A 72,089-nucleotide genomic window follows, 5' to 3' on the forward strand; every position below is an offset into this window, starting at 1 on the left:
TTGATGGAAGATAGGTTAAAATCTTTTGTTCGCAAGGATTATGTCTATTGTATGTCATTGTGCAAATAGTGATGGAAAATAGAATGAATCCTTGTATATGTCGTCGTATTGATCATTCCCTGATCCATATTTTATATGTATACTGCAATGCTCCATAAGTTTTTCTTGTGTTGAGCATAAGACGATTGAGTTAATCATTCTTTTATGGTGAACTTAGTCGTAGCTTCGTAAGTTTTTTTATGTCTATCATTTCCAACTAGACTAATCATAGATTCGTTTGTGGTTATTTTGGTTGTGTATTCCGATTAAATTAATCATGGGGTTTCTTGTGATTAGTTTAATTGAGTTTTTTGGATATAGAAAATCATTTCTTTATGGTTTTTGGTGTCCAATAAAATCCTTCCTTTCTTATAAAAGTAAGGTCGCTCTTGTTGTTCTTTAGGGAATGACATCAAATAGGGGAGAGTTCTTTTGAACTTGCGCTTAATTTTCATATTTTTGTGGAGAGTGCGGCTGTGGAATATTTGAGGAGTTATCTTGTATCTTTATAACTCTGTGATGAATGCATTTAACTTCGGCTTTATGATTGCATCTAAACAAGTTGGTATGTACTTTTCTTTAGTCTTGAAGTGTCTCCATGAAAATTTTCATTAGGATCCCGTTTTCGTACCTTTGCCAAGGGAGAATTAATGTGTAGTTCATACTACAGATACATATGATTTACGTGCTTTACAGGTCATTATGTAAGGAGGAGTGGTTTTCATGTTGAGAAGAAGGATTGACTAAGGGGGAGTGATACATATCACCATAGTATTGTTGTCAAAGTTGTGATATAAGAACTTTGATGTTGTGTAATAATACTATGACATTGTATAACAACGATCGAGAACCTTCGTTTTCTCATTGTTATGACTACAGAACTTCAACAACTATGATGTTGAACTTGCAACCTTTGGAATCACGGGAGTACTTGGAAAAGACGAAGTTTTCGAGTAACGACGAAGCGCCAAGGAGATCAAGAATGTGGACGAGGAGCAACAAAGTTTTATTTATTTTGTAATCCATATGTATTGATAGTTTTGTCACTAAAATTGACAAAGGGGGAGATTGTTAGAGCATTGCTCGGTCGAACTCGCATGCATTGCTATATCAAGCATGTTTGTCAATATTAGTGACCAAGACTATATGTCTTGATTTCTAGTATACTTATGACTAAGTCTCGGTCTAGGATAGTTAGGAATAGTTGAGTTCCATACTCCATGGCGATTATCTTGCAAAGACGAAGAACTACTCAAGGGGCCGGTGGAACTTCATCCGACTAAAAGGTATGTGGAGACTTGAACTCATCTTGTCACTCAAAAGACTATCTACTCTATCTCCTACTCTTGAGACAACAGTCGTATAAGTTTGATAGTTTTCATACATACACATTTGCTATTTCAAGCCGAGTTTACCCGCCTATCTTTTTCTCGAAATACGTGTTGGTAAGCTTTTGCTTTAACCATCTTCATCTTTACCCGTGATGAAAGTCATGATGACGTTTCAGTCTTGAAAATAGATTTGATGATGATAGTTGATTCTTTATGTCTAACGACTATTATAACATTATAGAAGAATGTTTCAATGATTGAAAATGTAGAGTTGAGAATATGTAACCACCTATGGATGTAAGAATTTAGTGTGTGCGCACAGTTGTGTATAAATCCATGTGCCGGAAACCAAGTGCGTGCATATGTGTGCATGCGGTATTGGTTAAGGAGACAGGTTGGGTATGCGTACCCGTACGCATACTGGCGACAGTTCACGTCCGTCAAATTCTGCTGGGTTTGAAGTTTACGAACTCAAAAACCAGTCACCTTAGTTACGTGTACCCGTACGCATATTGGCGGAACTTTTTCACCCGAAAAAGTCTGCTGAGTTTGAAAACTAAAACCAACTCAAAATCTGGTAGCTAAGGTACGCATACCCGTACGCGTACCCAAGCTGGTTATTTCTCAAATCGGTAGTTCATGAACTTAAAACAATAAATTATAAGGAATGAAATCTTTGCAAACTGTGGGTATATTGTTCATGAATTGATTCAAGTGAATCAAACAGATTTTGTTTCAATTATGTCTATGTATAAAGACCTAAGCAATTGAACAACTCTTGAACTAGTTTTTATGAGTCATTTGAACTAGTTCTGAGAAAGATGAATACGGTTGATATGAAAGCACTCATATGGCTAACCATTGGTCAACCATTTTTGAACCAACCAATGTACACATTTAGGTATGGTTACTCAAACCTAAATGAATACATTTCATTTGTGTGTGACAAGCTAAGTTTTAATCTAATGGTTGAAAGATATTAGCTTGGATAAATCAGGTTTTTCATCTAATGGTGAATATTGAATGCTTTGTTACCAAGGTAACTTGGATTGCAAACCCTGATTTGAAAACTATATAAGGAGACGTCTAAAAACTGTGCAAAACTAATCCCCACACGTCCTGTGTGATACTAGTTGGTTTGATAGATTCAATTCTTATTTAATCGTAGGTTTCTTCTCGAGACCCTGTCGATTAACGAGCGGAAGACTTCATTGGGATTGTGAAGACAGACGAAACTACTTCTCTTGTAGTTGAGCGATATGATCTTGCCATTTTCTATCGTACGAGTTCAATTGGAATAATTGACTTGAGATTATATCTCCGATAGGGCAAGATAAAAAGAAATCACAAACGTCTTCGTCTCATCGTTTGTGATTCCGCAATATTTAGTTTCGCTACCATACGATTTAGATTATTGTGAGGTGATTGATAATACTAGGCTGTTCTTCGGGGATATAAGTCTGGTTTATCAATTGGTTCTTCGTTCACCTTGATTTATATCAAAAGACAGAACAAAACTTTTAGGTTTATCTGTGGGAGATAGATTTATCTATCTTTGTAGACTTTTCTGTGTGATACAGATTTGTTTATTAAAGTCTTAGACTTAGGGTCGTAGCAACTCTTGGTTTTGGGTGAGATCAGCTAAGGGAATCAAGTGCGTAGTATCCTGCTGGGATCAGAGACGTAAGGAGCGCAACTGTACCTTGAATCAGTATGATATTGATTGGGGTTCAACTATAGTCCAGACCGAAGTTAGTTTGTAGTAGGCTAGTGTCTGTTGCGGTTTAATGCAGGTGTTCAATCTGGACTAGGTCCCGGGGTTTTTCTGCATTTGTGGTTTCCTCGTTAACAAAACTTCTGGTGTCTTTGTTATTTCTATTCCGCATTATATTTTGTTATATAATTGAAATATCATAGGTTGTGCGTTGTATCGGTCAATAGTGAAATCCAACCTTTGGTTGTCGATTGGAAATTGATTGATCCGTGGACATTGGTCTTTGGTGCCGTCTAAGTTTATTATCCTTGTATTTGATAAAAACGCGCAAATTCCTATTTGCTTGAGTAAAGATCAAATCAAGTGAGAGAGATATTAACTCCTCGATATACTTTTCTCTATATTGAGTCTGACTGTCTAGTTGATTCTCTAGAAAGTATATTGGAGTTAGTCCATACATATTTCTAATCTAAATATTGGGTGTGGTTGTTAGACCTTCGCATATTCAGGTTCAATATTAATTCTTAGACAATTATAGCTCTAAAAATAACAATTATTGACTCTTAATCTTTCCCAATGTAGTTTTGATAAAACATTAATTGTAAACGGTAAGCATGAGTTATTGAAACACCTAAGTTAAGCATAACCCATCAAACTAAATCACAACTAATTAATTTAAAATCATAATTCAGATTATATTAATGCAAAAGTCATAAAAAGAATTTAATAAAATTACCATAGTGTTGATTGGCTTCCTCCGCCATCCCAGTGATGGGGTTTAGCTCCTCATATTTTTCACACGCTCAAAAGAATTTTTCATTGCTCAACAGTGCTTCCAAGAGATGAAACTAAAGTAGAAGGATAAAAACAGAAAACTTAACTTTTATAAGAGCTAGCACTATGGTGCACTCCATCCCTTCCCTATCCCTTATATGTAGGGAAGGGATGGCACAAGGAAGCCAACCTCGCTATTATGGGTTGGTATCCCTTCCCTACACCATACGACTACTCAGTAGTCGTTTTTTTTTCCTATGGGAATATATTTGTCTAGGTGTTTATGGGTGAAAACTATTTCTGTTAGGTTTTGGTAATTTGGGGTGTGTGAATGAGAAAAGAATCTAAAACCTAAACAAATGCGCTGCACGAGTGTGCTTTTTGATTCGAGAGATCAAACTGTACAATTCTGGCTTAAACCAATAAATGTCCGTTCCATACTTGCTTCGGTCACAAAGTGAAGGATATGGGGTTGATCTTAGGGAGGGAAGCGAAGAAGGTGTTGAGAGTGTGAAGGTGTTGGTTGTTTATGACTTGTATCAGAAAGATGAACTGACTTGCGAAAAATGTAAGCAATCAGCTCTGGGTGTTTGAATATGTTGTATTAACACTTGGTTTCTGTCTGTTCTGGAAATAGGGAGGAGAACCTATTTATACAAGACATTGAGCATAACCCTCGTCTCTCGTGGGAAGTGGAGGAAGTGGAGTGATGGGATAGAGGGGTCGTGTGGATGTGTTACACGATCAGTTTTGTCTACTTCTCCCATCATCACTAACCGTCCATGTCTTCCTGACACGTTCTTGTGATGGCGCGTTGCACGCTGCACGCTGTAAACCGCCATATCAATACCCCAGTAAGTATCCCCCAGTTTGTGACATGCTTGATGTCTCAAATGTGGCATCGTGGGACCCACAGGAAGTAGCATGTGATGCTAGGTTAAATAACTAAGTTATTTAAGAAGTCGATATTTATAAAATATCGTGTGTATTCTATGCATGTAATGCATCGAATATATTCAATATGCATGAAGCATCGATGTTTTAAAGCTTAACGGAGTAAGTCACGAATTAAGCGTCTTAAAATAACATCACGTCCAACCATCTTCGAGTGATCGTTTGGAGGCTGCATGGGAAAGCCATGCTTTGGATGATCATTCCATGTGGAAGAGTGGCGGACGGTGATCGTGGTGATGCTTCATTGGTCGTCTAGCTCTTGACCTAGGCTGTCCGTCCAAGCTAGCGAAGTTTTACGGACGAGATGGATTGCGGCCCTCATATGCGACCGTTCGATGGATTTAGGAGGCGTGCAAGCATCCACTTTTAGCTCGATCGAATTCGAGTCTAGGAGTTGAATCTGGTGGGACCGATCGGTCCTGCATGGAGATGGCTCTTCAGTATTCATGCCCATGCTAGCTCGTCTCACGGAGGTGCGATCTAAGCCACTCGATTCGGCCGACAAAGAGGAGTGGCCGAGATCTGTTTTCAATAGGAATCCTATGTCGTAAAGGATTCCTAAAGGGGTGCGACATGCCACCTTTAAGGTGCATGAATCGAGGCATCCGGCCATGCTTGGCCTTGGCCGATCGGTCATGTGTGTAGATGGGACCACGGTGATCACGTTGACATGCTCGGGACCTTTTAAATCTATATCTACACCCTCCATCCAAGCTTGCGAAGATGGACGCTCGTGATTGATTTGCGACACATGTAACATGCTGCAAACCCTAATTAGGGTTTTGGATCGGTTGCGTGCATGCCATTTCATCCGGTCGGTTTTGTAAATTGCGCTCCTCCCTTGAATAGGTCGATCGTGTGGGGCCCAAATTGGGCCGGCGGTAAGCATGTGTGTACTTGCTCCACGGTCCTAGGTTTGATCTAAGCCATCCAAACATGCCGGTGAAGTTGGATGGTTGCGGTCAATTTAAGACTCTTAGTGGAATTTTTTGCGACTCCTTAAGCATCCATACTTCGAGCGAGTGTATGCTGCTCCACGGCTAGGTTTTGGGAGAGTTGGTTAGGTAGGTAGAAAGGGGGCCCGCCGGTGTGCATAACAATGCTTGTCCGGTCATGGGATAATCCACGCCGTACAATCGTGCAGGTGAAGTTGGACGGCCATGACTATTTTGAGACCGACATTGGCGGCTCTTGTTTGTGCGAACTTCTTCCGAGCCGCTCAATACGAGACTGGATGTCCAACTACGGGATGGCGTTTGGTGGTTATTTGGAGGGAATGACATGCATTCGACCGGCCATGGCATAAACGGGCCCGCTGGTGGTCATTGCGGTGGTAGCCTGCTCCCGCTGAGGATCGTGTAGGCTGGTTAAATCATACGGCCAACCTGCGTGGTCGTGATTATTTCTGAGACTGACACGGGCAGTCCAAATATGCTCAATCGGGCTAATATAACACACCGAGAGATATATGCTCAATCGGGCTAGTATAACACACCAAGAGATGTAGCCTGTTCGGGTATTTCGTGCATGCCTCACCATTGACACTTGGAGATTCGTGTTACTCTGCTAAGAGCAACACTCAGTCGTCATGCCGCACCAATAATGAGGGTTCTGCGGGAACAACACATGAAATACAAGGCTAATCAATCATTAATTAATAATGCTATAAATCCACAGAATATCGGGATTGTTGTTGCATGCTCCGTTCTGGGTGTATTTAATTCACATAATACTGGGATTGTTGCCACATGTTCCATTCTAGGTGAATTAGTAAAGTGAAAAAGTATTCATCACTCAAATAGCTTTATCCTTTACAGGATGTCAGCATATTAAACTTGGCTTTTACAATTTTAGCCTTAAACAAAAATCCACCATCAACACTAGGTAAAAAAAATATTTTAGGGTAAAAGAAAGATATATAATAGGTAAAAAAGAAGATATAATATGTAAAAAAGGAGTTTTAGTGAAAAAAGAGTGAAAATGGAAAGTTTTAAGGTAAAACTTTAAAAACCAGAAAAAACGTTGCGGCTACTCAGTAGCCGTAAAGTGTAAAAAAAATACGGCAACTGAGTAGCCGTGTGGTTTCCCTTCCCTACAAGCGGGATCAGATGTAATCCTCCATGTAGGCAAAGGGGTGAATATCCCTACTCATGTAGGGATATGGGAGACCATAGCAGATGAGTTTTTGGATTTTTGAGGGATATAGAGGGATAGGGAAGGGATGAACCCCTCCATAGTGCTATCTCTAAGTGTTACAGAGCAACTGTTACAATGAGATTTACTGTAGCAAGAACGACAGTTCTGTTTTGCAGCAGATTTAGCGACTGTCTTTTACATGCTTATGTTCTTCGTGTTCTCGAATCTCTGCAGCAGCAGAAACATTTCCTGCGAGCTCTTATTTCTTTTCTGCAGCACTCGAAACTCGACCCCCAACTCTCCGTACTCCTCCTGTGAGACCCCAACAACCTATTTAAATACCCAGCATACCAAATATCTTCCATTGACTCCTCCAAATCTTCACAATTAAGAGAATATCTTGGGGATATTTTTCTATTATTCTCACGAGAATAATTTTCTGTTTTATCTACATCTCGTATCTGCAGCAATTCAACTAACCTTACTTACATCCCTCACGCTCCAACATGTCGGTTATTGAGTTAACTTCACTTCAGCCACGTGAAATCTCAGGCAAACCCGTGTATTTCTAATCTCCCAGTGTATTTCTAATTTCAGCCCAATTTTTTCGAATCCGAAGGACTTACCGGTCCTGTTTAGATCAAACAGGACCAAACCAATCTGTTCCAGCGATTAAATCGCATCAAATCCATTCCAGAATCCATATAAAACTTTTCGGAGCAAAGCAAACCCGAGACTAATATTTGTCTTCAAATCCGTGATACCAGCCAAATATAATCGAAACCAACAACCATATCAATCATGTTAATCTCAAACAAGTCCAACAAAGCCAAATCCAGTGATTGAATTTCTGCCCAACACGCCTAAAAATCTAACCCTAGTTCTGCACATTTCTGTTTTTCTCCCATTCAAATTCTAGTCAATTTTGATCGAAACGAAGACCCATACCAGCATAGCTTAGGTCCTAGGAGCAAATACATTTGATTTCAGCCATTGAGTGTCAGTAAAACCCCTTCAGAACTTGAACTCTAAGCATGTTCTTCATTTTCCCGCCAAAAATCATAATTCAAAAGCTTGAAGATGACTACCCCTTAACCGGTCCGGGGTGCCTTTAGTAAATGAGGTGTATTTGGCAAAGTTTGGGGTGAGAATAGCAATTTATCGGCTACAAGTAGTAATTTGGGCTAAGAATAGTAAAACTCTTGGGGTGCCCTCATCAACTCTTCCGGTTGCGCATTTCTGTGGTGCCCTTATCCAAAGTTGGGGTGCCTTTAGTACCTTTTTGTGGTCCAAAAACCATTTTTCGAGCCGATTTCTCCATAAGAACTTTTTTCCTTGAAAAGACTTAAAACAAATTTATTAGCAATAAAATGAGTCCTAACTAATGTAATTATGGGTAAAAAAACGTCGCATTTACGTGCTTATCAACCCGCATTAAGGGCAATTCCTATGGAGTGAAAATTCATCTACTTCCTCAGTTCCTAAATAATAGGTTGGTTTCTATAAATAGATGTTTCAAAAAAATAGGCTGGTTTTCTAATTGGGAAAGTCAAATATTACTTTAATTTTCTGGGACCACTTTTCTCTTAACTTGTTTTGATGACAAGTGTCTGAGGACCATTTCACTTTACTTCTTTTGATGACAAGTGTCACGGGACCATTTCGCTTCACTTCTTTTATTGGCAAGTGTCACGAGGACCCTTTCAATGATTAGTTCTCTTAATTTCCTTAATTTTATCCAAAAACAAAACCAGCATATTAATTAGGAATAGAGGGAGTATATCTTTGTGATGGTCCACTTTTTATGGATAAATTTACTACTATGATAAAATTTAGATCCACATCTTCCTGAAATCCAGATGATACTGCACTCATTTGAGGGGGTTGCTCTGGAGTAATCCATCCGGTCATAGGATGACCGGATACATCGCCCGGACACTAAATGTCCCGATGAATTATTTTTGTAAATTATTTTTTCTTATCCGGTCGCTAAGTAACCGGACGTAACAATGTGAATGATAGTTCAAAATATTTGAAAAAAAGAAGACTGTTAAATGGTCGTATTCCTTTCACCTAGCGCCTGAAGTGATCGATTTGAGATTGGTGATGTTCAAGAAAAAAATTGGTAAGCAAAGATGGGAAAACTGAACTGGTTTCCAACGTATTCCTTTCACCTAGTGCCTGCACGTGCAGTTCTCTTGCTGTGATTGCTTACTGGTTGCACCAAAATCCGAAAACCCTACCACTTTAATGAGAACTGGACAAATAGCTTACTGGCTGCACCAAACTCTATCCTCTTTCCACTCTTATCCAAGACATAACAATACCAGAAAATAAATTAAAGGAAATACGTAAGGAGCATATGTCAACAAAAACCAAGATGAATCAAGAAGGAAGAACATATATGATGAATAATGGAAACAAGATGGCTTTTTCTGTGCATTTTTTAATATTAAAAAAGATGTCATCCGGTCATCAAGTGACCGGACATGTTTTTTTGAAAAGAAATGTGGACCAGACTAGGGTTGCACATGGGTCGGTTTGGGTCGGGTTTGGCCTCACCCACCATCCAACCCACTGATGGTGGGTAGCAGAAGTTGTCACCCACAACCAATCCAACATAACAATGGGTCTGTTTTTACCCGATCCACATTACAATGGGTCGGGTCGGGTGGGTGGTGAGTTATCCACCATAAAATACACATTACAGTTACATTGCATCAAAAAAAAAAAGTTACAGACTAACCTGAGACTCTTACAGATGAAAATTAAAGAACTGACCCCAAGTCAAGTGTAAACAAATGATAATTATAATCCAGAGAAGTAAGAAGTTGGTGCAAAGTTGCAAAGTGCATACAAATTACAAGAAATGAGTTCAATTGTTCGAAGCTCAAAAGATAAAAGACTATTCAAGGAAGTGATTGAAGAAGTGAAGGCTGAAGTGAAGTTAGCGATTTAGGTTTAGGCATTATATATCACTACTTCAACGGCTGTGATTCATTTAGGATAGGTAATCTAAGGGTTGATATTAACTAAGAAATATTTAGGTGGGTGGGTGGGTTGGGTCGGGTGAGGGAAGCTTTGACCCATAATCGACCCACAATACTATGAGTTTTGATGTTGTGACCCATAGTCGACCCGCTCCTAGGTGGGTTGGGTCGGGCGTGGGTAATTTCAGGCGAGTGTGGGTTGGGTCGGTGGGTTGAATCGGATTTGTGCAGCCCTAGACCAGACATTAACAGGGATTTACTCGATAAATATTTTTATTGATTTCCAAAGAGTTTAATGGATTTACAAAGTATTGTGTTATTGGTTGTATACTTTTAAAATCTATTTCAAAGTTTATGTTACTCGTTGTAGATTGTCAAAAGGTCTTCTAAAGTTTGTGTTACTCGTTGTAAACTTGAAAATTCAAAGACTTTGCATACTTACCTATTTTCAAGACTTTGAGTGACTTTTATGTATATATTTGCCTTGATAAAAGTCTTGAAAAATATGTAAGATTTTGGAAGACTTCCAAATTTCTTATAAAGATGTTTTTTACTCTCTTTTATTTTATTTCACGAATACACAATCTATAAAACTCCTATTATAGATGAGTATAAATTAAATGATATGATTAAACATTTTTAAAATTTTAATTATTATGTAAAAATGTACAATAATAATTATTTTAATTTATTATTACACCTTTTTGTATTTTATTGAACAAAAGAAATAAGCTATATATATATATATAAAATAATAATAATAATTTATTTTAATTTAGTTGAAGTTACTATAATAAATAAGCTACAATAAATTTTGTATTTATGTCTATCATGCACATGTTACCATATAAATTTTTTATTACAACTCTTTAAGACTCTACAAATATCTGCAAGACATTAGACAACTCTGCAGAACTCCGCAAAACTTTGCTCAATTCTGTATAATTCTCGCAAAGTTATTAATTTTCATGATTCTTTTTAAATCTATACAAATCTACAAATGTATTTATTGAGTAAAACCCTGTAACTAACTGAATGTACTATCTGGATTGTAAGTAGCCGGGTGGAGACTCATTTTGATTTTCCCACGGTAGCTTTTGACTGCACAAATTTCTGAGGGTCTATATATATCTGGATAGTCATTAAGTTACGAATATTTTTAGCTCCACATCATAGGAGTGGCCCTAAATATCGCTGCTTCTTTATTTCATACTTAAATTCAAATACCTGACCAGGTTCTACTTGTCTTTCTTCAATATTTTAGACAAATAGAATTGGTGTTACTTTTGTAGTTATATCGGCCTTCTCCACTACATTTAGCGGATGACAAATTGGTGCAAACATACCTGTTTTGACCAATAACAAGTTTGAAAAAGACGGTGACTAAATATTACCCATCTCTAAAATTGATTCCGGTAACCAAACCCACCTTTATCTTCCTCCTCTCCTTGACCCTAGTTTTCAATTATCTTTTCTATGGCAAAGATTTTCTGGGCATAAAAATCTGATTTGACTAACATATATTCAGTTGAAGATAATGAAAATAATCACTTTTTTTAGGAAAAAAAATTCTTTCAAATTATAGTCATTTATAAACCGATTTTTGTTGGTTTTTTGAAGAAAATGTAATTGTTTTGGTTCACTTCCTTGGGTTAGCAACTTCGTTGATTATGAAGTTTTTGATTTCATTGATATCTAATTGAGAAATGAGTTATGGGTTGTAAATGAATTTTCACTTGATTATATCAGCAATAGATTTTGTTTTCTGTGATCAACATCAACAATCCGTTTTTTTAGATTCTCATACTCCTACTTCTGGTGATAAAGGTAATAGTTAGTGATCTTCGAAAAGACTGATAGTTAAATATAACCTTCTATATATAACATCTCAAACTTTTCTTTTTCATTTATAAGGATCAATAGTCAACCTAGTTATGAAAAACTAACCGATAACATAGTGAAAAATATGTATAACCTATATGGATCAGAAGGAAGAAGATGGAGGTGGATTTTAGTTACCCTAAGTCATACATTATTTACACTTAAAATAGGGAGTTGTATTTAATTTAAGTGTGGGTTGTATCTAGTCATTGTCTTTAAAAATTACTTGCTCTACCTAAATATCTCCAACAGAAGGGTTGGGTAGTTGCTCATTCATTATAGTCTTATCAGCAGTTGCGACTATAGTGTCCGCCTCAGTTGTTGATCCACCTTGCAAAACATTGGATTGGTTCAATCTCTACTCCTTGAAAAGACGAGGGTATCCAAATATACCTCAATCTAAAACTTTTCCACCTATAAGTTCTTTCTCCGAAAGTGATTGTCTATGGACTGAGTCGAGACAATACAACAAATCGGTTCACACTTCGTGTGATCGTCTATGGATACGAGATCGAGACAATACAACAACGAAGTATGTTTACTTGTTAAAAGGTTCAGACTTAACCAAACACAATTATAATTGCAGAAAATAGGAATTAACGTTTGTGTAATTTATTTTAAGTTATAATAACAACAATTATAATTGCAGAAAATAAAAGTAAATGACACAGTAAGATTTTGTTAAACGAGGAAACCGCAAATGAAGAAAAACCCAGGGACCTTGTCCAAAATTGAATACTTTCAGGATTAAGCTGTTATACAAAATCAAACCAACTTCGTATAGTTAAGACCAAGCAACTAAACCTATAATTCACCTAGTTCTGTTTGCATTCCCACGCCTCCGACCTATAATAAGTCACGCACTTGGAACAATTCCTTTGGTTCGTATTCCAAATAGTAAAAGAACAACAAATCTGTTTGGTATCAACTCTTTTCAACTAAGTGATGTAAGTCCGACAAAAGGCTCTTTTGTTTATCTCAATAAACTCCTTTCTCAGGTTCTTAGATCTATCTTATTATCAACTACCAAAGTAATTGTTAAGATTTTGCAATCAATACTTTTAATCACAAAGAATTGTATTGATGCTGATCTACACAACTAATCAATCCAATCTACCACAAGGATAAACTGATTATAGTTAAATCTTGTTTTACCGAAACAAGTATTGTGCACACCAAAGATTATGTACCCAAATCAGAAATCTTCAAAGTCTTCTTTGTCTTCAAATCTTCTTAGATCTTCAATAAACACTTGCACACAATCAACTTGAATCTCTTGTGATCAATCACGCACAGAACGAAGTCTGTCAACAATGGATTATCACAAGACGTCTTTATATCTACAAACAGTCTAAAGATCCCCGTCGAAACTTTGATCTAGTTTGAGTGAATCTTATATCATAAGAGAAGATTCTCAAGCATAAAAAAACTAGGTGCAATCAAAGTTCAACCACCATTAGTCAATCAAATCAATCGAAAACAAAAGATAAACCGCAATTTTCTAGTTTCCCACCAACGGTACTAATAGAGCTTCTCAATCCCAAAGAAGTCTTTAAACTGAGCGGCCGTAAGAGATTTCTCCTAATTAGCTTACTCTCCTCTCCGGATAGGAGGCTTCACCAGTAACAACACAACTGAGGTAGTTTTGCTGTTTCTGAGGATTAGTTTGCTCGAAATGCAAACTTTGATATTTATAGACCAAGGAAGTTTGGACACCAAGGAATTTACAAAACCGAAAATATTCTCAAGATATGCAATATATTCCAAATTCGGTTTCCATAATTCCTGAAAATTCTTTGTCCAGATAATGACTGGAAATCTCTTAGAAAATCTCCAGCTAGCAAATGCACATTACTAATTTTTATTTTCTAAAAATAAAATTAAAAACCTTAAATAAAAGATTCTCAACTTATTTTTCGATCCGGGATTTTCTTCCTTTAGCTATTAAGGAATATCTTTGAACAATTAAAGATAAGCGTTACTTCACATGTTCAAAGTATGTCGACATCCTTACTTTGTAAGTCCCCTTTCATACTTACAACCTTGAAACCGATTTGCCACACTTCCAAACAAGTTTAGAATTGGTTCATCTGATTTTCAAGAACTACGTGATTGATCAAGAACACTCAATCACAAAAACATGGGTTTCACGGTTCTACCAAAACAAGTTTCGGTTCTACCTCCATGTGAGTACTTTGCATAGTCATGTTAGTTACAAAAATTCGGTGTTAGGATCGGTTCCCCAGGTGGTAGGATCGGTTCCCCACATATATACGGTATCTAACTTGTACTTGCTGCACATGTCCATAGGATCGGTTTCCCTTTGCATAAAAACGTGTTGCACATGTCCATAGGATCGGTTCCCCTTTCTACTAAAAACTTGATACACCTCATATAAGGATCGATTCCCCTTTGTGATAGGTTGCACCTCTTACTAGGATCGGTTCCCCTTTACCCAGAGTCCCTCATACCAATAACACTAAATCGATCATATCATCTCAGGTGATTACTTAAGATCGCTTTCACTAATAAAAGTCATACCAATAGAAAAGTCAGGCCTTTGTGAATAGTTTCACCAAAAACATAAACAAGTCATGAGCGGTTATACTAATCACACATATTGGTAGTTCAAAAGATATATAATGAATAACAATACCAATAATGCGTAGCGATTTCCATTTCGATTCACAAAACAAGTTCATGAATTTACTTCATAGGATGAAATCTTCACCTTATACACATACATAATCACAATAGCATTCAAACGATTATGTCGATGTCTTATATACAAAGTTTAATGGTTAAACAATAAACCTCGTATTATATTCCTTAATACTACGTCTAACTAGAGTATAATCATTCATGCTTTCCAGTTATGTTTCCAATATGCACGTCTTGAAAGATACGTTACGGAATGAAACAGTTCAAGTCAAACATCACTAACCTCAAGTGGAAGGATGATGTTGTCGTTGTAGCTCCTTACTTCTTCACTTATTCAAGTCTTCGAAATACTTATAATGTCTCATATCCTAATACTTTCAAGCTAACCTATATGAAGTTGACTATAGTACATAATCAAGCGACTCTTTAAATGAGTTTTGGCTCACTAAAATATGACAACCAAACTTGACATACCAACGCTTGGTGAGTTCAACCGAGCTATGCTCTAACAATCTCCCCCTTTGTCAATTTTAGTGACAAAACTCTTACATCATATGGATAAAAAAATTACAAGAATTCATTACACATACATTTTATTCCCGAATTCAACAACACAATAACCTGTATACATTCAATCCATAAATGCCGTTGTTGACATTATAATAACAAAGCTAATACTCCCCCTAAAGGTAAGATAGGTAGATTTTCAATCCGCACGTCTTTGTTATTCCTTTGTAGTCCATATAACTACAAGTATCATATGATATGCTACTCCCCCTTAGTCTATGCTTTTACTCTTTTGTTAGATAAACGCTTAAGCACCAATGTCCTTTCCCTTAGTGATACCAATCAATATAAATCAGTACCAGTATCACTTGTTTACTCCATATATTTCTGCCCCCTTTTGTCACAAAATGACAAAGAAACGAAAAAATAATGGACAAACCGGATGGATCTTACAAATCTCAATAGACTTGCAACCTATAGAGTTAAGCATGAGGGTTCCACACACCATTTTTGATAATCAATATCAAAACCGAAACTACAAATTAATTTTGTTTTGATATGTTACCAAGGAAACAATTTCCAGGAGCAATTTTCCCTAATAGTTTAGCAAACCAAAAATCGACTAAGCACTTTAGTTCCTTTGCTAAACCGATTGTACAAATACAATCGCTTGTTTGATAAGACCAAAATAAAGACAGCTTTATTTTTCTCATAGGGTTATAATTATCCATATAACTTAGACCTTTAAATCTTAAACAAGAAAAGTATTAGGTTAGTTAACTAGCATTTCTTGTTAAGGCATTCGACTAGACTTGAATATCCGAAACCTCCACTTTGATAAGTCTAACTAAGATCAGAATTAACTTAGTTTCTCTTATCAGGAATCGAATTGGACTAAACAATTCATCCCGTAAACCTTTTCTTTCGTTAATCCATAAACAATTCATACAAACCAAATAGATCAACTTGCATAATTATTCACCTCAACCGGAAGCAATTGAAACAACATAGACATTAAAGAACCGCAATTGCACCGAAAATTTGTAAGCCTAAACGATTATTACCAAAAAAAAAAGTAAGATAACAATAGTTTTTCTTAACCGGAACCAATTGAATCACACATACATCCATACAAAAATAATGGAATAAAACATCAATTGTACCGGAATTTTGTTAAGCAAAAGCAATAAACATACGCAATAAAATAAAGCTTTTCTTAAACATGAAAACGATTAACTAACAAACTTGTTACCTCAAATTTCGCATCATATTCTCCAATATGTTTGCATCTTCTTCCAGGGAGAATTGATATCGAAATATCATTATGTTGTTCCTTGTGAAAAACAAAAGAATAAAAACAACCAACCTTTACCAGAGAAAGGTTGAAAACCGGTTTTTAACTATTGCAAGCAAAAGTTGAAAACCCCGAAACACATATGCTTTTATGCTAAACCAAACGATTCAACATATTGTGACTTTTTCACATATTGTTTCTATCAGAACCCCTCATGATCCTTTGATAAAGCCTACCAACATGGGCTAGAACTTAATCCTGCTAAACCAAAAAGTCACCCAAACCATAAGGGTTCACACATTATGAGATCGAATATCAAGGTAGTAAAACCGAAATCAAACATCCCATAAACATACATAGCAATAAGATAAAGCATTCAAGCATAGGCTATGTAAATCAAAAACTATCACAAGAAAATTTTTAAATCAAATAATTTTATTCATAATAAGATAGTTTTATTCATAATATACCTAATACAATCATTGAAAGAAATCAAAAATTGATGTCTATTTTTCTGGATTAAGTGTTGCAACATATAACTTAATCTCTAGTGGTGCTCTTGTTGTTCACTGAGGTTTCTTCAGTGTTCAAACTTTTAAAGCATGTCTCAAGAGACTTGTTTGCAACCACTTCTTGTTTCTCAAGTTTTTCAACTTGAATCTTCATATCACCAATATCAGCTTTTGTTTCCTCAATCTTATCTTTGAGCCAATCCTGATTTCGAACCGTTATTATAAGATTGGTTCTTAGTTCTTCAATACCTTGGATATAGTCAATCATACTGTCAGAATGAATCCAGTTGGTTTTGGTTGGATCTTGTAGGTTGTAAGCCAACAGACATGTCTCATCTTGTGATCTAACTGAACTATCAGAATCATAATCAGACATGATCCTTGATATGTTTTTCTTCTTCCTCTCTGTATTGATTCCTTGAAAATATTTAACCTTTTGATCTTCCTCCTTATTAGCCTTTGTGATACTGCGAGTTATTGGAGGCATGCTCGGTTATATAAATAACGATTGATCAGGATTTCAATAATACATGCAAGAGATAGTTTCCCTTTAAGAAGAGACAACTCTCGGACCGAAAATATACAAAAATATTACAGAAAAATATTCTGTTTCCTTTGTCCGAACTTCTCAAGATGGGAGGTTTATTAAAATTCGGAAATTCTAAATAAAACCTATAAACATGAATTTTTTTTCAGACAGATATGGATTTGGAGTAATCCAAAAATGTCACAGAAATTTCTGATAAGCAACTACACGTGACAAATGTGCCCACGTTTTATTGTGCTTTTCTCATCCATAATTAAGAGCACGGAAGGGGATGAAAGTGCACAATTTTGATACAACTAAGTTGTATACGAAGTAAGCCTTTTCTAGCTTACAGCGAGTATCAGAACCATAGTTCATGTTTCTCCTTGGGAATTTCTGCCCAAAATATCTTCTCCCAGAATAATGATCTTTTCTAACTCTCGAGATATGATCATGTGGAGAAGGTGTACTGATGTGAGAATTTTCAGGGGTAGTTAAATCTCTCGTAGTTCTATCAATGAGATTTTCATAAGATTTTCTCATTCTGAGGATTTCCTTACGATGCACATCAGCATGATTATCTGAAACAATTATTGAAGAATCCTGATTATTTCTTTTGGCAGAGATTCTATCTTTCCCTTTCTTCTGGAATTGTTCTTCATCAAAACAAGGATTGTTTCGATATGGATGAGGAGGAATCTTTTTCCAAAAGTTATTATCAACTCTTTCTTCTGATTCTTTTGAGTTGATCTTATCGGGTAATGGTATGATCTGTCTTTCTACCGAGGAATGATCTTTCAGTTTTTTAAGACAAGAAGCTTCTTTTAATACTTTTACCACCATATGTTGAAGAAGTATAAGTTTCCCGTCAAGTGACTGAAAATTGTATTCCTTAAGATCATGTTCACGGAATCGGTTCAAAGTTTCCTTTGGACAAGATTTCATTTGATCATCAGTAGATATAGAAGATGGTTTCTTATCCTCTCTTCTGACTTGATGTAGTTAGGTAAACTACCATCATCTTGATGTGTTTCAGATGTGACTAAACCGGTTTTATCACAATCTGTAAAAGTCGAGCAAGGACTTTTAGTTTCCTCAGCATCAGAAGAAATCACAACAACATCATTAGTCAAAGTCATAGGACGAGTCTCTTTATCTCGAGTAAGAGATTTACCAAGAGCTTCTAATTTGACAGTGAGATCCATATTCTCTTTGGATAGAATATATAGTTGAATGTATTTATTTTTGATCTCATTCTTAAGAAGATTTGACTCTGTCTTTAATATCAGCACTTTAGAAGACAAAGATTTTATAGGCTTTAGGAGTTTTACCAACTCTTTATCAACATTCTGTTTTTCATCAGAAAAATACATAGATGTTTTCGCAACTCCTGGATCATGAGTTAACGAAATGGTAACATCTTTAACCTTTGAGTATTCATACTCTTGCATAACGTTAACTGAATCAGACATAGATTCAATTTCTTATAGGTGGGATCGCACCAAGAACAGATTGTTAGATTTTTTCGTGTTTGCCCACTCTGATACCAATTAAAAAGACGAGGGTACCCAAATATACCTCAATCTAAAACTTTCCCACCTATAAGTCCTTTCTCCGAAAGTGATTGTCTATGGACTGAGTCGAGACAATACAACAAATCGGTTCACACTTCGTGTACTCGTCTATGGATACGAGGTCGAGACAATGCAACAACGAAGTATGTTTACTTGATAAAAGGTTCGGACTTAACCAAACACAATAGGATTACTTATCAAGTAAATAAGAATTAACTTTTGTGTAATTTACTTTAAATTATAATAACAACAATTATAATTGCGGAAAATAAAAGTAAATGACACAGCAAGATTTTGTTAACGAGGAAACGACAAATGCAGAAAAACCCCAGGACCTTGTCCAAAATTGAATACTCTCAGGGTTAAGCCGCTATAAAAAATCAAACCAACTTCGTATAGTTGAGACCATGCAACTAAACCTATAGTTCACCTAGTTCCGTATGTATTCCCACGCCTCCGACCTGTAATGAGTCACGTATTTGGAACAATTACTTTAGTTCGTATTCCAAACAGTAAAGGAACAAGAAATTTGTTTGGTATCAACTCTTTTCAACCAAGTGATGTGAGTTCGACAAGAGGCTCTTCTGTTTATCTCAATAAACTCCTTTGTCAGGTTCTTAGATCTATCTTATTATCAACTACCAAAGTAATTGTTAAGATTTTGCAATCAATACTTTTAATCAAAAAGAATTGTATTGACGTCGATCTACACAACTAATCAATCCAATATACCACAAGGATAAACCGATTATAGTTGGATCCTCTTTTACCGAAACAAGTATTCTGCACATCAAATATTATGAACCCAAATCAGAAATCTTCCAAGTCTTCTTTGTCTTCAAATATTCTTAGATATTCAATAAACACATGCACACAATCAACTTAAATCTCTTGTAATCAATCACGCACAGAACGGAGTCTGTTAACAATGGATTGTCACGAGACGTCTTTAGATCTACAAACAGTCTAAAGATCCCCGTCGAAACTTCGATCTAGTTTGAGTGAATCTTATATCAGAAGAGAAGATTCTCAAGCATAAACAAACTAGGTGCAATCAAAGTTCAACCACCATTAGTCAATCAAATCAATCGAAAACAAAAGATAAACCGCAATTATCTAGTTTCCCACTAACGGTACTAATAGATCTTCTCAATCCCAAAGAAGTCTTTAAACTGAGCGGCCGTAAGAGATTTCGCCTAATTAGCTTACTCTCCTCTCCGGATAGGAGGCTTCACCAGTAACAACACAACTGAGGTAGTTTTGCTGTTTCTGAGGATTAGTTTGCTCGAAATGCAAACTTTGATATTTATAGACCAAGGAAGTTTGGACACCAAGGAATTTACAAAACCGAAAATATTCTCAAGATATGCAATATATTCCAAATTCGGTTTCCGTAATTCCTGAAAATTCTTTGTCTAGATAATGACTGAAAATCTCTTAGAAAATCTCCAGCTAGCAAATGCACATTACTAATTTTTATTTTCCAAAAATAAAATTAAAAACCTTAAATAAAAGATTCTCAACTTATTTTTCAATCCGGGATTTTCTTCCTTTTGCTATTAAGGAATATCTTTGAACAATTAAAGATAAGCATTACTTCACATGTTCAAAGTATGTCGACATCCTTACTTTGTAAGTCCTCTTTCATAATCACAATCTTGAAACCGATTTTCCACACTTCCAAACAAGTTAAGAATTGGTTCATCTGACTTTCAAGAACTACGTGATTGATCAAGAAGACTCAATCACCAAACATGGGTTTCACGGTTCTACCAAAACAAGTTTCGGTTCTACCTCCATGTGAGTACTTTGCATAGTCATGCTAGTGACCAAAATTCGATTGACTAGGTACTAGGATCGGTTCACCACATATATATGGTATCTAACTTGTACTTGCTGCACATATCCATAGGATCAGTTCTCCTTTTCCTAGAAACTTGTTGCTCATGTCCATAGGATCGGTTCCCCTTTCTACTAAAAACTTGTTGCACCTCATACAAGGATCGTGTCCCCTTTGTGATAGGTTGTACCTCTTACTAGGATAGGTTCCCCTTTACCCAGAGTCCGTCATATCACTAACACTAAATCGATCATACCATCTCAGGTGGTTACTTAAGATCGGTTTCACTAATAAAAGTCATACCAATACAAAAGTCAGGCCTTTGTGAATAGTTTTACCAAGAACATAAACAAGTCATGAGCGGTTATACTAATCACACATATTGGTAGTTCAAAAGATATGCAATGAATAACAATACCAATAATTCCTAGCGATTTCCCTTTCGATTCACAAAACAAGTTCATGAATTTACTTTCTTTAAAAAAATGTAAAACATTGTTTCCTAGGATGAAATATTCACCTTATACCCATACATAATCACAATAGCATTCAAACGATTATGTCGATGTCTTATATACAAAGTTTAATGGTTAAGCAATAAACCTCGTATTGTATTCCTTAATACTACGTCTAACTAGAGTATAATCATTCATGCTTCGCAATTATGTTTTCAATATGCACGACTTGAAAGATACGTTAGAGAATGAAACAGTTCAAGTCAAATATCACTAAACTCAAGTGGAAGGATGATGTTGTCATTGTAGCTCCTTACTTCTTCACTTCTCAAGTCTTCGCAATACTTGTAATGTCTCATATACTAATACTTTCAAGCTAACCTATACGAAGTTGACTCTAGTACATAATGAAGCGACTCTTTAAAATAGTTTTGTCTCACTAAAATATGACAACCAAACTTGACATACCAACGCTTGGTGGGTTCAACCGAGCTATGCTCTAACACTACCCACTAGCAATTACCTCACTATTAGCAACATTAGAATTTGGTGGAAAAAAGGTTTTAAAAGAATCGAAATTGGAATTAAGTTGAGATGAGCCAATGTGATGAATTCATATTAATTTTTAGATGACCCGTTCGAGGGGGCACTCTTTCTAAGCCACTTATAGTCTGCTTGGATACTATTCGACTAGTTTTCGACTTCTAAAAGCAAAAAAGTCAGAAGTTAAGTAGGGTAGCGCGTTTGGATACCAGAAGCAGTAGTGCTCATGCTTTTCCAAAATCATAATCAGAAAGAAAATATTTTGCTTCACAAAAAATTAATTTTTTTGCTTCTAAAAATCCTATACATAAAAACTAATAGCATGTTTGGATACAAGAAGCAGAACTCATAAGCTAAATGTTCACTAATTAGTTTACTCGATATGTGGTGGTGATGGCAGATGTGAAACATGTTATCAACGATGAATTTCTTGGTTCCCTGGAGGTTTATATCCACCAAATTGGTTGAATATGAAAGGCTGGTACTGAAGAAACCTCGTACAATTTCTTCACGGTAGCGATTGCAAGATTTGTGAAGGAACTTATTAGCATCCTTGAGGAAGTTATACAGAAGGTCATTCTTGAGTCGGCATCAATGGGGCGTGGGGAACCTCCTCCTCCATCAAGTTAGTAAGCTGCATTTGTTTTATCTGCTGCATGTATTATTTGAAACTGTACTTTCCTGAAATAATAAGAATTATTTGCTTGTCTGTTTGAGATATGGAAATCATACAATTCGAATTTTTTTCAACTTAAACTTTTGAATTTGGTTTTAAGATTGTATGGTGTTGTTTCTATCTCATTTCAAAATTCAATGAGTTCTTCATTTGGGTAGTTCCTTGTAGTAACCCAATTCAATTAGAAACGAAAATATTTTCTATCTTATATCCAATTAGAAAAGAAAATTCCTAGCATTTGTAATTGTGGAGTTTGGAAACCTGAACTAGAACATAAAAGCATTTTTTTCCACATAAAATATAACTACTTTGAAAGTTAGGTCGAAGTTTTGTCCCCAACCTAATTTCTGATTCATTCTCTTCTAACAGTCGAAAAATTACTTTGTGTATACAGATATCATCAATGATAACACAAATTAATATTTTTGCATCTTCTCATCCTATAAATAAATTATTTAATTTTAGTTTTTAACTGGAAAGTTGAAACTTTTTTAATTTTTTTTCTTCTTCTTATAACAACAACATAATGCAACATAAATCTCATTATTATGTGAGTCCCTTTTCCCATTATTAGTTTTGTTCCTTTCTGTTTGAATACCACTTGAGGAGCTAATTTCGACTTTTAGAAACAAAAAAGTAAGAACTTAATAAGGGTACACAATTTAAAAATGACTTCTGAAGTAAAACTTTAAAAAAATATATATATTTTTCATAAAGCAATTTTTTTTTGTGGATTCTGAGATTTACTCGTGCTTTTGATATCCAAAATCCTTATGAGAGTCTTAGTCCCTCTTGTATTGTGCCCCTAACTTCTAGTAGTCGAAAAGTTGATGTGTGCCCAAATATATTAGTACATAATTTCAAAATGACTTCCAAAGCAAAAAAAAAAAACCTTTTGTAACAAGAATTGTTTTTGCTTCTGACTTTTCACTTCCGAGATTGACTTATGCTTTTGGTATCCAAACACCCTTTTAGAGTCTTGCTTTACCCCTGATAATAATAGTTTCCATCAACATTTCTGATCTCACTGATGAGAGAAAAGGAGTATCTTATTATGATGTCTTCTGTGATTATTTTCTTGTACCCATATAATGTAAGTTGTTAATGTTAATCAAAAACTTATGAGTGAGGGTGAAAATTTCCTTAAAAGATAGTATTTAAGACAATTTATGGAGGTCAGATATGGATTTAACTTTGCAACAAAAATCCAAGATATGTAACTGAAGTCAGAAATAATTTCTAAACCTGCCATAAATGTTTTCTATTTTATATCTAACCAGGAAAGAAAGTCACTGACATTTTCAAATGGGATGCAAAAGTCAATTTCAAAAGGTATAAGCAAAAAGTTTTTTGCTTCACATAAAATTTAACTTATCTCACAAATATAGTAACTCTTGGCATATCATCATAAAGATATCTTCTTCATCTTTGACACAAACCATCCTTGGAACTAGAAGCAAAAGTCAATTTCAAAAGGTATAAGTAAAAAGTTTTTTGCTTCACATAAATTTTAACTTGTCTTACAAATATATCAACTCTGTGGCATATCATCACAATGCATATCTTCTTCTTCTTTGCTGACACAAACCATCCTTGTAACCCTTTCATTTATCTAAGGAAAAAATACAAAGCTTAGTATTAGTTATTAACCTTTTAAATTCATATTTCTAAATTTAAGATAACACTTTAACAACGTACATGCTCTAAATTAATTCCTAAAAAAGAGAGGACTAAATCAACAAAATCGGGTCTAGAATGTTTAGTGTTCCTCTCAGAAAAATGGCTCAGTTAGCATCAAGGTTAAGAATGGATATATCGGTCTCGTCTTCTATTTTGACATCAATGAAAAAACTAAATCATTATTGGCTTATGGATTGCGGCTCTTCAGGAAGTTGACAAGGATATTGCTAAGTTCCAATCTCCATATTTATGTTGCTTCTTTGGTCCATCATTAGATAGTTTGGTCAAGCAAATGCAGCTGGTGTACGAGCTAAACGCTAAAAATCTTCGATGCAAATACTAATTAATTTACTCTTCTTATACACTTATCATAAGGGATCTCGCAAACTCGCCTTCAGCTAATATCAGCGTACAGTTGCACGATCGCTCGCCACCTGCCAGATTTGCGTCTCTAGTTTTTCCAGGTGTGTAATCCTTCAAAACCCATCATTCTTCCTGAGCTTTATCTCGATGGTTTCTAGTACTCCAGACTCCATTTAAATATATAGGTTGAATCAAACTAAGTGACCACCAATACAAAAGGATGAATATAGAAGGTTGATCTCCTTACGGCTAACCTCGACCCAAGAAGTCTATTGTTAGTTGACAGTCTGTTCCAAATCCCTCTAGGGGAGTTGTATTTTTTTTCTTCTTTTGGAGTCGAAGACCGAGTTATCAATAACTACATTGGCGGAAATCCTTAGGTACTCTATGACCATGTGTGCTTCAGGATTCACACCCGAGGATGGGTAATAGATGGTTAGCCACCTGGTCAGTGACATATTCGACATGTGTTCTATCTCTGCTAGTGGAGACCCCATTAACTGCTGGGTGCGATAATCAAGAACAATAAAAAAGTTAAATAAACAAAATTTATCGATATTTAGCTCCTTTGTAGTGGAAGGATAAAACTCCCTATTACACCTACTACTAGTATATGTAATAGATGCTCAACTTGAACTTGGCAACTCCAAAAAAACCCTTAAGGAAAAATGTAAACGGTTAAGAAAAAGAATAGAAAAATATTTTTGCTCTGGGGTCTCTGTAAAATATAGAGAAACTCCTTTTCCTTAGATATTACAAAAGTAGAGAAATTTGTTTATATAATGGAATAATACAACTTAAGAAGAGGAACTCTCCGATGCGGGACTAAAAAGTTTATATAGTTTCTTAAAACAACTAAAAAGAGGAAACTCCACGATGTGGGACTAATAAGTTTCATTCAAAAAAGAGAACAACAAGTTATTATTTTTCTTAAAAACTTTAAAAATCTCTTTTATTAATTATTTTCCAACGATCCCCTACATGAATGAAAACCTCATAAAACATGAAAACGTAGAAAAATGTTGGTAAATCAACATCCAATCTCACGATAATTTGAGATATGAGTCATACATAGATATCTTATTTGCACACTATATTATACTGCAATATATGCTAAAATGTTATATTTTAAAAAAGTTAATTTACACACGCAAATTTTATAACATGACTTATTTTCTTGCATTTGAATAGTTGTGTATGATACATTTGGTATTCACATTACTACTAATTTTATTGTCAAAATGTATCAAATTTATGAAATAACCAATGCGTCACAATATGAACTTTTTTTTATGAATATCTTTTTATATATACTTTTTCATATACAATATTATTTATTTTCTTTTGATAACAGAGAGAAAATTGGTTATATTAATTAATTTTTAATAACACAAGAGAAATTGATATTTACATCCCTTTGGTTGATAGCCTAGCAACAAGTTGAGCACCAATGCCTTTTTGAATAGCTATACCTAGTCTATAAAAAATCAAACTACCTAAGTCACTGCTAGCATCATTATTAACTAAACAGTTTCATATAATACTTTTTGTGCATATAATATTATTAGAAATTTGGACATTTTAGTAAGCATTTTAAAGAAATAATCTTCCTATTTCAGATAGTTTATATGAAAAATAAGTATCTCTTGAAATGCTAATTACCTCTAAAACCAAGATACAAAGATCTTGAAATACACTTTTTTTTTTATATTAGATACAGATAAATATTCATACGAGGGTATAAGTGGAATGTTGTGTGGAAAATAATACATTAAAAATTGTGTATGCAAACACTAATTACTAGTTTCATATACGTAAACACTATTTAAAATAAATAAAAATTCTAGCAGATTGGTGATACATAAAAAATCCAAAATTTGAGTCAAGAACACGTAAGACGACTCATCTCATATGTATCAATTACCTTTTTGATGCAACCTAATTTGTCCACCAAAATATTTTACTGTCGAGGATATTAGTCGATTTGTTAGTGTAGCCTAACTACGGTTCGTGATCAATTGTAAATTTTGAAACTAGCAAAGGACATAACGGTAAGTCTCATGTTTGTTGTCAGGTTTGTTATCAAATGCATTTCCGGGTTTGATACCTGGTAGATGGAGTAGCGATTCGAAAAACTGAAAAAGTGGGGGTACAACAACCACACCCAACAAATTGATTAGCAATCTGTATGGTCAAACTCCAATATACTTTCTAGAGAATCAACTAGACAGTCAGACTCAATCTAGGGAAAAGTATATCAAAGAGTTTATATCCCAGTCAAGAACGCTCAAACATATGGAGTCATAACTAAATAACTAAACAAGATGATTAATTTAGTTCAAGAATACTCGACATAGAGTACCTTACGGAACAACAACAAAGCTAATCACAATAATCAACTTGGTTGTTATAGTGCTCAATATAAGACACATTACGGAGTCTCATATTAATACATAAAATATGGATCATGGAAGATCAATTACTGCGGAATACACAAGGATTCATTCTATTTTACATCACAATTTGCACAATGACAACCAATAGACATAATCCTTGAAAAACAAAAGATTTTAACCTATCTTTATCAGAATTGACAATATAGGCTTAACTTTTGTATTTGTCAAAAGTCCATTCATTCCTTTATCAATATAAGAATATCGAATTACGAAAGACTTTACTTTTGACAAGTTGTATCTGTACTTCTCATGGATCAATAATATGTAGTAATTTAATTGAAAGATAAAATCATTCAATGCTAAACATAAGAGTTATTACAACCAAAGAAACAACTTGAGTTCAACATAAGAAGTTTAACAGATAAAATAAAGAGCTAAGCTTGATTGCGATTATATTTCTCAGCAATCTTACACACATATTCAGTTAATTCATGATGGATTCCTAGCACGTATCTTAGTTGTTCCTGAAGACACTCAATTCTTCCGAGAGGGGGTGTGGTATAGTAACCCACCAGTAGAAATAATCAATAATTTGGTTGATGACATCCAGGGTGTGTCTTTCCCTAGGATGATCAAAGTTTTTTAGTTGTGTTTTTTTCATTTCCATTATCAAAAAAAAGAAGAAGATACTCAATTCTATTAAGAAGATTGTCTTCAGAGGAGGATGGCTTCTTCATCTTGTTAATGTCAGTCTGAGATAGAGGAGAAGCATAACCAGTGCATGTGCCAATGGTCTAACCCGAAATTGACTGTAGATTCTACTGATAAGTCAAGGGAACCCAAGATTCTTTTTTTGTGAAACCATATGAATCACTTGTCGAATAATCAGACCACATAAATCAATTTCTTCGCCTGAGATAAGATAACAGACCATCTCAGTTAAGGTTCTACACCAGAGATTCTTATCAAGTGTACTAGGAATCAGATTTGCAACTGCCAGTTTGCTGAAGACCTTCAAATGAAAGTTGATGTTGTCAACAAATAACTTGCCTCTTGACCATGATTCGCTTCTATTTAGAAGTAATTAGGATAACTGAGCCCGAGTTGGTCTGAGATTCTCAGGTTGAGGGATTGCAAATGAGCTATCAAGTGATAAGTTCAGCAAGTATGCAATCACTTCATGATTTACTTCAAATGTTATCCCTCCAACCATTATCTTGAAGCAGCAATTGACTTTGTTAGCAGCATGCAGGTTAGCATAAAACTGGAAGGTCATTTCAAGATATGAAGACCCAAGACCATCGTGAACATAACCCCACTCATGCTGGTTCATGAACTGATGAAATTAAGGTTCCTCAACAGTTTGATCATAAACCCTCTCTGCAACGAACTTCCTTTTAATGAACTTGACATATTTATCCCTAGCAAGAAGACTGGTGAAACTAATTCGTAGAGCAGGGTCATAAAAAGGTTGTAAAACATCTAAACCAATTTCATCGTCTTCAAACTCATTATCACCATCTAGGTTTTGATTTGGTTGAGAACTTGAACCTTCACCACGACATAACTTTTTCCTAGGAGCCATTTTTGGTTAAAAAACAAAAAAGAAGGAGAAGAAGAAGGATTTACAGTTAAAAATGGTTCACGAACTGACTAATGGCATACCATCACTCGAACTTTGAATAACCAAAAAATTCTCGACCCAACGTTCACAAGCTAATATTGAGACCAGGGGAACATACCATCATTGATTTGGTTAAGAATCAAGATGATGAGGGTACGGGAACTGATCGGTTCCTTCTTGAGTCTGCGAACTGGAGAAGAAGAAGGGTGAAAGAACCAAAGGGATTCTTTTTCTCCTTTAAGTGTCGAGTAAACCATCTTGACACGTTCGAATACTAGATTCGTTCGTGAGATGTCTTTTGGTCCAATGTATGTGAACTGCTCGTGTGCAAGTCAAGGACCCGTTTGTTGCAAAGAGAGCAATGGCTTGAGGTTTATCTATAATTTTTGTAGATACAAACATCGATTTTGCACAGCATGACACCATGAGAGAGTCTCTTTCCAACAGCTCTCAAGTCTCGAAAAATTGAGGTTATTCCAGAACAAAATTTTTATAGGACTATCAAAGAGCATTGTCAGAACCAATGAGTTTTTTGAATTCTGTTTTCTCTTTTTCCATCTTACATGTAGATAGTATTTTGTATTGCACAGGGAAACCCTTTTGGTAAAAGAATACTTCCTGGATTCTTCACGAGTGAAGACAACATTACTATCATGAAAAAAAGTGTAAGGAATTGATTCATGAAACTGTTCATGTATTGAGGTTGATTTCTCATTTAATTGAGATTTAAACTCTTCATGTAGCTTGTCTAGTTTATTACGACTAGACGAATACAGAATAGGAGCATAGCTCTAGGTTATTAATAAATCATCATCAACATCGACATGAACATTATTCATCATAACTTGATTTAGCCTATCAAGAGACATTTGTCCATTCTGGAGAAATAAATCAACATCAGAGGATAGACTCTCAAGTTTCTTTTCACATTCTGTAAACACTTCAAGGGATTTTAAACCTGGTGGAGGTTTGAACAAAATTTCTTCTACAGATTTGAATAAATCAGACATGGAAGAAAATTCTGTAATCCCTGGATCTGGAGGTGCATTTATTCAGATATCACTTCTGTCATAGAGTCAGATCGCTACAAACACAGACTTGTGAGGTCTTGAACGTGTTTCCCTGCTCTGATACCAATTGAAAAAGTGGGGGTACAAAAACCACACCCAACAATTCGATTACCAATCTGTATGGACAAACTCCAATATACTTTCTAGAGAATCAACTAGACAGTCAGACTCAATCTAGAGAAAAGTATATCAAAGAGTTTATATCTCAATCTCTCGATTTGATCTTTACTCAAGCAAATGGAAATCTGCGAGTCTTTATCAAAGAGAGATAACTTGGATGGTACCAAAGACCAATATCCAAGTGTCAATCAATATAAATCAACAACCAAAAGGTCGGATATTCTAATTGATTGAACAACGCACAACCTATGATATTTCAATTATATAAACAAATATAATGCGGTATAGAAATAACACAGACACCAGAATTTTTTTAACGAGGAAACCGCAAATGCAGAAAAACCCCGGGACCTAGTCCAGATTGAACACACACTGTATTAAGCCGCTACAGACACTAGCCTACTCCAAACTAACTTCGGTCTGGACTGTAGTTGAACCCCAATCAATCTCACACTGATCCAAGGTACAATTATGCTCATACGCCTCTGATCCCAGCAGGATGCTACGTAATTGATTCCCTTAGCTGATCTCACCCACAACTAAGAGTTGCTACGACCCAAATTCGAAGACTTTAATAAACAAATTTGTATCACACAGAAAAGTCTACGGTAATAGATAAATCCGACTCCCACGATATACCTATGAGTTTTTATTCTGTCTTTTGATAAATCAAGGTGAACATGAACCAATCAATAACCCAGACTTATATTCCCGAAGAACAGACTAGTATTATTGATCACCTCACAATAATCTTAATCGACGCAGCGAAAAAAGATATTGCGGAATCACAAACTATGAAACGAAGTGTTTGTGATTACTTTTCTATCTTGCCTATCGAAGATGATAAATCTCGAGCCAATTATTACAATTTTACTCGTAACGACAGAAACAACAAGATCAGATCACACAACTACGATAAAAGTAGTATCGGTTTGGCTTCACAATCCCAATGAAGTTTTTAAGTCGCTAACCTGGTTTAGAAGAAGAAACCAAAGGTTAAAGGATAATTGACTCTAGCTTAACACAACTAGTATCACACAGAATGTATGGGGATTATGTTTCCCAGTTGCTAGAATTCTCCCTTATATAGTCTTTCAAATCAGGGTTTGCAATCAATGTTAGCTTGGTAACAAAGCATTCAATATTCACCGTTAGATGAAAACCTGATTAGATTCAAGCTAATATTTCTCAACCGTTAGATCGAAAACTTAGCTTGTTACACACAAATGAAATGTCCAATTTTGGGTTTATGCACCGTACCCAAACATTAACATTTGTTGGTTCAACAATAGTTAACCAAATGGTTAGCCATATGATTACTTTCATATCAACCATATTATTCTTCACCATAACTAGTTCAAATGACTCAAATGAACTAGTTAGAGAGTTGTTCAATTGCTTAGATCTTATGTAACTACACAAGACATAATCGAAGCAAAAACAGTTTGATTCACTCGAATCGTTTCATGAACTTTATAGCCACGGTATGCAAAAGCATTCCTTAGTTTATTTAAACATGAGTTCAAGAACAACTAGTTTTAGATATAACCTGCTCAAGTTTGCAAACTGGGTTCGCGGACTTAAGATCATGGAAGGAGTACACAAACTCCAGCAGAAATTCTCGGGTTTGAGAACTTCGCCGGTTCGCGGACTTGGCTCACGCCACTTCCATTTCTCTTGATCAATAAAGTTCTCAAACTTTGGTTCAAGGAATAAGGACTTATACATATATGTGTTTCCACAACAATGCTTATATCCTACCAATGGTTATGTAATCTAAACTCTCATTTCAATCATTGAAAAATTCTCAGAGGATGGATATAACCGTTATTCACAGGCCATTTTTCGTCAAAGAAATTTTCAAAGTGATTGAAACATAACATGACTTTCGTCACTAGGTAAAGATGAATTCGGCTAAAGCGAAAGCTTACCAACACATATTTCGACAAATAGATAGGCGAGATAAACTCGGCTCGAAATAGCAAATGTGTATAATGAAAGTCTATACCAAAACGACTTTTGTCTCAAGAGTAGGAGATAGAATAGATAGACTTTTGAGTGACAGATAATTTCAAGCCTCCACATACCTTTTAGTCGATGAAGATCCACCAGTTCCTTGAATAGTCCTTCGTCTTCTATGATGATTGCCATGGAGTCTTGAGCTCTTCTATCCTAATCCGAGATCTTTAGCTATGTAGGCTAGAAATAAAGATTTATAGTTTTAATCACTAACATTGACAAACATGCTTAAGATAGCAACGCATGCGAGTTCGACCGAGCAATGCTCTGACAAAAACAATATTCCTTTCGCATACGAACTGCATTGACACTTTAATTGTCCAATTCACTAGGCTCCTCGAGGTGTTGCCCCGTTTGCTTAATCTTATTATATCTGAGAGAGTGAATTTGCACCAAATATCTTAATATTATAGTTTAACTCTTTACAAACATGAACAACTTGTGAGCTAATATTGTTCCCTTTCCGATCACAGTAGGCCAATGATACAAGCCAATCACAATCTTCAGCCTCTCTTACTGACGTATCTTTAAAATACATTCGATCATTACGAACTAACTTATTAACTATTGGTATAAAGTTCCAGAAGGTCGTCCATTTTAGACCATTTTTGCTTAGTTTCATCCTCGAATACTAACTCCATGAGATGTCCTTTCATTGATGTTACCCACATTAAACATCGCTCATTCTTTATTCCATACTCAAATTCAAACACCTGACCAGTTTTTACTTATCTTTCTTCAGTATTTTGGCCAGATAGAACTTGTGATACTTTTGCAGCTACTTCAGGCTTCTCCACCACATTTAACAAATGAAGAATTAGTGCAAACATACCTATTTTGACCGAAACAAGTTTTAAAAAGACAGTGACTAAATACTACCCGCCTCTAAAATTGATTCTAGTAACCAAACCCACCTTCATCTTCCTCCTTCCCTTGACCCTAGATTTCAATTATCTTTTCTCTAGCAAAGATTTTTGGGGCATAAAATCTGATTCGACTAACATATATCCAGTTGAAGATAAGGAAAATAAGCACTTTTTTATTTTTATTTTTGTTTCTTTCAAATTATAGTATTTTATAAACTGATTTTTGTAGGTTTTTGATAAAATGTAACTGTTTTGGTTCACTACCTTGAGTTAACAACTTTGTTGATTATGAAGTTTTTGATCAATTATTGATATCTAATTGAGAAATGAGTTATGGGTTGTAAATGAATTTTCACTTGATTATATCAACAATAGATTTGTTTTTTGTGATCAGCATCAACAATACATTTTTTTAAATTCTCATACTCCTACTTTTGTGATAAAGGTGATCGTCAGTGATCTTCGAAAAGACTGATAGGTTAAATATAACTCCATATACAACATCTCAAACTTTTGTTTTTTATTTACGAGGATTGATAGTCAACCTAGTTATGGAAAACAAACTGATAACATAGTGAAAAATATAATTATAACCTATAGATCAGAAGGAAGAAGATGGAGGTGGATTTTGGTTACCCTAAGTCATACATTATTCACACTTTAAATAGGCATTTGTGTTTAATTTGTTTGTGTGTTGTACTTGGTCATTGTCTTTAAAAATTACTTGCTCAACCTAAATATCTCCAACAAAAGCATTGGGTTGGGTAGTTGCTCATTCATTATAGACTTATCAGCAGTTGCGACTACAGTGTCCTCCTTAGTTGTTGATTCTCCTTGTATAATATTGGATTGGTCCAATCACTACTCATCACTAGCAATTACCTCACTATTAGCAACATTATAATTTGGGGGTAAAAAGGTTTGGAAAAGAAGAGAAATTGGAATTAAGTTGACATGAGCCAATGTGACGGATTCAGATTAACTTCTAGATGACCCGTTCGAGGGGGCACTCTTTCTAAGCCCCTTATAGTATGTTTGCATATTATTTGATAAGTTAGTTTCAATTTCTAGAAACAAAAAAACCAGAAGTTAGTTAGGGTAGCGCGTTTGGATACCAGAAACATAAGAGCTTACGCTTCTCTAATTATAAAATCATATGAATATTATTTTACTTCACAAAAAAGTAGGTCTTTGTGCTTTTAAATTTCGTAAAAACTATAATAACCTGTTTGGATACAAAAAACAGAAGCGATAAACAAAATGTTCACGAATAATTTTTTTATTTCTAAAAGTCATCTTCAAATTTTATATATAAATCAATTTCTAACTCTTTTACTTCCAAAAATAAAAAAACAACTGTTGCAATGGTATCCAAACATGCTATAATTTCTTGTTTTTTTTTCTTCTAAAAGTCTATAAAAAAAAAAGAAAAAAAAAAAGAATTTGGTCGTGTATCTACACATGTTAATTTTAAAATGAGGATATCCAAACACTCACTTAAAAGCCTTGGTCCCTTTTGAAATCTGCTCCTTTATAAAAAAAAATTGTTTTGAATCAGAAATCCTGGATAATTTGCCATCAACATTTCTAAACCTTCCTCTCAGATCTCCACCGTCTCTTCCCTTATAAAACCCTTCCTTCATCCCTGATGTATGTACACCTTTCATCATCCACCACATGTACAGAAAGAGACACGTGGAAGGCATGCAAAACAAGATATCAAAACATGATAACAAGCATCTCATCAGAAGATGCCACCGGTCAGCAGATCTGACGGTCAGGGACAGAGGATCACAGAGGTATGATGGCTTAGAGGAGCACCAGATAATACCCCTCGGGTGTTAATACACCCAATCCCGAGGAAGATCCCAGATCAACGGCTGAGAGGAAGTTTGACTGACACAGATGTGACCAGACAAAGAGACACTTGTCTGACACGAGCAGACACCCATCTACCCGCATTCAATACCAAAGAGATATACACGTGTCAATCAGCTCGTGGAAGAGGCGAGGATAACCCTTCGTATTCAAGCTTAGGAAGCAGCATATGCCGAAGACCTCTGCGTAATGGGCACAAAGCACAAGAAGATAAGATCACAACGACACCTCAGAAGTGGGACCCACGTTCCAACCCTATAAATACCCCTCTCCACTAAGAGAGAAGGGGTCGACCAATCCAGATCAATTATAAGAGAATATAGGAGAGAGAAATAGGAAGAGTAAGTAATCCCCCTACTTCCGCAGACCTATATATACTCTAAAGACATTCGACTATCTTTGTAATCATTCAAGACATAGTGAAACACCAGCCCCGTGGATGTAGGACTTAGTGCCGAACCACGTAAATCTTTGTCTTATTTACATTTCAGCACTTTACATTCAGCGTTGAACTTCATGTGCTTTACATTTATACTTGACTCTGTGTTTATTCCTTTATACGGACATTATTTATGACAATATTCTACTAGACAATGACAAGCTCGAAGGCTTCGAGTCGATGAATAGATATAATCATCCCCATTACACATACGACGTACAATTTTAGAATTAAAATGTATGCGAATATTGTTTGTGAACACGTGGATGGCTTCGTGATTTATGTGTTCACAATCTGGCGCTAGAAACAGGGACTTTGTCCCGGTAAAAGATTTATCTTATCCTGTGATTTCACCTTAAACGTGCATTATGGTTGTGCCCTATTCTGGGTTCAGCGTGCTTTCAAAACCTTTTTTATTCTGGGTTCATGGTCTTCATTTTCACAAACACCATTTCAAAGCAGACAAATCCACGGCTATCTATCACAGATTTGCACGGGAGCCGTTTTTCTTTTAAAACTAAGACTTAATAATCCAGATTCATGAGTTCTCGCTACGGATCGGCCTTTTCAAGAGTTTTCCTTTTCAAAAGTAGTCTGAAAACAAGGTCCATGATTGTTTATTAGAGGATTTGTATTGCGAAAACTAGACCGATGGAGTCTTTATGTTTCTCTTTTATTAAGGCCCTTGGGCAGCTCATTTCCTTTTATTCCACAAATTTTGCGGATACAAATGGCACTAACTCGATCCTCGTGGATATCTTTGGTTCTCTTTATTTATTCCCCTATGCAGAAAAGGACTAAAAATGGAAAAGATACTAGAGGCAGGAAAAACCAAAGCCTCATCAAAGGAGACACCGAGGATTACCCCGGTCATGACCCAAAGCAAGCAGAAAGGAGACAAAGCTAAAACAGCTACTCAGAGCCAGGATGCTGCGGAAATCACCTCACCCATGAACACTAACTCCATTGCAGCCGCGGCTCTCAAAGCAGCAGCCACAAAGAACAACGCAACTTTTGCGGCCCTCCAGGCTACAGAAGCTAACAAGACTTCGGTTTCAAACCAAATCCATCAACAAAGAGAAGGGGTAGCAGAATCTATGACACATCAGCCCGCACATCCACCTGTCTTCGGAATGCCGTCAACCAACGGTCAGAATCAAACCATACCAGTGGTTTCAGTACCGCGGGTGGAAGCTCAACCGAGGGGACCAAACTTGGAGATACCAACAATTGAAGCTGATCCTCTACCACCCTTAATACACACAGTAGACGAAGGGGGAACTATGGTCGTAAGGATACAAGTCGGAACTCCCAATCAGGGATCAAACCAGTCCCACCGACTGATGGTAGAGCTCGAAGAATTGAAAAAGAGCCAGCAGGTCTACGCAGATGCCGTAGCTCTTCTGGCCAGAGAGAACCAAAACTTGAAAGATAGGATTGCCCAAAGCACGAAAACTAGCCAACAACTGGACGAAGCAAATTCTAAGGCACCAGAGCCTAATCGAGACCGAAGAATCATCCTAGCAAACGCCGCTAGGGGAAGCAGTGCATATGATACGGAATATTCCGCCGAAGACTTAGACTATTATGACAGTGAAGTTCGAAGAAAGAAACGCTCAACTGAGCATGAGAACGTGGGACATTACCGCGCAATGGAAGAGCTGCGTGATGAGATGATGGATGAGATCAGGCAGTTAAAAGCCAGACAAGGCGGAGGAAAGCTTGAAGAGGTGATGAAAGAAGCTAACTCCACGCCCCTAACTCATCGTCTGGCAAATACCCCCATTCCGTTAAAGTGCCCTGTCCCAACTTTTGAATGCTATGACGAATCCAGTGATCCCGCGGCACATATCCGGTATTATAATCGTATCTTAGCCCGATGGAGTCAAAACGACGCCGTCCTCTGTAGGTATTTCCCATCAAGTCTGAAGGGATCGGCTTTGTCTTGGTTTGACAACCTGCCACCTGATTCCATCAACTCCTACGATCAACTCGCAGAGAAATTCTTGAGAACCTACATGTATAACAAAGCCGTCAACACCGGAATGGATAAAATTTTTTCTCTGGCAATTGGTTACAAGGAGAACATGAGGGAATACACCAACAAATGGCACAAGATCTGCCAAGCCATAGGGAGTGTGGATCCCGTAGTAAGCATCAACTGCTACAAGTGGGGATTAGACCGAATGAGTCCACTATTTGTTGAGATCCACGGAAGCGTACCTAAGACAGAAGGAGATCTTCGAATAATTATTGAGAAGTATGCTCGTCTTGAAGAAATCCAGCGTGAGAACCCGAGGGCACAAACACATAGGTCTCACCGTACCAATTCCGCAGAACAAACCAGCGGGCCCAAAAGAAATAGCTCAGTGGAACGACCGCACGAAGATAGGAAGGAACGAAGAGATGAACGACGAAAAGACGGTCGAAAATTCGAAGATCAGGTTTACACGAAGCTCAATGCTAGCTACGCTCGGATCTTGCGAGAGATCAAAGGAAGGGAAAATTTGGAGTGGTCGTGGTCTAAGGGAAAACAGCCCCAAAGGACCGATAAGTCTAAAGATTATTGTGAGTATCATTGCTTCAATGGACACCAGACCGAGAAATGCAAAAACCTCAAAATAATGATCCAAAAATTGATTGATGCTGGCGAACTCAAGCAATACATATGAAAGGAAGTCACCGAGGACAGATCCAAACGAGCCAAGCAAGTCCAACTCCCAGAGGGAAACCGCACAATCAACACCATCTCGTGTTCCGAAGCCGCAGGGCCCTCACTTAAAGCGCAGATAGGAAAGAGGATACGAAAGCAATTCGAAGACCACTGCGAATTATATAAGATTGATGGCGTAGAGGTGGACGAGCAGGAAGAGTGGATGGACGCACCTATCATCTTCGATACTGAAGATATCGAAGAAGATATGGAAGACCATAACAATCCTTTGGTCCTCACACTACCAGTGTCCGGATGTAACCTCAAAAAGATCCTCATCGACGGGGGAAGCTCAGTGAACGTTCTATTCTACGACGCCTTCAAATGGATGAAGCTCCATGATGAACAGCTGATGACCTCTTATTACACCATCTACGAGTTCAACGGAGCGCCCACAAAGCCATTGGGAGACATCGTGTTGCAGGTGAACGCCGGTCCCATGAAAGTAGAAACACGATTCAGCGTGGTAGACGCCCCATCCCCCTATAATGCCATTATTGGACGAAAGTGGGCACATAAACTCAAGGGAGTGGCAGCAACTTACTACCAATATCTCAGGTTCCCTACACCCGAGGGAGTAATCGAAATCAAGGGAGATCGGGTCTTTGCAAAAGAGTGCCAGGCCACTCAGGATCGTATCAACAACGAACAGGAAGAGCAGCGAAAAACCCGAAGGATCAAAAATAAAGAAGCTGCGAAAGAAAAGGCCATAGACCTGTTCCTCAAGGAAACCACATGGAAGGGCTTGACAAAAGATGATAATGTCCTTAACAATGAGGCAAGTACTTCAGCAGCCAACGAAGGACAGAAACATACCAAATAGCAATTAAAGAACGTCCCAGTCCTTGGGGACCCGAAGCCGGTGTTCACACCAGTGGAGCCCGTAAAATAAATCAACATAGGAACGGAAGAAAACCCGAATATGATCAAAGTAGGGACCATAATGGACGAAGAAAGAGAAGATTCCTTAACCAAATTACTTAAAGAATACGCAGATGTATTCTCCTGGAAGTTAGGAGACATGCCGGGGATTGATCTAAAGATAATCCAACACGAGCTGCGCATCAAACCAGGCACGCCACCTTTCAGGCAGAAAATAAGAAAAGTTGCACCAGAGTATCATAAGGCAGTAGAAAAAGAACTTCGGAAACTACTAGAAGCAGGCTTAATCAAGGAGGTCAAATACCCTACATGGATCTCCAACATGGTCGTCGTTCCTAAGAAAAATGGAGGGGTTAGGATATGCATCGACTTTACTAACCTCAACAAGGCATGTCCAAAAGACAGCTATCCCCTACCGAGCATAGATCAAATGGTTGAAGCAGTGGAAGGGTACGAAGAGCTGTCATTCATGGACGGATATTCTGGTTACAAGCAAGTAGCCCTGGCAGAAGAAGATCAACTACACACAGCATTCTACACCCCGCATGGCCTTTATTGCTACACTAGAATTCCCTTTGGACTTCGAAACGCAGGGGAAACTTACCAGAGAATGGTCGATGCTATCTTCAGGCCATGGATTGGTAGTACGCTAGAAGTCTACGTTGATGACATGCTCGTCAAAAGTAGGCTGCGCATAGATCACCACCAGGACCTGAGAGATATTTTTGAAGCAATGAGGAAACATCACATGAAAGTAAATCCAGAAAAATGCACCTTCGGTGTCACCTCAGGGAAATTCCTCGGGTATCTGGTAACAAAAAGGGGTATTGAGGTAGACCCCGCGAAGATTCAGTCCATAGTGGAAATGCCATCTCCGAAGAATTTAAAAGAGGTGCAGAAGCTCAATGGGTCCTTAACAGCCTTGGGAAGATTTATTGCCCGATCCTCGGACAAATGCAAACATTTTTTCAATATTCTCAAAAAAGGGAGTAAGTTTGAATGGACCGCAGAATGCGAAGAAGCCTTCCAAAGAATCAAGGAATACCTGGATTCAATTCCAATCCTGCAGAAGCGTGATTCTGATGAGGTTTTGGCATTGTACATAGCAGCGACAGAAGACGCAGTTAGCGCAGTGTTGGTCAAAACCAATACGAAGATAGAACAACCTATCTATTATGTCAGCAAGACCCTCAATTCTTCGGAAAGGAATTAAACGAAGATCGAACAACTCATCCTGGCATTAGTATGGGCTACTCAAAAGCTGAGAACCTATTTCCTAACTCACTTCATCCGCGTCCCATGCAAAACACCTCTGGAAGCAGTCCTCAAAAGCGCGGGAAAAATAGGTAGAATAGCCAAGTGGAACACCCACCTGGACCAATTCAACATCATTCATGAAATTCAACATTCCCAAAAATCCCAAGTATTGGCGGATTTCTTAGCAGACCTCCCCCTGGACAACGATGAAGAGATTAGGGGAATACCAGAAGCCGACGAGGAAAGCAAGGATCCAGTTGATGTCCTCGAACCCGCGAGTCAAAGACAATGGGAAGTCTTCGTTGATGGTTCCAAAAATAAGGAAGGGCAGGAATAGGCATTGTCATCACCACCCCAACTGGAGAAAGGATCGTACAGGCACTCAGGTTAGAATTCAAAGAGCATACTAACAACATCGTCAAATACGAGGCAGTCATACATGCCCTCCGCTTGATAATAGAGATGGGGGTAACTGATGTAAGACTGACAAGTGATTCGCAGCTTGTCATACGGAAAATAGGGCTCGAATACAATGTGTACGACGACACCCTCTCAGCTTACATGGCCTTGGTCCAAACATTGGCATTACAAATTCCGAACATCAAGTTCCAGCACTTATGCAGAAGGGATCTCAGGCACGCGGATGCCCTAGCATATATATCATCCATGCTGAAGGAAAAGAGTATCGAAGCTATCAAAATAACAAGGGTATACGAGCCTTCGATTGCATCACAATTTTCCTTTGCTACAAATCAAGATACAGTGGAAGAAAATATCGAAGATCAGGTGGGAGAAGACATCCGTAACGATTTTGACAAAGAAGATATCCTGTCAAGAGCAAATCAAGACGAAGATTTCAACAACGAAGATGATTGGAGAATGATGATCCATGTGTTTATCAAGGATGGAACCTTACCCGCGGATCATAAACAAACCAGGAAAATACTCTCCAAAGTAGGAAGATATGATCTTCGAGATGGGGTCCTGTACAAGAAATCTTTCCTCGGACCGTTACTACGTTGCTTATCCAGGAAAAAGGGGCATCAAATTCTAAACGACATCCATTATGGTGACGCAGGGAATCATAGCGGCATGAGATCACTAGCCGACAAAGCAAAAATGCAAGGATATTACTGGCCCACAATGATACAAGATGCTGCAAGAATATCCCGACGATGTGAAGAATGTCAGCGTTTCGCCAAAAAGATACACGCACCAGCAACAACGTTGAATTCTGTGGATAGTCCGTGGCCATTTGAAAAATGGGGCATAGATATCGTTGGGCCTTTCATCGAAGGATCAGGGAAAAGACGATTTTTGATAGTAGCCACGGACTACTTCAGTAAATGGGTGGAAGCCAAAGCCTTGGCCAGGATCAGAGACGTGGACGTGTTTACTTTCATATTCCAAAACATTATTTGCAGGTTCGGCATACCAGCGGAAATCGTGTCCGATAATGGTAAACAATTACAGGGGAAAAACATAGACATGCTCTTCGAAACTTTCAAAATAAGGAAAAAAAAGTCCACCCCCATATACCCTCAAAGCAACGGACAAACGGAAGCTACTAACAAGACCCTCGCCCTTATCCTCAAAAATCAATTAGACGAACACAAGGGGCGATGGTGTGAACAGCTACACAATGTATTATGGGCATACATGACAACACGAAGATCTGCCACTGGGGAGTCCCCATTTCTCCTCACTTATGGAGCTGAAGCAGTCATCCCAACTGAGATCCTCATGCCAACCACAAAGACCGAAGCATGGGAGAAAAATCTCACAACAGACATGATGTTAGAGAGACTGGACGACTTGGAAGAAAGGAGGGAAACAACATTGCAAAAGATGGAAAATTATCAACGGAGATTAGCGAGAGAGTACAACAAAAAGGTTAAGCTTCGAAATTTTGTAGAAGGGCAGTATGTGCTAAGAAAAATCCCGCAGTATCAACGAGAGAAGAAATGGGGAAAGTTAGCACCTACATAGGGAGGACCTTTTATAATACACGACATTGCGGGAAATGGTTCCTACTATCTTTGCAATCTGAAAGGCGAGGTCCTCCGGCACCCTTGGAATGCTAAATGGCTCAAACCGTACTACCCATAGGAGCGGCGCAGCTTTGCATCTGCGTGAATAATACCAGAAGAAGAAGGCAGCGTAACCGCTTTACATGTTTCTATCTCTGGACGAGGAGTAGCAGGCCTCAACCTATCAATCAAACAAACTTTTTGGGAAATCTCCAAGCAAACGAAATGATCCAAAGGCCCGCTGGGTGAACGCATGTACATTACATAATAAATTAACAATATTGGGGAAAGTAGTTAATCTACAATCTCTCAGGGCTCCCCTATCAGTGTCTATGAGTGTAAGACCAGGGGGAAGGCACCCAGCAGAAAGAGATACCCAACCAATTTTAAAGGCAGCGGGTCGACGGAATGGGTGCATGTAAATATTTAAAATAAGCATCCCATATCCTAGAACGCTGCCTCGGCCCCCACTGTTTGGGAATCCTCTGGCCCAGGATTCATCAGCGGGGTGACAGGTCTCAAGACGATCACGAAGGTATTTAACTTCGGTGTCGCACCCAAACACTCTCAACTTTTTACAAAGCAAGTTATTTCTAGTTTAACACTTCACAATACTTAAAATAAAAATGAATTGATAACGCAGGTATGCCAAAAGGATGATCCATTTCACAGAGAGTTGATTACAAGTTCATCAAATAAGATAAAGCAGGAAACACATCAAAAAATGATCCGAAATTATATAATCAACAAGGATCAACTTTCTATGACTAATAAAAGAAATCTACTTGGACGATACAGCTCCATCAACAGGGTTGTCTCTGCGAGATGAAGATACGCTACCACCTGAAGAAGGCCCAGAAGAACCAGGAAAGGGCGCGGGAAGGGGACGACGCGGATAATTCTTGACAAGACCATGTTCGACTTTAAGATCAAGTTAAATCTTATCTAGGACTTTGTTAGTCTCTTCAGCCAACTGACATCGAGCTTTATAAGTGATAACAGCGGTCCGCTGGTTGTCTTGAGACAGCAATGCAGATAGGCGTTCCGCCTCTTTGGAGGCAATCTCCGCTGCTTCCTCACGAGACGCGGACAACCCTTTGAAATAGTTGGCTTGTCCTTCCTGCTGCACTAAGGCAGATTGAGTTTTTTTAAGCTCATCATTTGCTGCGTGAATCTGTCCCTCGAGTGCTGAAAACAAGAAATACCAAGGGGTTAAAACGAAGAAATAACAGAATCACACTCGATAAAACGAGGTTATACCTTCGACATTAGCCGAAGCCTCTTCATACTCATTAACAACTGCGTCCCGAGCCTCATCAAGAAAGTCATATTCGTCGGATAGTTTCTTATAATCCGTTTGAAGGTTCGTAAGAGAAAATTGACTCACGTCTAAGTCTACCTGCTTCATTGAATCCAAGTGACGAAGATGGTTGACTTCGTCATTCATCTCCCCCATCCTTTTATGGATTCGATACACATTCACTTCAAGATCTCTTTCAGATTCCACTTGGCGAGCAACATCAGCTCGAGACGCTGCTAGGGCTTTACTAAGAGTACCAACCTCAGCCCTAGCATTATCTCTTTCCTCGGAAAGATGCAGCATACTATCCCTAACATCGGGGCCTAAGAAAGAACGAGCATGTTGTAACTCTCCTTCCAAAAAGCGCACTCTAGCCTCTAAGTCCGAAGCATGTCCTCGAGCATCACGCAGGTTGTCACGCGTCCATAGCAGCGTATCATTAAACAGACGACGGTCATGATTGTACTTATTTTGCATATCAACCATCAGTGTTCGCTTTTCACGCCACTCAGCTTCTAAGGCGTTGTGCTCATCAGCACGAGCATTCCACTTTACGGATTCGCTTTTCAACTTACCCACCAACTCTGCAATGCGGGATTTCTGTCGTTCCCTTTCTTTCCAAAGCCATATGAGCTCGGGGACTCCACCCACTGAAGATAGGGTGGGAGACTGAGACAGAACACCAAAGTACAAATAGGGAATCACGAGGAGTAAAAGACCAATAAAAAATACGAACCTGTGAGAGACGATACATTTCCGCGAGCTTGCTCCAATTCGTTGCAGACTATAGCAAGTTCCGAACGGAGACTCTCCTCGGCATTACCTAGCCGCTCCTTTTCCTTCAGGCGACCCTTCAGTTCACTTATTTCCATCTCGGCCGCAGATAGTTCTTCTTCTCTATGACGAAGCTTAGCCTCCAACTTTAAAGACTTTGCTTTAAAGAATTTGTATAGAACATGGTTACAATGTTCGCTTCTCATCATCTATGTCACAAACGACAAACATTATTATACCCAAGGGATCGGATATCGCGAAGAATACAATGATCGTATATCATGAGGGAGTCAGTACAAGGATTTACCTCTAAGACACGCTGCTGGGGAAAACCGTGTTGGTACCCATCAGCTATGGCCATCATATCAGCAACAGAGGAGGGAGGGTCAACCATTAGGTTAGCTTCTGAAGATCTCAGATTCTTCTCCCACATCTCAGCAACGCGGACTTCAGAAGACACTTGCATCATCTGACGAGTATAAGCGTCAGAATTCTTCTCACCAGGGACCACTGGGGCAGGGTTGGAGACGAACATCAGATTTTTCTTCTTAAGCCAAGCCAAAATAGCATCTTCTCCTTCAGGCATTAGCGAGTAAGGGAAATCCTCTGAAGGAGATTCAACCGCAGACTTCCCTTTGGCTGTTCTCCCCTCACTCGCGCAAATATCGACATCACCAGCCTCAGTATGACCACCGGCGTTTTCAGCCTGCTGACCGGTGGCATCTTCTTTACCAATATCCCCAAGCACATCCCAATCATCATTTGGGGAAATCAATGAGAAGTCTTCGGAAAGACCCATGGCAGCATTCACATCAAAGGATTCCCCCGCGGAATATATCCTACCAAAAGAAAATTCAGGGGAAATAACGGGCAGAGTACCCACACCAACAATATTATCGCCAACAGGGGCAGATCCACCTCCGCCAGTACCACCAACGGTAACATTACCCTTAGACTCACCATCACCACCCGCGGCAATTTCTTCTTCACCATCACCACCCGCGACAACTTCTTCTTCACCATTACCACCTTCGTCATCAGGGTGAGAAGTATCGGTACGCTCTTCTCCATCGGACATTTCTTCACCTCAGCATACCCTTCGTTTACAGGACTCGTAACCTCCTCATAAACCTCAGCCTCACCGATAACCACAATAGAAGATTGTTTGGGTCCAAGTTTCTTCTTCTCCGACACCTACAAACCAGTACACATCCCCACAAAGGCTCATTTTTTTCCCTCACTTAAAAAATGAAAATTATTTCAAGCAAGGAAAAAGGGGCAAATAGAATAGAGAATATAAGAAGAAACTATACATTGGCAGCAGCAGCACTCTTCGGTGGATGCGTAGCACCAGAACCTCCTCCTCATCTCCATCAATGACATCAAGAGCGTAAGGAAAATTCATTCCCGCGAAATTCGGACGCCAAGGACAGAAATCTCCATAACGAGCAGGAGGAGTTTCACGAGGCTTGCTGTTTTAGAAGGACGCCAACCGCGCGGACCAGGAATCCAACCATAAACCCAAGGACCAACTACCTCAATAACAGTAGCATGCCATTCATAATCATGGTCACGCTTAATCCTTTCACGAGCAGGAAAGAGTTTCCGTTTAGCAGATCCCTCAGTACCAGGAACATACTTCAGCTTGGCATCACTTACCTCACTCAAAAGACGAATTTCACCACGAGGAGCAGCAATATTACGAAGACTAACACTCCACGGCTTACGGTTTCTACTGTTGACATAATCCCCAAAGGAACTGTTAAAATTCTGAGGAGTGTACCACTCTCTCTCATCAGGATTTGAAACATAGCAGGTCATCATAGTCTCTCCCTTGCTTCGCAGGTAACATTCCTTCAGTGAACGAAGATAATTCCCAGATAGTTGTGACAAGGAACGATTATGAGTGTTTGTATAAGAGCCTTTGCGACTAGCCAACACGTCATAATAAAAGGAGTCACCCGAATTATATAGGGGAAACATGAGACCCGCCTCGAAGGCTCCAACCATAGTCAATAGATGAAACTCGTCAAACTGATACTTAGCAAGGAGCTCGTAAGTGATATCATCTTCAGGGGCATAGAAGCGAACCTCAAAAGCTTGAAGCTCATGTGTTTCCTTGAACTTCTCAAGATCAATATGCTTGAAAGTGACCTTCTTATTACCAACTGAAATGATGCGTATCACGGGGAAAATTTCTTCTTCGTCGGCGGAATCAGAAGTATGACTCAATTCCGAAGCTTTCCTTTTAGAAGGAATATTTTTATACGGATCAGCTCTCGACATAGTACCCTTGGAGTACTTCCCTTTGAAAGAAACCGTGGGAGGAGGAGGCAAAGATTTCTGCGGAGGCACTGAAGGAGGAGCCATTGAACGAAGGGGCGGAACATCCAATGCTTCATTACGAGGAGGAGGAGCCCGCGTACTCCTAGAGTCATCACGAGGCGGAGCCTGCGTACTCCTAGAATCTTCACGAGGACGAGAAGGGACACGGTTAACAACATACCTAGACCCAGAAGGACCCTTCGGCACATCCCCTTTCTTAGTAGGCACGACCTTCGCACCAGAGGAAGATGAAACCCTATGACCCCGAGGATCCGATTGCGAAGACTTGTGAGGACCTTCCCCAAGTGGAGATCTGTCAGAATCTCGACGCGGAGGGGATCTTGGAGGACTAGATGGAGGGGTTTGGTAAGGAGCCTGCGGACGATCAGACATATCTACAAGGAAACACAAAAACAGTTTAGAGAAGAATACGAGGAGATCACTAAAGATCAAAAAACCCATAATTGATGGTTCATCCGGATAAACATTAAAAACCCTAAGAACTAAAAATAACCATAAATACTCCATCAAACTCCAGGGATAATACTTAGATACAGATTCACAGACTTCGTAACAAAGAACAGGGGCAAGCATATATGCTTTGACATGTGTGTTCTTCATCACAAAGCCAAGAATACAGCAGCAGGAAACAAACGGGTAGATACATAGATAAATCAATGATGAGCAGCTAATGAAAAACCCCATACCTGTATAGAAGAGGACGACAAGCACCAACCACAGTCGAAGAAAGGAGTATCGGAGATATCAAAAGATGGAAGTCTGCGATACAGGGGCAACAACAGTCGAGAGCGAAAGAGAAAGAAAATTGAATGTTGTTATCTTCCTCACAAGAATGACGATAATAAATGACTAAAGAACAAGAAGAGGATGAACACTGACAAGAAGAGGATAAAAGTTTTTTTTCACATTCTCTTTCCTATTTATGAAGCTAGAGAAGACAATAACTGTCCCTCGTACCAAGGAGCAGTTATGGGGAAAGTTAATGCAAAGTGGGAAACGTGCCCGTATCTATAGGGGAAGTTATTTCAGGAGAGATAAAACGTGTAAGACGACCTTTCTTCTTCTAAATTGCAAAATGCGCCCAAGTCAGAAGAAGAGGGGCAAATTGTATGTACACCTTTCATCATCCACCACGTGTACAGAAAGAGACACGTGGAAGGCATGCAAAACAAGATATCAAAACATGATAACAAGCATCTCATCAGAAGATGCCACCGGTCAGCAGATCTGACGGTCAGGGACAGAGGATCACAGAGGTATGATGGCTTAGAGGAGCACCAGATAATACCCCTCGGGTGTTAATACACCCAATCCCGAGGAAGATCCCAGATCAACGGCTGAGAGGAAGTTTGACTGACACAGATGTGACCAGACAAAGAGACACTTGTCTGACACGAGCAGACACCCATCTACCCGCATTAAATACCAAAGAGATATACACGTGTCAATCAGCTCGTGGAAGAGGCGAGGATAACCCTTCGTATTCAAGCTTAGGACGCAGCATATGCCGAAAACCTCTGCGTAATGGGCACAAAGCACAAGAAGATAAGATCACAACGGCACCTCAGAAGTGGGACCCACGTTCCAACCCTATAAATACCCCTCTCCACTAAGAGAGAAGGGGTCGACCAATCCAGAGCAATTATCGGAGAATATAGGAGAGAGAAATAGGAAGAGTAAGTAATCCCCCTACTTCCGCAGACCTATATATACTCTAAAGTCATTCGACTATCTTTGTAATCATTTAATACATAGTGAAACACCAGCCCCGTGGATGTAGGCCTTAATGCCGAACCACGTAAATCTTTGTCTTATTTACATTTCAGCACTTTACATTCAGCGTTGAACTTCATGTGCTTTACATTTATACTTGACTCTCTGTTTATTCCTTTATACGAACATTATTTATGATAATATTCGACTAGACAATGACAAGCTCGAAGGCTTCAAGCCGATGAATCGATATAATCATCCCCTTTACACATACGACGTACAATTTTAGAATTAGAATGTATGCGAATATTTTTTGTGAACACGGGGATGGCTTCGTGATTTATGTGTTCACACCTGAAATCTCCACCACCACCGGTACCACCACTACCAGGCTAACACAGAAATGCAGAAACTCAATTAGATCGATAAGGAAAGCATTCTCCTTCTCCTTCTCCTTCTCCTCAACCTTTTCTTTTTATTTCTTGTGTTTGTTAGTAGTATGGTTTCATTTAAGGCAAAAGAGAAGACCATGAGAAACATTATGGTTTCATCTTTTCTCCAAATTGCGGTTGGGCAATCAGCTGAGACTGCTAAACAGTTCTTACAGGTAACTCTGATTTTATTCATTTCACTTGGAAAAAAACCTAATAAGGATAATGTTAATCAAAGTTAAACGAATGTTTCTTTTTCAGTTTTAGATTTGATCATCATTTCATTTAACTGAACCTATGATTTGGTTTGGACATTGTGCAATCAATTATTTATTATGGTGTAGTACTAGTCTGATGGGAAATTGCAACCAAGTACAAGTGGTGATGGCTGGGTTGAAAATTTCTTAGTAGAAAATTTGAGAAGTTATTAATTGTAGCTGAGGATTGAACCAATTGAATTTCTTAGTGGAAAATCAGAGAAGGGGAAATTTGTTTTTGGCTGAGGGATGTGTGAATTAGTTTGTGGATTTTCTACTTTCGGTAGTCATTTATTTTTAGATGATTGCTCGTTTGGTTTTGTTAATTGTTCTGTATTATGTATTCCATTTCACTTCAGAGCCGCAAGAATGGGACATCCTCCTTATGTTGCATTTGGGAATTTTAATGAGGAGTTGAAACATCCTGGAGTCTGGGAGCCTGAGCAAGGTGCACCATCAACAGCAGATAACTCCCGAGATAATCTTGTTTCGCTCTGTTGTCCCCCTTTTGAGGTGACGTACAAGGGACCTTTCAACAAGGTAAAGGAGATTTCTTTGGGGAACATTCTTATATTGTTGTTCTATGTCTTTATTTTTTCAATTTGATAAATTTTGAACAAAATCTCTACTTGTCTAATTGAAACTTGGTTAACCCTTCCTACATTACTTTGTTATCTGAAACAGAACCGTGGCTCAAACAATCGGCACTTACTCCATAGATAATCGTCTAGTTTAATATTATCTAAATCTATTATTTAACTTTATTTCTTGGATTGGGTATAATTTGAGTAATCTTGTTCTGTATGCTGTGTTTGTGAAAGCAAGGTGTACGATGACACCACTGAGGGTAGGAAAGTCCGCACCTACTACAACCTGGTTTCTATTCCTGTAGTTCTGGTTCTGGACTTAATAACCGGGGAAGAAATGTATTTATAGGGTGGCGTGATTCAATCTGGGCATTTACTAGAGGTTTTGACTGTAATAGATAATTGTGTTGTTAGTCATTACTTGGAGCTTACATGAGTTGCTTAAGTTTGATCTATATGCTGCTCTAAGTAAAAGTTCTACCTATTCTTGATCCACCGATTCTTGACAAGATATTTTATCTAATATAGGAGCTGCTTTCTTTCATGGATGGAGGTCCCAAAGATCATCATGTTGCAGTTCCTCACAAACGTTCAAGGAAAACCTCTCAGGCTCCTACTCTCAAACCTAAAGGTATTTTCGAAGTTACAGATTAAACACTTTAGTTTTTCCATAAACAATATCCTTAAAGGTATGGCCAACCAAATTCATTCGGAACCTGACTTCTTTCTCTAATTGCAGTAGTTTTGTGGCTATTTTTGGCGGTTCCTCTATCCTAAGTTAGAAAATTTAGAATTTAAAGTACAAACTGCTCCCACTTGGGTGTGTGTGTGCACAGGGAATCAAATTTCATTCTAATTCATAGTTAATAAGCTTTCTCGCATCCCTATAAAACAAACTTGGCCAGTAAATTGGGTGCACATGAGAAAAACTTGTGAAGGTGGAAATACAGTTTTCTTGTTGTTTACTTAATCTATGGATGCAAAAGCCCTCAATAAAATTCACTATTAAACTTAAATCACAAGTTCGAAATCACAAACATCCACAGGAAAGAAGAAGAAGACTTAAAATCCTCTGTAGAAGCTTGAAAGGTATGATAAGCCCCAAAATTCCGCTTCTCACTCCACAGATGCCATTACTTGTTGATAATTTTCAACATTATACTTCACTTCTGTTTAATTTTTTTTTTTTTGGTATTTGCAGATTTAATCTAAAATCCCATAACTGAAGATGTTTCTTACAAGGTAAGAAAGAAACCCTTTTACTTTTGAAAACAAGGGGTTTTATAAATTCTGAAATTTTGCTGCTTCATAGATTTTGATTGATTTTGGTGGGGTTTTGTGTTTGTGTGTTGTAGGACTGAGTATGATAGAGGTGTGAATACTTTCTCACCTGAAGGGAGATTGTTTCAGGTTGAGTATGCTATTCAAGCTATTAAGGTAAACAACAAAACTTAAAAGACCTAATTTTTAGTTCCTGACTGAAATTTTGTAGTGAAAAATACCCTAATTCATATATGTTTAACAGCTTGGATCAACTGCAATTGGATTGAAAACTAAAGAAGGTGTAGTGCTTGCTGTAGAGAAGCGTATCACTTCACCATTGCTGGTTTGTTCCTTGTTTCATAGCTTTGTTTTTGTTTAATAATTACCCACAAATTAGTCTTCCAGCCCAATGATTGGTGATATAGGGCATTGCCCTCCATGGCATCTGTTTTTGTAATTAGCGATAAACTGCTTTGGCATGTGTGAAACCGAGTAAAACTTGTAAGTAATGATCCATCAGTTCTGTTGGGGTCTATAAGTGTTGCTACAATGGGTTTGTTGTAACTCTAACTGATGTTCTTTGCTTAAGTCCTTTAGCACAGTTTTGGTGGAATGGATCGTAGAAACTGTGTGGTCATTGTGGTGGTTAGCTTACAAAGTAGTAATACTGAGCTTTTTAGACCCCAAGATCAACAATTTTTCATCGTATTCATGCCATTGCCACTTGTATAATTTTGTAATATTTTGATGAAGCTGTAAGACATAAATGATATTGCGTAGTTTAGTGAATGTTCTAATTTTTAGTTTGATACGTAAGATTCCTGTACCCTGCGAGATTACGACACAGTTAAGACTTCAGAGTTTGGTTGCTTAAAAGCTGGAGAAGCTGTAAAAATACTGCTGGTCCTATGGACTTGCAACATCTTTATCCTGCTTTTCTGTTTCAGGAGCCCAGTTGTGTGGAGAAAATTATGGAAATCGATGAGCATATAGGCTGTGCAACGAGTGGACTAGTTGCTGATGCTCGTACACTTGTTGCACATGCACGAGTCGAAACTCAGGTGATGTCTTTATTCACTTTTACGTTTCCCATGTACTCTGCATCTCAATTACCCAAGTGCTAATTTCTATTTTACTATTTTATCAGAGCCACAAGTTCTCAGATATTTTTAATATTGTGTTTGTAAAATTTTGGGTCTTTAAATTTGTTACATGTTTTTAATATTGTGTTTGTAAAATTTTTGTAAGGCCAATTATTCAGATCAGTGTTTTTAAGCAACTTATAAAGGGGAAGACTGTCTTTGCAGATACTACACAGACCCGTCTGGCACATTTTGGCAGTGTAATGCAAAAGCAACAGGATCAGGTTCTGAGGGAGCAGACAGCTCTTTACAGGAGCAATTCAACAAGGTAGCTCAATTTTTTTTTTCCTCCAATGCATGACATTTATAGAGCCGAAGCCAAATAAAGAGCATTTTCAGTTAGTGTTGTTCACTTCTAGTTAGTTAAAGAGAGATCGTCTGACCATTGTTGGTTCGTTAGTTAGTTAGAGAGAGATGGGCCGAGTCCTGACCATTATTGGTTTGTTGCAGGACATGACACTCCAAGAAGCCGAAACAGTAGCTCTTTCAATCTTGAAGCAAGGGATGGAGGAGAAGGTGAGGTTTTTGCATATAAAACAATAGTATGTTTTTTTTCTTCCCTGGGTACTATCAACTGAACCGTCTTGGGCTATGTTTTTCCTTTGTTATGTTGCAAAAGGTTGCTCCGAAGTACCATTTATATTCTCCTTCTGAGGTGGAGGCTGTCATCGCTCGCTTATAGAAAGAAAACCCTTAATCGTTCGGTAAGGTTTTCCTGTCTTACTTCCCACCGCCTTCATGCAACATATTCCCTTATGATCTTTTTTAAATTAGTTTTTTTTGTTGGATTAGAGTTCCTCTTGTATTCTGACAGATATACTTTGGTATTCTTGATCATACAGGATCTGTGTCTATACAGGAATATCCGCAGCTTGAATATTTCCTACTCCAAAAAGACTCTCCTATGGCTATCCAATCTTTAAAAATTGGGTGCTGCTTTAAGTTCCAAGGTTTTCATATTCTAGACCACACTATGTTCAGGCACTGAATACACCACCATCAGCTTCAGGCACTGAATACACCACTATCAGCTCTCGTTGAAGTTAACTGGTTGCTGCTATCGGATTTGCGAAATTGTACTCGTCTCACTCAACTAAAGTGGCATGTAACTATTGAATTGCAGTTTTCTCCAGAGGTAGTTTTAGTAGATTCATATTGATTTCACGATCGAATATTCATTTTGTGTTGAGAATGATCCATGCCTCTGTATATCTCCATACAAGTATAAGTTGGTTACTATTAAGATTGTTAAGTTCCATTACTTTTTCCAAAAAGTTTTAGTACTAAAATGATTTGCTAGATGAATTATCTAACAGTAAAGGATTATTAAGATCGGCATACATGGACTGAATAGTAAGGGTCCCATCTCTATTTAGGAGGTTGATCCATTTTTGACCTATGATCATCGTTAAGAAAGAGTCTAATTCTAAAAATCATAGATTTAATATCTGAGATAAAAACAAATTGGAGAACACTCAAATTCCACTTGTAATTGCAACCAATCAAGTCCGCAACAAGTGTTGGATTTTGGCATATGGGAACAGTGCAATACCCAAGAGAAGTTGGGAGAGTTGGGATCCAGATATGCATAAACAGTAGGATCAAATTGCGTCACCTCCATTAATAGGAATTCTAAAGATTCCATTGTGCATGAGTAGCAAATGAACATTTACTCGATTAATTACTTTTTATTATCAGTAAATAGGATTACCAGAGTAATCGAATTCTTAGTTTTTCTCTTACGTACACAAGAATTTCTCAAGTCAAATCTTAACACATTTCTGGCGACATGATGCAACCCAAGTTCGCACATTTACCATATTATCAAGAATTTGATTAATATGCACGCCTCTAACGCTTACATTTTTTTTATTGAATACCTCCAACCCTTACAGCATTGTATGTTGTATTGACCTTCTAAAAAAAAGATTATCATATACACTTCTCATCAAGAGGCAAGCACGAAATGTGGATAGGAATATGTATTATTGTTTATTCATTGCTTGGTTCAAGAAGGAAGAAAAATACTCCCTCTATTTTTTTTTTATAGGCTGGTTTCCTGAAATAGAAGTTACAAAAAATTGGCCAGTTTTTTAATTGGGAAATTACTTTAGTTTTCTAGGACCATTTTTTTTAAATTTTTTTTGATGACAAATGTCATGTGGACCATTTCACTTTACTTCTCACTTTATTTCTTTTGCTGACAAGTGTCATGAGGACCATTTCACTTCATTCTGTTAACTTCCTTAATTTTCTCTAAAAACAAAACCAGCATATTAAAAACGGAGGGAGGGAGTAATCATCGACACATAATCGTGCAAAGTTATCCTTATAATTGAAAACTGCTAATCTAATTAGTACAACTACTCTTTGTTGTTGTTCCTCGTCTTACAAAGAGAGGTTGGCGCATCGATTCATCTAGTTGCCAGAACCCAAGAGACATCAGTGTGTCGCTTTACGCTTTTTAAAACACCGCGAGCCATCATATGTAGAATCCACCTGAATAGCAACCGGCACAGCAGAGTCGTTGTTCATCTCTATGATCAAGGTACACTGAAACAGAATTCAGATAACAAAACTCATGCTTATTATTCTTGGTCATTTACTACTAAACATTCCGAAATATAATTAACATCTTAAATCATCTTTAGACTTGTCATTGCCACCTTAAGTGAATGAAACTAGAGAAATATATACCTCTAAACTGGACAACATGTGCCTATATTCATCCATGATTTTGTCCATTACATCACCAGCTGAAGAATCGAGGATTTTATTGACCTGCTCTGGAGTTCAACCTATTTGACGTTCCACGGAATAGACCCAGAAAAGAGAGTAATATAGAAGGTTCAAGTTTAGGCTCACACTGTGGTCGATGAGAATCTGGGAAGTGTAGCTTCCGTCATCAAACGTAACAAGAAGCTTATACTCTTTCATATCAAAAAAATTTAATCCACATACACCAACCATGCGACCCTAGAAATTCCACAGATTGAAATCGTGTTGCAAGTAAAAAAAAACAAAATGATGGAACCAGATGGATGAGTGAGATATACTTGGATCTTAAACCGGATGGGTGCTCCGGCATCCACCTTCTTCCACTCACATTTCTCCAACAAATTAGCCAAGTATGTATAAGGCATCTTTTTCTGTTCAAGGGTTAATGTGATAGTAGCGCCGTCCCCCTTTTCCCGCTCCCATTCTTTGAACAAACTAGCCAAGGATGCCTTTTCCCGCTCCCATTCTTTGTACAAACTAACTGGGTATGAATTTACCTCTTCAACGGTTAGTCTGCATGAGTTGTCTTTAACAATTTCATCAGAATTTATCTCTTCAACAGTGACTTCTTCTTCTTCAGCTAATTTCTTGCGTGCAGTTTCCAAATCTTCCACCATTCCACCAAGTACCGTGAAGCCTTCAGGCACCAGCACTAGGAGCCCACACGAAACATTTGCATTGTGAATGACAACCTATATATATATATATATATGCCAGTAAATATAATTCTGAGCTGTGCTTACACATTAAAAGTACCTCAAGTTATCCGAACAAGAAAACAAAACAATTTCTAGTTAGTAGAAGAAACCTTGAAACCGGCAGGAGCTGGAAATTGAAGATCTTTGATAGGTTTGATCTCCACTCCAAGTATGAATCGAACACCATCCGTCATGGTCAACAGAAGACACCTATCTCCTCGAGGAACACTTAAAATCTTCTATCTCATTAACCTGCCAGAAAAATGATCGATACATATTCTCAAACATGCATGGTTGAACAATAGCTATATTACTTCTAAGAGCAAGGACGTAATACCTGAAGAACTAATGGACCGGGGAAATCAGCTTCCTCCAAAGTATGGACATTTTCAGGAAGCACACTAGTACTACAAGACGATTTAATATCAGAAAACAGAAACCGCTCCCTGATGAGTTTCTCTCTCTCTCTGAGTGATTCAAGTTATAAAAACTAGGGTTTAACTTTTTTAATTCGGCAACACATGAATCCCACCATTCTTCTCTCAATTTCAATATAAATTTATTTGAAAAACCATCAATCGTGATTCCAGTACTAGCGGAGGAGGAAAGAGAGGGAATCGTCTCTGCAACTGATTCGAGATTAGGGTTTGCGTTTGAAGAAACTAGGTTTTGTCTGGACATTGTGACTAATGGAGGAACTGGGAAATAGACGCCAGAGCGGCTTACGTAGGGCTGCACAAACCCGACTCAACCCACCGATCCAACCCACACCCGCCTGAAATTACCCATACCCGACCTAACCCACCTAGAAACGGGTCGATTATGGATCACAACATCAAAACCCATAGTATTGTGGGTCGTCTATGGGTCAAAGCTTCCCTCACCCGACCCAACCCACCCACCCACCTAAATATTTCTTAGTTAATATTAACCCTTAGATTACCTATCCTAGATGAATCACAACCGTTGAAGTAGTGATATATAATACCTAAACCTAAATCGCTAACTTCACTTCAGTCTTCACTTCTTCAATCACTTCCTTGAATAGTCTTTTATCTTTTGAGCTTCGAACAATTGAACTCATTTCTTGTAATTTGTATGCACTTTGCAACTTTGCACCAACTTCTTACTTCTCTGGATTATAATTATCATTTGTTTACACTTGACTTGGGGTCAGTTCTTTAATTGTCATCTGTAAGAGTCTTAGGTAAGTCTGTAACTTTTTTTTTTTGATGCAATGTAACTGTAATGTGTATTTTATGGTGGATAACCCACCACCCACCCGACCCAACCCATTGTAATGTGGGTCGGGTGAAAACCGACCCATTGTTATGTTGGGTTGGTTGTGGGTGACAACTTCTGCTACCCACCATCAGTGGGTTGGGTGCTGGGTGAGGCCAAACCCGACCCAAACCGACCCATGTGCAGCCCTAGGCTTACGTATATATACTCGCTCCCTCCTGTCAAAATGATAGCTGATATTACCAAACTACCCCGTCGCTTTTTTTTCCATAATTAAAACTGGCGTAATTTGTAAAACAATCCAGGGGCAAGTTCGAGAAGAAAAGCCAAAGCGTCGCACGTTTTTGCGAACCTCTTTAGTATTTAGGGTTAGAATCTCATTATTCCCGTCTAAGAGAGTTTTGCTCAATCCCACTGGTAAGGTTTTCGTTCAATCTTTGTGTTAAGGAACCAACAGAAAGTCGTCCCGAAGAATAGCCAATTGAGTCGGTCAGATGAAGACTGAAACTGCACTACATTACTGGAGCATAACTCGTTCTTATTTGTTAGCTATTATTTTGTTGTTTAAGCTTATCTATGTAACGAATCTGTAACAAGATGAGTGTATCTCATTCATATAAATAATACTTCTATCTCCACAAATTTCCTGTGGAAGACATTCACCAAATACCAAGTTCTAAGTTGGTATCAGCTTGTCGTTCCAACGCTTGTGCACAAACCCAAAAAAAAAACACAAAAACACCAAAACCCTAAAACGACAAAACACCATTAATGGCTACAACAACTAGCCTTCGTCAACTAGTTGTTGGAAAAAGATTAATAAAAATTGATTTTTAATGGTTTTAATAAAAATGATAATTTATTATTTTCTTTTGTAAATGAAAAACTTATTAGTCCCACATTGTGGAGTTTCCACTTCTTAAATTGTTTTATTCCATTATATAAAAAAATTCACTATTTTTGCAAAATCTATGGGAAAGGGGTTGTGCTATATTTTAGAGGGACCTCTAAGGAAAAATATTTTATAGCGTTTCTTAAGAGTTCGCGATTTTCCTTAACGGTTTTTTCGGAGTTGCCAAGCTCAAGTTGAGCATCTACTACATATGCTAGTAGTAAGTGTAGTAGGGTGTTTTATCTTGGAGATATCCGTCCTGTGAGGGCTATAGCATCACTCTTGAGTGTAGCCGGGCGCTAATGTCTTAAGGGCAACGTGTTGAACACGTGACTCACTTTGTTTTTCCAAAGTTTTGCCTTGTTGCTGTTGTGGAGATATGAGAAGCTCGTTCGTTTCGTCAATCGATCACTTCCATTATAAAGGAGCTAAGTATCAATAACTTTTGCTTATTTGATTTTTTTCTTTATTTTGATTATTGCACCCAACAATCTTAAGACATTATAATTTTTAATAATCGAAAATGGTTGGTTGGTTTGTGAATCATGGATGTTAATTGTGGAGTGAAAAACAAAAACAATTTTTTGGTCAGCTGTAGACTTTCGAGATTATCTCTTAACCTAGAAGGAATTTCGATAAACCCTTTTGACAAAACGTAGTAGACATCCTGATAGTTACCCACGTAAAATTTCAGAATTTTTGGAGTTGTAAAAGTATTTTTTTGATATTTTACAAAACAGAGAAATGTTCCTGAAAAATTCTGACGAGCAAACTTTTGTTGTTAACTAAAGTATTTTTTATGGGGTAATCATGAGTTTTTTTATATGGTGGTTCAAAAGAAGTTTGTAAATCTAGATATTATCTTCAAAACTCATATTTTATCTTCCGTTTCGGAACTAAGGTTTGTGAGATGTGGTGTATTAGGTGATTAGGAAATTACAGTGTCCGTGGTCAGAGTATAAACGAAGATTGTGACATGAAATTGAAAAGGAACATGGCTACCAGGCGCATGTGGATGAACACAAGTCTTCCAAAGCTGAAAAAGGCGGGAATATCAAACATAACTCTAACCATAGTCTTCATAAGAAAGGTATGTTTCGTAAAACTGAATCCGGCGTTATTTTAATTAAGGGTGATTGTTATGTTTGTAAAATTCCGGGCCATACGGTAGTAAAGTGTAGACAACATAAAACCTTAATAAGTAGAAAGTTAATGCTAATTTAGTTGAAACAAATTAGAACGAGTTCATTGACACGATGTCGGAAGTTATTTTAACAACCAATGTGAGAGACCAGCAGGTGGACTCTGGAGCCACCAAGAATGTTTGTTGAAACAGAGACCTGTTCACCTCCTATCAGAGGATAGGGGATGTCGAGAAACTCTTTTTGAGTAACTCATCTGCAATAGAGGTTGCATAAAAGGAAAAGGTCGAGCAGAAGCTCATATCTGTAATACTCTCACATTGAATGAAGTTTTCATGTTCCAAGCATATGCAAGAATCTTGTATCTTGTTCTATTGTAGATGGAAAAAGATTTAAGATCTTAATTGAATCTGGAAAACTTGTTGTAACAAGGAAGTTATTTTTTAAACAAGAGTTATAGGACTTTGGGTCTATATAAGCTTAACGGAAAAAACTGATGATGTGAACATAGTTGATTCTTGTGCTTTCTTTATGTGATTGATTGTTTTATGTGGTAAGCTTGTAACCGTAAACTTATAAGTCAATGCTTAACTGGATAGCATAGGCTGCGTACCCAAATTTAGTTTGGACTTTGAACACAAAAGTGAAATCTGTGAAGAATCAAATATGATATAAAACCTTTTAGCACAAATGTTCAGATTAATTCTAAGCCTTTAGAATTAATTCAGTTAGACCTAGATAACATGAGTTCAACCCAAAATCAGTGTGGTAAAAGATGGTTTATAACTTCCGTAGATGATTGTACGAGGTACTGTCTTGTATACTTGCTTAGGGATAAGGATGATGCCTTAGAAGCCTTAAGATGTATAAACTTGAAGTTCAAAACCAATTAGAAGCCTTGAACATAACAACTGTATCCTTAAGAAGATGATAATTGTCATGTTGATTAGTTCATGATTACCTGCGGCCTTGTGGGGGGAGGCAGTCATGTTAACTAGTATATCCTGAATAGAGTACCCTTAAGGATCAGATAAAACTCCATATGATTTATGGATAGGTAGATGACCTTCTTATGAATGCGTCGAAGTGTGGGGGTGTTTGACTAAGTTTGCCATTCGTCTTCCTAAAAGAAGTAGATAGAAACCAAAAATGTTGATTGTGTCTTCATATAAGGTATGCTGAGTATACTTCTACATATAGATTTTTGGTTGTGTGTTCTGATTTTTCAGACTTTGGTGTGATTTTTTCTGACTTTGGTGTGAATACTATTACATAATCTAGGGATGTTGAGTTCTTTGAAGATGTTTATTCTTAAACCTGTACCTCATTAGAGATGTGTTGTTGATCCCCTAGATTTATTTTGAAATAGTCAGAACTTATCTTAAAGGAAGATGAAGTTACGGTTGAGCCTAAGAGAAGTAAAAAAAATTATACTTGAGACTTCTTATGAAGCCGACTTCATAACGTGCCTAGCTTAGTCTAAGCCCCGTACTTGTAAAGAATCCTTGATATCTACTGAAACCCCATTCTGGTAAGAAGCTTCATTTAGTGAAATGGACTCAGTCCGTCGGAACCTGACTTGGGAGCTTGCTAGTTTACCTCCAGGGAGTAATACCATGAGATGTAAATGAGTCTTTAAGAGGAAACGTTAGGTAGATGAAACTGTATAAAAATTATTAGGCTAAGTTGGTAGCTAAAGGATATAAACTAAAAGAAAGTGTAGATTTCCTTGATTTTTATTCACTTGTGACGAGAATTACTTCTCTTGAGATGCTAATTGATATTGCTGCCATTAACAACTTGGAGATACATCAGATGGATGTTAAGACAGCTTTTCTAAAACTGTGATTTGGATAAAGAAATTTACATAGACCAACCTGAGGACTTTGTAGTGAAAGATTATGAAGACAAAGTTTGTAAGTTGAACAAATATTTGTATGGTTCCAAATAAGCACGTAAACAGTGACATGGAAAATTTGATCATGTAATAATGTGTAGTGGATTTAAGTTAATGAATCTGACAAGTATATTTACTAGTAACTTCTTAAGGATGCCTGTGTGATTGTATGCTTGTATGTTGATGATATGCTTATACTTGATACAAACATAGATGTGATTAATTCCACTAAAAAAAAACATGCGCTGAACGAGAACGTTGACTTGAAAGACTTAGGCCCTGTTGATGTAATCTTAGGGATGAGGATTAGAAGATAATCTAGCATTTATAGTCTTAGTCGTTCTCATTATGTTGAATTTTGTGCTTAAGAGATACAATCAGTGTGATTGTAAGCCTGCTTGTACTCCGTACGATTATTCTTGTAGACTAAAGAAAATTAAGGATAGTGGAGTATCTTAACTTGAATACTCAAGAGTTATAGGATGTCTGATGAATTTAATGAACTGTAAGTGTCCAAACATTGCCTATAGTGTGAGTAAGTTAAGTAGATATACTTGTTGTCCAGAGCAAGAGCATTGGGATGCACTTAGTAGAGTATTACGGTACCTAAAATACTCTATTACCTTTTGTTTGGTTTATGAAAGGTATCTTGCTGTCCTTGAGGGACTTTGTGATGCAAACTGGATAGTTGACTCAGAGGAGTCTTAAGTCTATGAGTGGATATGTTTTCACTCTAGCAGGAAGGTTTGTTTTTGGAAGATTTCCAGACATACGTATATTACTTAATTCATTATGGAATCTGAGAGTATTGCGATAGATAAAGCACGAGAGGGGGCTGAGTGCCTAAGATGCTTTTTAGAAGACATTCCTCTCTGGAATAGGCCTGTGCCAGCTATATCTATATACTGTATTAGCCAAGCTATAATAGCTAAAGATAAAAATAACTAATCTCAATTGGCGTTATTTCCATTGATTGGATAAAGTCCAAGGAGAATATCGCGCAACCTTTGAAGAAAGGTTCATCCAAAGAGATTGTTAGAAACACATCGAAGGGGATGGGGCTTAAGCTCATAAATTAAACTTTCCATGAAGGATACTCAACCTTGCTGACTGGAGATCCCAAGATCAAGGTTTCGAATGAGACAACTAATTTGTGGTGGGTAAAGGTAAACACTATCAGAGAATTTCATTCTTTGTCCCTTCCCTATGGTGTAGACGTGATAGTGTGACTGCATGTGAAAGATGACTTTTAAGAAGTATTGATGAGTTCTATAGTTTCAATTTAAGATTGAAGTGGGGTGTAGCAGAAACACTCTTTATGGAAACTCACCTATCTGAATGAGGAAGTGGGCCGCTTCCTATGAGAATATGAGCTTTGATTCTCTAGAGCATTCTGAGAAACAGGATATGTCCAGGGCCAAATTGGACAAAACGGCACGAGCTTGGCAGCCCCTTGGAGATATCATCCGTGGTTTTTATCGCGATTTACATCAAATGCTAGAAGTTCAAGACATAGTTCACTGTCTCTAGCAAGTAATTCCGGTAATATCTCACTAAGCAAAGGTTCAAGACCTCAAGGACACCTCTGCCTAAAATGGTATTTCCTGCGCTTTTTATGTGATTTTCATTTTGATGGTTTTGGTATTCCTGGAACTTAGGACCTAAGGTCACTAAGGGTTCACTAGTTCATGTTTTTTCACTTTGGTGAAAGGAACCTTTAGTCTCACTTGTGAGGAGCTAAAGATGAAAGCTCTCTATACTATATGATTTTTGCGATCCATAGTATGACTTGTGAGGAGCTAAAGATGAACTTAGGACCCTGAGGTCAACACACTGTTGTGTTTGGGAGATGGCGTTGGAATGGCTAGTATGACTTTAACATGCACGATCTGTCTGTCTGTTCACTCAGTTCGGTTCGTGAGATTGGGTTGTTGATTTACCAAGATCTATCTGTGTTTTTGTGTTTTATTGAGTTTTCATTCATGTGGGGGATTGTTGGAAAACGATTAATAAATTGATTTTTAATGGTTTTAATAAAAATAATAATTTATTGTTTTCTTTTGTGAATGAAAATTTATTAGTCCCACATTGTGGAGTTTCCACTTCTTAAATTGTTTTATTCCATTATATAAAGAAATTCACTACTTTTGTAAAATCTATGGGAAAAGGGTTGTACTATATTTTAGAGGGACCCCTAAGGGAAAATATTTTATAGAGTTTCTTAAGAGTTCGCGATTTTCCTTCACGGTTTTTTCGGAGTTGCCAAGCTCAAGTTGAGCATCTACTACATATGCTAGTAGTAGGTGTAGTAGGGTGTTTTATCCTAGAGATATCCGTCCTGTGAGGGCTATAGCATCACTCTTGAGTGTAGCCGGGCGCTAATGTCTTAAGGGAAACGTGTTGAACACGTGACTCACTCTGTTTTTCCAAAGTTTTGCCTTGTTGCTGTTGTGGAGATATGAGAAGCTCGTTCGTTTCGTCAATCGATCACTTCTATTATAAAGGAGCTAAGTATCAATCTTATTTGATTTTTTTCTTTATTTTGATTATTGCACCCAACAGACGCAATTCAAACCAATCCTAAAGGGATATGGTCTCATTGGTTTCATTGATGGAACCAAGGTAAAACCTGCTAGAACCCTACCTGATAGTGATGATATAAACCCTGATTTTACAGAATATGAGGCATGTGATTTACTGTTGGTTGGATGACTAAACTCCACTCTTACACCTGAGGTTCTCGCTGAAGTCAGTAGACTAGATACGACAAAGCTAGTCTGGGATAAGCTAGAAAGCCATTTTACACCAAAGACTCTTGCACATCAAGTGAATCTGAAAAGGCAACTTCATTCACTGCAAAAAGGTAACAAAATCTTAAACAATTTTTGCAAGAAGCTAAGAGTTTGTTTGAGCAACTTACTGCATCTGGATGCACAGTTTCAGATGATGAGAAGAAACAGGCCATTAGTAATGGCCTAAACCAATCTTATGATTTCATTGTCACATCGTTGAGCACTGCCGAAAATCTGACTATAGATACTTTCGATACTCATTTACTAACCTTTGATATGCGGTTAGAACATCAATTAACCTTGATGCAGCAACCATTAGCTAATGTTGCAGCTTCAACTAGCAGGCCTGATCAGAGGCGTTTCAACAATCAGGCAAATCAATATCAAAACAACAACAATCCAAACAACAGGAGGAACAACAATCTCAATCCGAGAAATAACAACAATCAACAACAACACAACAGAGGCTTTCAGGAAGATCAGCTCTGTCAGATTTGTAAGAAGAGCAATCACACAGCTGCCAGGTGCTGGTTTCGATATGAGAGGAGCAACAATAATCAACGTCAGCCAACTGCTTACATAGCACTACCAGAAGGTCAACATGACAATCAGTGGGTAACTGATATTGGTGCCACACACCACTTGACAGCTGACATGAGGAATTTAACAATTCCTCATGAATATGATGGTACTGAACAAGTGCAGGTTGGAAATGGTAATGCCTTAAACATTGCTAATGTTGGTAATGCATCCTTTACATACAACTCAAGATCTTTTCATTTAAACAATGTATACCACGTACCTCAGACAAAATGCAACTTGCTATCTGTGTCTGAGTTTTGTAAAGATAATGCTGTATACTTTAAATTTCACACATCTTTTTATGTTGTGAAGGACAAGCACACGGGGTGCCACTACTGAGAGGGCTCAATAAAAATGGACTGTACATCTTTGACGGGGTTGATATGCTAGATAACCCAATAAAGCCAAAAGCACTCGTTGCGTCTAGCTTACCAATTTGGCACCAACGGTTAGGTCACCCCATGTTGCGTACGGTATCAAGAATGTGCCAGCAGTTTTCCCTTCTTGTTTTGAATAAAAGCTTTGGTTACTGTCACTCTTGCCACATCAGTAAAAGCAAGAAGTTGTCTTTTTCTCATAGTACTACTGTCTATGATAAGCCTTTAAGCTTGGTTGTATCTGACATTTGGGTTTCTCCTCATTTATCAAGATCTGGTTTTCGTTATTATTTGTTGATTATGGATGTTTATTCCCACTTTACTTGGATTTTACCCTTGTTCAAAGATCTGATGCTTTAAAAACCTTCATTCATTTTCACAAACAAGTAGAGAATCTCATTGATCATAAAATCAAAGTTTTCCAATCAGACAATGCCTTAGAATATAAAAAATTCACATCATAGGTTTTCTTGTCCTCATACTTCACCCCAAAACGGCATTGCTGAAAGAATTCGTCATGTAACGGAGTCCGGCTTAGCCCTTTTATTTCATGCACACATTCCACGTTCATTTTGGGCTGATGCATTTACCACAGCATGTTACTTGATCAATATGCTAACTAAATCCAGCTCAGAATCCAAAACACCACTAGAACTGTTGTTTCAAAAAACCCCAGATTACTCATTTTTACGAGTGTTTGGTTGCCTTTCTTATCCATGTCTTAGTCAATATAACTCTAACAAGCTAGAGCCGAGGTCACTAGCATGTATTTTCATTGGTTATAGTAGTGCACATAAAGGATATATGTGCCTACATCGAGAAACCAACAGATTATATATTATTCGGCATGTGAGATTTGAAGAGCAAGTGTTCCCGGTTAAGCCCTCTCAGCTGCAGCCTCCAGTGACTTGTCCAGGTAATGTTCCCTCAAGCACTAGTATACTACAATTACCTCCATTTATACGCTGTGACTTACCCAATAGTCCAGATTTTGCTCGTCTGCCATCTCCGGTTCAGGGAGGTTCTGACAGTGCATCACCGGCAATATCTACAACTCAGGCTTCAGCAGATTCAGATGTATCTCTTACGCAACAGTTCAATGCACCAGCTGATACTTCAGCCAATGAAGCAACTTCTTCCAACGCTGCAGTTCCAGATCAGTGTCAGTCAGTAGAGCAACCAGTCCAAGCTGAGAATGTGGCACATCCTATGAGAACTAGATCAAAATCTGGTATTTCTAAACCTGTACAAAGGCTGTGCTTGACTACGACAAAGCATCCACTCCTAGAAGCGGATTTCATGGAGCCAACGTGTTACTCAATGGCCTGTAAAAATCCAAAGTGGAGAAATGTGATGGATGTACAAATTACTGCACTCATTCAGAACGACACCTACTCTTTAGTGCCATATGAAGAAGGAATGAACGTTGTGGGTTCTAAGTGGGTGTATCGTATCAAGCAAAACCCAGATGACAGCATTGCTCGTTATAAAGCACGCTTGGTAGCCAAAGGTTTCAACCAGCAGGAGGGTGTGGATTATGGAAAGACCTTCAGTCCGGTGATAAAACCCTGCACTATTCTCCTAGTACTGTCTCTTGCAGTCATGAACAACTGGCCATTGAAGCAGTTAGACATAGAGAACGCTTTCTTGCATGGAAACTTGGAGGAGGAAGTGTACATGAAACAGCCGGCTGGGTATGTTGATCCAAATTATCCACAACATGTATGTAAGCTACATAAGTCCTTGTATGGACTTAAACAGGCACCACGTGCTTGGTTTTCCAGGTTAAGTGGTTTTCTGGTTAAACTAGGCTTCAAAGGTTCCATTGCTGATAGCTCATTATTCATCTTAAAAACTGCAACATCTGTCACCTATGTGCTTGTATATGTCGATGATATAATTGTAATTGGCTCTGACGCTGCCAAGATACAACAACTCATTCAATCACTTGGTAGTGAGTTTGCGTTAAAGGATATAGGTGATTTATCCTTTTTCTTGGGTGTTGAAGTTATTAGGCAGGGCCAAGGTCTTGTTCTTACACAAAGGAAGTATGTGGCCGATCTTTTAAAACGCACTAAAATGGAAGGCGTGAAACCTGTATGCACACCACTGGCTTCTAATGAGAAGATTCAGAAGGGAGGTACTGCAAAATTCAAGGATCCATCATTATATAGAAGTGTTGTAGGAGCTTTGCAATACTTGCATCTTACACGGCCTGACATCTCCATTGCTGTTAATAAAGTCTGCCAATATATGCATGACCCTTACGTAGAGCATTGGGAACTCGTAAAGCGCATCGTCAGATATCTCAAGGCAACGGTTGATTATGGTCTTCATCTCAATTCTTCACAAGACTTCTCTCTGCACGCATATTCTGATGCGGACTGGGCTGGTAGTCTAGATGATCGTCGTTCGACTAGTGGTTACTGCATTTACTTCGGCGGAAACCTAATTTCTTGGAGTGATAGGAAACAGAAGACCGTCTCGAAGTCGAGTACTGAAGCGGAATATCGGGGTGTGGCTATTACCACTTCGGAGTTGATCTGGATACAATCTTTGCTGCAAGAACTGGGAATTAGTATCTCAACTCCAAGGCTGTGGTGTGATAACCTGGGCGCTACATATCTTACGGCTAATCCTGTCTTTCATGCGCGGACTAAACATATAGAAATTGATTACCACTTTGTACGAGAAAGAGTGGCTAATAAGGAGTTGCAAGTCTGTTTCATAAGTTCGAGAGACCAGTTAGCTGATATCTTTACCAAAGGGCTGCCTGCGCCAAGATTTCAACAGCTCAGATCCAAGTTGCACATTCGACAACTCACGTACAACTTGAGGGAGGTGTTAAGGAACCAACAGAAAGTCGTCCTGAAGAATAGCCAATTGAGTCAGTCAGATGAAGACTGAAACTGCACTACATTACTGGAGCATAACTCGTTCTTATTTGTTAGCTATATTTTGCTGTTTAAGCTTATCTATGTAACGAATCTGTAACAAGATGAGTGTATCTCATTCATATAAATAATACTTCTATCTCCACAAGTTTCCTGTGGAAGACATTCCCCAAATACCAAGTTCTAAGTCTTTGTTTTCTTCGTTTCTTTTTATTTTAATCATCTAAGGCTCTCCGTGATCTCGCAGTTAAGATTTGAAATGAAAGCTCTTAGTTCTTGGATTGGTGTTGAATCCGAGGAACGGTTTAAGAGTGTCTGTTTTTTTAGTCATTTTCAGTGATGAATGAGAAACTTGATAGATTTGAGTGAGGATCTTAGTTTTTGAACTGGGTTTTGTTAAAAATAATTATTATTACAGTGTGTTCATGAGCTACAAATTGTTGTAACTTTGAATGTTTCAAAATAGCTCTGATATTTTTCTAGGGTTTCGTTTTCAAGATAGTGTGCTTAAGTTTTCAGTTCCTGTGTGTCATTCTCTTTACGAATTACAATTTCTTTAGTGCAGGTGGACTCGTCTATTGCTAGAGGTTCTGATGGCAGAATACCCCAGTTTTGATACTTTATATCAGCAATTACAAGTATTTCTTTTTTGGCTTTTAACACTCATTAACCTTTTATTTTCATGCTTATAATTGGTACGTTAAGTTGAGTAGAAATCATGGTTTGTTTGCAGCAAATATGGGATGTGGTTGGTGCATGTGAAATTAAACGTCGTTTCACGTTGTTTCAAATAGGCCATGAATGCAGGGACATTTACAGGAGAAAATTTGATCAAGCTGGAAAGTGGAGAGCACAGATTTGCAAGGTTCTGGAGGCATCACCAAATGACGAGAACGCAGTCACCACTCATTTTGCTTTATTGCAAGGATTACAAGTAACTATTTTAGTCCTTTTTAGCACTCATAATTTTACTTATAATTGGTATGCACTTTTCTCTTGGCAAGTTGAGTAGAAACCATGATTCGTTTGCAGCAAATATGGGTTGAGGTTGGTAAGACTGGTGATGAACGCGATAAGATAATGCTTCATGAATACTTGAACGTTTACAAGAGAAAAGTTGGTCTAGCTGCAAAGAGGAGAGCAGGCCTTCTCCAGGTGTTGTCTGATTCAAAAGCTGAGATTTACAGTCTTGATTTGGCTCTCGGGAAGGAAAATGTTCCTCTAGTGAGTAAACACAAGCTTTACATTCTCCGATGATTTTATAAAACACTAAACTTTAGATGCGCATGTGGGGATCAAGTTTACAAAACTTGCAGCTTAACTGAGTGACTGTAGTGTAGTATATCTATATAATTGTTCTACAGCCTAATTTGACGGGAACAATCAAGCAACAAGTAGATGCTGCACTTCGAGCACTAACGCAACTATGGAAGATGAAACATGAAAAGGAGTTTGATGATTTACAATCACAGGCAGGAACTCCTGCAGTTACTGAGGAAGATCATGTTCCACACGTCGACAGCGACAATCAACAACTATAGTTCCAACACTTGAAAAGGTATCATGCTTCACCCAATCTACGATGAAACATGTAAAAAATTTGGTTGGTTTACTCAGAGGATTAAGGTATTGCACACCACTGCTGCTTATCCATCTGCCTCTGGTAAATTTTAGGAAACATTCTAGAAATTAAATGTATCTCAGAGGATTAAGGTTTTCTTATGTAAATGCATTCACAATACCTTGTCTGTTAGGAAATTAAATACTTGGTCATTTTGTAGCAGATATAGATCGGAATCATTTTTTTTTTTTTTTACGATAATCCATCTGAATCTGCTAAACACCTCTTGTTTAGTTGCCGTTATGCCAAGTCTGCATGTATGTTAACACCTTTAGCAGGTCTGAAATTAATGTCATATTCTTATTTTATGGGATATTATACAAAGACTGTAGTTTCAGGTAATGCCACTGAAATTGAAGTTGTAGCCACTATGCTGGCTAATTTTAAAGGAAGATGTTTGAGAATCTTTGAAAACAATACCGACACTAGTCTACAAAAATAGTCTACAAAAATCAATAGCGCATATTGACTTTTTGTCTTTGTTAAATAATGCCGACGCAGTGGTTGTAAGAAACAATGATACTCAAATTTCATTAGGCTGGAAAGCTCCATTAGTGAACCAAATTAAGCTTAATTTTGATCCTTTGTGGATTTCTATAAATTCCGTTATGAAATAATACTGAGAAATGGTGCAGGCTCAGCCATCCAAGCTCAAGCTGGGATATCCAGAGCTACCAGCCCTGAAGAGTCGTTAGCTCTCTGACTTTACTTGAAGTAGCGCAGTGGGAAAAATACAAGTGTGTTAAAGAATTACCGGTTTCGCACAAGGGAAACCTAGCTCTACGCCTTTCTTTTTAGTTCTTTTCTTTCAGATAGAAGAAACTTATATCTACTAGTACCTACTACTGGATCATAGTCTGTTGGAGACTAATTTATATTCCTGAGTGTGTGGATGGAATAGGGGAAACCAACAGGCAATGCATCCTCTTGAATTTTCTTTGGGTTTTAATAGTGTGGCTGGTTATAGAACTAATTCTTGGGCTTCTCTAGAAAATTGGATAGATTGGTTCCACCATTTTGATGAACAGACTGAGGCTTATATGGCTGTTATAGCTTGGCTCCTCCTCTGGAAGGAGTGTTACAGAATGGTGTTTAGCAAGAAATTTTCAAAGCCTGAGAAACAATACAAAGTTACAAACTATCACTGCGCTAATGACCTCATGCACACTATTGACCAGAAAATATTCGTGTCTTAATTTTGTTCTTTGTGGATTTAGGCCCATCTAAATACCCCATACCCAGGTTAACATTCAAGAGAATATATTTCTACAATTATGCAGCCGTCTTTAAAACACAACAACTGTCTCAGTCGGAAAGATATTGCAGTGTCACTAAGTGATATAACACTCAATTCCACTTCGCCCCATTGCTGACGAATCCATAAATTCTTTACTCAGCAAACTCAAGTCTAAAGTCTAAACAATAAACCGGCTCAAATTCATAGCATAGCACCTGAATTACTTTCGCGGCGGCTATGCCATCCGTGGATCAAAGTAATCAGCAACCTACAAATCTAAGCTCTCCGACATCGCGGCCTCTGCCAAGTCATGTACAATAAAGCCAACAAAAACCCAGCTGCAAAACCACCAGTTACAGTTTTGAAAAATGACACCCCAAATTTTCTTCTACCACGAACTGATGATCCAATTCGTACAGATTTCGACCATAAAACGTAAAACCTTAAATCCAATCTCTTCATCAAAACTTCCTTTAAATTAAAGATCTGTGGAGGTGATGAATTAGATTGTTATAATGAGGGTTGCACCGTTGCAGTGACAAATTTGGGGAAGCGGCCTTCTAGCACAACAAACTTAATCACAACAGTGAGGAGAAGTAGGACTTCCCCGCGTCGAATACTCTTTCCTGCTTGTGTGGATCAGGCAGGCGGTGTGCGTCAGCAGACACACGTACTTTGTTGGGCAAGGATAAGAACTAGTTCATTTGGACAATTGGGTTCAACAGCTGACTAAGTTTCTGCAAGTTCAGCAAAAAAAAAAAAGAATAGATAAAGATAAATGTTGCGGTATAAGGATTTCAATCTGGACAGAAAGGATACACATTAAGCCATTAAATGAGGGGGAAAAAACGAGAAAAACAAACGTATTCAAAACAAGATGAACAAAGAATGTTCACGAACGATTACACCGGTAAAACTCATTGAAATGTGGTGGCAGTTGAATCGAACTTGACTACAGAAAACCAAATGTTCAACTTTTCTCCTCTCTAGTTTTCATTCAGACTAGTAAACTATTGCTAATCTATTGGATGTAATTGGGTTAAAGTCAAAAGAAAAAAATAAGTCCAACAACTAGGATTAAATATTACATGACCACTAATTAAGACTTGAAAAACATAGACAATGATGGAACCACAGTTGGGGCAGCATACAGTTAGTTTATTAGAAGCAGCAAATGGAAAATGCATCATTACCATTTCATGTAGTGCCGAATCATGTTCCATGTTCTTAACAATTCCGAGATCATCCACAATGGTGATATGGTAAAAGCTAAACTAAAAGTTATTATTAGCTCTAGCAAAGCATCCCTCGTGGTGGGGAACTAATATAACTTAGCCGGACTCCATCTGAGACAGAGTCTCATACCACACTCACTCTTAAATCCAGCATGCTCACATATTATAATACTCATATGAACCAGGCACTAGTCTGCCAACCAGACTTACCTTGAGTTCGAGTCTCATGCAGGGCTCACTTTCAGATATGGTCTGGCATAATTTCGAGCCTATCCATTTATAGCATATGCTATATCTATATGCTAAATTTGGCATATTCATATACCAGATATGCTATATTTAGCAAATAGTCGATGCCACTACGGATGAAATTATAGTATTTTTGCTATATTTCACAACATTGTGGATGTAGTCAGGTCACCATTCAAGTGCAAAACATAAGGACGGTCTTCTGGCCCAATCTGACAGGACATATAATTGGGCTTCTTGCAAATGACTATACCCTGGTGGTTATTTTTCCGTAGGCAATCAGTAAAGTAAGTAGCTCCGAGCAAGTTTTTTGCAACTTCACTAAATAAGGATTCTAAAATGCTTTTGTAAGTTTAACTCTTGGTACTCGTTTCTGTTAATCCTTTAAGTCCATCTATTTTTTACGAGCATCACAAAGAGGTAAAATTCTTAGAGCAAATTCATGAGTAAAATCATTCGCAACCGTGTCGTACCATTGTTTTTAACACTCAACCCTATTAAGTTAGTTTGCATCGCCGCTAATGGTCCTCTGACCCTCGGTCTCAAACCTTCCTTCAACAACTTACCAGTAAACCACCAACTTGCTCAGTTACCATCAGTAGTTCTATATGGGCATCCATTTTGAACTATGTAGAAACAACTCACACATAAATGGGTGGGCCCGCCGACCCAAGAAAAACAGGAGGTCCCATTTTGGGGTTTGGTTGTTGTGAGTGTGCGGTTTTTATGTAGCTCAGTATCACGGTCCAACAAGAATTTTTGTTACGAAAGATATTGCAGTGTCACGAAGTGATATAATCAACTGAAATCAATCTGAGACTACTAAGTAGTAATTCCATCAATCATGTTAAGCATCTAGCTTGATTTGTTCATAACCACAAATCTCACTTGAGGCA

General features: G+C 37.8%; 3 protein-coding genes and 1 non-coding gene across 14 annotated transcripts in view; 2 read left to right on the forward strand and 2 right to left on the reverse strand.

Moving 5' to 3' along the window:
- Positions 1–24,173: 24,173 nt before the first annotated feature.
- Positions 24,174–24,255, reverse strand: LOC113300936. The gene has a single exon (XR_003336023.1). It is a non-coding gene; the product is annotated as a small nucleolar RNA SNOR75 (small nucleolar RNA).
- Positions 24,256–48,236: 23,981 nt separating this feature from the next.
- On the forward strand, positions 48,237–52,800 carry LOC113300277 (plant UBX domain-containing protein 7-like). 7 transcript variants are annotated; one of them, XR_003335647.1, is made up of 13 exons: positions 48,237–48,484; positions 48,925–49,105; positions 49,250–49,534; positions 49,681–49,783; positions 50,199–50,241; positions 50,354–50,394; positions 50,508–50,589; positions 50,678–50,758; positions 51,363–51,476; positions 51,723–51,825; positions 52,008–52,073; positions 52,177–52,261; positions 52,400–52,800. XR_003335647.1 is itself a non-coding variant. In XM_026549495.1 (4 exons), exons 2-4 carry the CDS (start codon positions 48,935–48,937, stop codon positions 49,927–49,929), a joined length of 312 nt encoding a protein of 103 aa, XP_026405280.1. In that variant the 5' UTR covers positions 48,237–48,484; positions 48,925–48,934; the 3' UTR covers positions 49,930–50,336. The 7 variants fall into 7 exon arrangements, 2 of the variants coding, with proteins under 2 accessions (XP_026405280.1, XP_026405281.1); XR_003335648.1 differs by having other exon boundaries at positions 49,391–49,534; XR_003335646.1 differs by having other exon boundaries at positions 48,925–49,534.
- Positions 52,801–67,385: 14,585 nt separating this feature from the next.
- Positions 67,386–69,153, forward strand: LOC113293724 (65-kDa microtubule-associated protein 1-like). Of its 2 annotated transcripts, XR_003332505.1 has the most exons (4): positions 67,386–67,489; positions 67,585–67,785; positions 67,884–68,409; positions 69,108–69,153. XR_003332505.1 is itself a non-coding variant. In XM_026542264.1 (3 exons), exons 1-3 carry the CDS (start codon positions 67,445–67,447, stop codon positions 68,106–68,108), a joined length of 471 nt encoding a protein of 156 aa, XP_026398049.1. In that variant the 5' UTR covers positions 67,386–67,444; the 3' UTR covers positions 68,109–68,480. The 2 variants fall into 2 exon arrangements, 1 of the variants encoding a protein (XP_026398049.1); XM_026542264.1 differs by lacking the exon at positions 69,108–69,153 and having other exon boundaries at positions 67,884–68,480.
- A 562-nt stretch (positions 69,154–69,715) lies between these two features.
- Positions 69,716–72,089, reverse strand: part of LOC113300278 (RRP12-like protein) — a 7,591-nt gene continuing 5,217 nt past the window's right edge. For all 4 annotated transcript variants that reach the window (XM_026549500.1, XM_026549499.1, XM_026549497.1 and 1 more), the window contains one exon: positions 69,716–70,446. In XM_026549500.1, coding sequence (XP_026405285.1) covers positions 70,405–70,446 — 42 coding nt within the window. In that variant the 3' untranslated portion in view covers positions 69,716–70,404. The remainder of the gene's footprint in view (positions 70,447–72,089) is intronic.

This window comes from Papaver somniferum, chromosome 7, assembly GCF_003573695.1.
Source record: "Papaver somniferum cultivar HN1 chromosome 7, ASM357369v1, whole genome shotgun sequence".
In the NCBI taxonomy this organism is placed as follows: Eukaryota; Viridiplantae; Streptophyta; class Magnoliopsida; order Ranunculales; family Papaveraceae; genus Papaver; species Papaver somniferum.

Bases quoted from the DNA above. Each gene is read 5' to 3' on its own strand.
- LOC113293724 (XM_026542264.1), top strand. From the start codon at position 67,445: ATGGCAGAATACCCCAGTTTTGATACTTTATATCAGCAATTACAA. The intron at 67,490-67,584 runs GTATTTCTTTTT...GTTTGTTTGCAG, and splicing joins CTTTATATCAGCAATTACAA to CAAATATGGGATGTGGTTGG. The intron at 67,786-67,883 runs GTAACTATTTTA...ATTCGTTTGCAG, and splicing joins CTTTATTGCAAGGATTACAA to CAAATATGGGTTGAGGTTGG.
- LOC113300277 (XM_026549495.1), top strand. From the start codon at position 48,935: ATGGGACATCCTCCTTATGTTGCATTTGGGAATTTTAATGAGGAGTTG. The intron at 49,106-49,680 runs GTAAAGGAGATT...TATCTAATATAG, and splicing joins ACAAGGGACCTTTCAACAAG to GAGCTGCTTTCTTTCATGGA. The intron at 49,784-49,891 runs GTATTTTCGAAG...CTCTAATTGCAG, and splicing joins TCCTACTCTCAAACCTAAAG to TAGTTTTGTGGCTATTTTTG.